We start from the raw sequence: 72,089 nt of genomic DNA, 5'->3' as shown, positions 1-72,089 counted from the left end.
ACCCTTTGCTTCCTGTTATTCAGAAAGCTAATAAGCCAATTAATGATATATGGATTAATATCAACTTGAACTAATTTCGTGCAAAGGATACTATGCGAAACAGAGTCGAAAGCTTTGCGAAAGTCAAAAGAAAAAACTCTTATGAAATCTACATCACCATCCAGCCACTTCAGCCAGAAGTGTTGACACTTAATTAAAGCCATGCTGGAATTATGGCCCTGGCGATAAGCAAATTGATCGATGTCAATATAATTATTACATAGACTAGCTAATTGCAGTAATAGAAATAGGCCTAAGCTGGCTACAAGTAGTCAGTGGGGACTCTTTTGGTAAGGGCTTAATATCAGCATGCTTCCACAAGGAAGGCACCTTGTGTTGCCTCAGTGATCAATTAAACACATCAATGATGACAGGAGCAAGCTCATAAGCATAGTCCTGAAAAAGCCAATAAGGTAGTTCGTCCAGTCCACAAGCAGTCCTCTTTATCTTGGTAAGAAATTTCATGACAGCATAAACAGATAGTTCAGGAATTCTAGTATCAGGTGGAATGTTGACAGTGACTGGAGGAACGTAGTCAGGATCAGTATTGATGTCACAAAAGAACTCATTAATGACATCAGGGTCAATAATGGTACTGATCAGTTGTGAATGAGAGTTTCTTCGAGTGATAGAATTTACAGTGGCCCACCACACCTGTGAACCCCTGTCATAGTTCGCAGATTCCAGTTGAACAGCTTCATCGGCCACGGGGCTCGAACCCAGACATTCTTGCTGTGAGGTGACAGCACTAACCACTACACCACCATGCCGCCCCCTTATTAAACATCTCATCTCATTATCTCTAGCCGCTTTATCCTGTTCTACAGGGTCGCAGGCAAGCGGGAGCCTATCCCAGCTGACTACGGGCGAAAGGTAGGGTACACCCTGGACAAGTCGCCAGGTCATCACAGGGCTGACACATAGACACAGACAACCATTCACACTCACATTCACACCTATGGTCAATTTAGAGTCACCAGTTAACCTAACCTGCATGTCTTTGGACTGTGGGGGAAACCGGAGCACCCGGAGGAAACCCACGCGGACACGGGGAGAACATGCAAACTCCACACAGAAAGGCCCTCGCTGGCCACAGGGCTCGAGCCCGGACCTTCTTGCTGTGAGGTGACAGCGCTAACCACTACACCACCGTGCCGCCCCTTATTAAACATCTCATCTCATCTCATTATCTCTAGCCGCTTTATCCTTCTACAGGGTCGCAGGCAAGCTGGAGCCTATCCCAGCTGACTACGGGCGAAAGGCAGGGTACACCCTGGACAAGTCGCCAGGTCATCACAGGGCTGACACATAGACACAGACAACCATTCACACTCACATTCACACCTATGGTCAATTTAGAGTCACCAGTTAACCTAACCTGCATGTCTTTGGACTGTGGGGGAAACCGGAGCACCCGGAGGAAACCCACGCGGACACGGGGAGAACATGCAAACTCCACACAGAAAGGCCCTCGCCGGCCACAGGGCTCGAGCCCAGACCTTCTTGCTGTGAGGTGACAGTGCTAACCACTACACCACCGTGCCGCCCCTTATTAAACATATTTAAGAAATTGTTTGAGAAGATGTTACACTTCAGATCACAATCCTCCAGGGAAATTACCTCCTGCCAATTGTAATCTTGGAGGAGAATACTCATATGAATCTTGTGTTCTCTAACATATCTAAACTGCGTAGTCCTGCACCTGGCCTTAGCCAAAGACCTTGGAATAATGATTACCATCAGTTCTAATTAAACTCTTGATAACCTTGAACTTGTCCCACAAATAGGGGGTGTTGGTAATAAACACATCAAGAATATTGTCACCCCAGTAGGCTTCTTAACTAGTTGAGACAAAGTCGCATGAACAAGCAGATCTTGATACTTTAACTGATTCACATCTCCACCAATAGTAATCTTAGAATTGGGGTCAGTTATAGAGATATGCTCACAAATAGAGGTGAGAAAATCCAGAAGTTCCTCTTGAATATGCGCAGACTCATCAGGGGGGTAGTAGAGGGTGCATGCATAGTAAGCAGAATTAGGTATTGTTACCTTAGAGCATAAACATTCAAAATTGTTGGTGTAAATACCTTCTAGACGCTCCATCTTCCAGTCCCCTCTACATAAAATAGCACCACCACCACCAATTTGGTCAAGCTTGTCCTTCCTCAGCATGCAATAATCCATTGGGCACACTAAGTCTGTTGGAATATCCTTATGAAGCCAAATTTAAAAGTTCAATAGATTTAATTTGGTGTAGTGGTTAGCACTGTCACCTCACAGCAAGAAGGCCTGGGTTCGAGCCCTGTGGCTGGCGAGGGCCTTTCTGTGCGGAGTTTGCATGTTCTCCCTGTGTCTGCATGGGTTTCCTCCGGGTGCTCCGGTTTCCCCCACAGTCCAAAGACGTACAGGTTAGGTTAACTGGTGACTCTAAATTGACCATAGGTGTGAATGTGAGTGTGAATGGTTGTCTATGTGTCAGCCCTGTGATGACCTGGCGACTTGTCCAGGGTGTACCCTGCCTGTCACCCATAGTCAGCTGGGATAGGCTCCAGCTTTCCCGTGACCCTGTAGAACAGGATAAAGCGGCTAGAGATAATGAGATGAGATTAAATGTATCTCTAATGAGCAAGCCTGTTGTGACAGTGGTGAGGAAAAATCCCTTGGATGATATGAGGAAAAAACTTTGAGAGGAACCGGACTCATAAGGGAACCTATCCTCATCTGTGCGATAACATGATTATAAATAACTTGCTTTTATAACTTTGTTCTATATGGTCAAAAAGTGCAATTGTGTTACTCGGAAATTCATTATAGTTTAACATGAAGTCTGTTTTGTTGAACTTATCAACTGTAAAGTGTATTCCATTCTTTTGTTGATCTCACTTTCCATGTTTTTGCATTTGCATCAAATATGTCTGCAACGCTGAAGAAATACACTATTCTGTTTATGGATTCACCCAGAAGGTCAAGCCAAAGAACCCTTAAGAGTGTAGAACCACTATAGACCTGAAGTTATTTGGGTGGTGGATTATTTTCAGTACAGCACTTAGTAGAATAAATGGAGCTGGTATGAAAGTATCACGTGCGGTAATGTGGTCTAGTTCAATTCTATTCCTTTTTATTACTTATTGTGATCATACAGTGTTGCTGGGGCAGCACCAGTGTCAGAGCGAACAGTCAGCTTAGCTTTATGATAGAATATAGGGGTATAACACACTGATGTTATCTGTAGTATCTGTATATGTGTCCCAGTCCAGTCCATCCATGCCTTAGATTGTGGGACTTCCATGCTGGCTCCAGGACAGGAATTCAGTCCTGCCTTGCTGAAGGCCATTTCCTGAAGCGGCACTCCCACACCTGCTACCACTCCTCTCCCATCAGCCAGGACTTTTTAAGAACTGTTTGGAGCTACTGTACTCCATTTGCCAGACTGTCTCTTGTAGATTTTCTTTGCCTTACTACAGCTTATTGGTATTGTGTCTTCTTGATTCCCCCTGCCTGAATTTCTGTTTTTCTGTCCAGTTTTTGTCCCTGTTTTTGCCTGCCTGTTCTTTTGAATTGTGTCTTTTGCTACCTCTGCCTGGATTTCCCTTGTCCCTGTGTTCATCAGTTTTTGTGAAGGTTTTTCTGTCCTGTTTTTTGTCCCTGATTGTGTCTACCTGCTCCTCTGTGTTTTTGACCTCCTGGCCTGTTTTTTTGACTACCGAGTTTTGCCTGAGCCCTACTGTACCTTTGCCTTTCTGCCATCTACCGTACTTCATTAAAGGAGTTTTCTCTTTACACTGCCTGTTTTCTGAGTCTGCTCTTGGGTCCTCACTTCACCTCTGCTCACCACTCCTGACAATATGTATTTGTTTAGTGCTCCAAACATCTGTATGCATACACAGATTTAAACCAGAAGCTATCATGGGCATATTACTGGAGCCAACCACTGATTTTTTAAAAAAAAGTAAATGAACATGGTCTTTGTCCCCCCATGAGCAGGTTTGCTATGGTCATTGTTTAGGGGTTTAAAAAGGGGAATTATATAGATACAGAAAGTGTCTCTACTGGGGACAGAAGAGGTTCTGTTTTAAGATACACTGCAAAGATTGGTAGAGGGAAATGGAGTTTATCCAGTGGATAATGTCCACATATTGCAGAATAGAATAAGACAGGAAATTAAAACATCCCTCTCTCCTTTTAAATTGCCCAAGCTGTAACCTTGATACAACCATCAAATTCACCATATGTATATTTAGCTTTTATTTAGTTTCAGTTCAAATACTTGCCAAGGATAGATATTGGGTGGGGATGGTATCACTGAAGGGTGGTTCGATGTTATTCAACACCTGGTCCCAGGAGGAGTTCTTTTATATACACTTACTGGCCACTTGATTAGGTACACCCATCCACCTGCTGTTTTATGCCGTTATCTAATCAGCCAATCCTTTGACAGCAGCACAATGCATAAACTCACGCAGATACAAATCAAAAGCTTCAGTTAATGTTCACTTCAAACATCAGAATGGGAAAAATTGTGATCTCAAAGTGTGACTTTCACTGTGGCATGGGTGTTGGTGCCAGATGCACTGGTTTGAGTATTTCAGAAACTGCTGATCTCCTGGGGTTTTCAGACACAATAGTCTCTAGAGTTTACACAGAATGGTGCCAAAAACAGAAAACACTGAGTGAGCAACAGTTCTGTGGTTAGAAATGCCTTGTCGATAAGAGAGGTCAGAAGAAAATTGCCAGATCAGTTCGAGCTGCCAGGAAGGATATATTAACTCATCTCATCTCATTACCTCAAGCCGCTTTATCCTGTTCTGCAGGGTCACAGGGAAGCTGGAGCCTATCCCAGCTGACTACGGGCGAAAGGCGGGGTACACCCTGAACAAGTCTCCAGGTCATCACACAGCTGACACATAGACACAGACAACCATTCACACTCACATTCACACCTATGGTCAATTTAGAGTCACCAGTTAACCTAACCTGCATGTCTTTGGACTGTGGGGGAAACTGGAGCACCCGGAGGAAACCCACGCGAACACAGGGAGAATATGCAAACTCCGCACAGAAAGGCCCTCACCAGCCACGGGGCTCGAACCCAGATCTTCTTGCTGTGAGGTGACAGCGCTAACCACTATGCCACCATGCTGCCCATATTAACTCATATAATCATTCTTTTCAACCATGGTGAGCAGAAAAATATCTAACCATGCAACAGCAGAAGACAACTTTGGGTTCCACTCCTGCAGCCAAGAACAGGAATCTTAGAATCAAGAACAAGTCCCTATTAAAGTGGCCAATGAGTGTACAATGTGCCATGCATTTCTCTTGAAGGAAACACTAAACTATCATATTCTAATTTCTTGGACTGCATACTGTCTTGAAAATAGCTTTCACACGCACCATATATGCTGAACTCCTCTGAAAAAGAAATAAAATTAGTGGGAGACATTTTTGATGTCCTGCCCACTTTGAGTGAAGCATCACTGCAAACCCAATCAAAGTTATTCTCTCCTTTATCCCATGATGAAACATTTCAATACTGATTGGAGTGGTTTCATCCAAAATGGCAAAACCCCTATCCACAGGGTATGAGGGCATACTGAATTATTTGATGAGTAGAAAAATGATGTAAATTTTATGCTGTGGCTTTCACATGCACCAGAACTCAACACCACTGGACACTAATGAGAGATTTTTGAAAGATGTGTTAGACAGCACCACCATAATCAAAACATCAACTGAGGGAATGATAATTTGGAAAGAATATTGTTCATCCATCCAGGAGAGTTCCAGACACTTGTATAATGTCTACAAAGGTGCATTGAAGCTTTTATAGTGATCCAACATCAGCTAAACACTTTCTGTTCGTCTTTCCCTTTGTCATTTGTCATTCCCTTGTCATTATTTTTGTAATGTAATATGGGCAGTGGTGATTCAGTGGCTCATTGAAAAGATTATGACCTTTCAATTTTTCGGGCCTTAAACCCTCAGCTGTACTATTCTGTGCTTGTGCTGGATCTTGGTTAAATCACTCTGGAATAATGAATCCTTGCAATTTATTTTAATGATTCTGTAAATCAACTTGTATTACAAATAAGTAAGTAAATAAATAAAAGGCAGATGGTGAATGTGATTTAAAAAAAAAGCAGTATAATCACACCAAAGTAGAATGCATATCAGAAGTTTAACTGTAAGTGATGCTGCTAATGTCACTGACAGAACTCTTGTTGTTGTCATTTGTTGGTGGAGTCGTCAAATTGAAAGCTTGTATATTATGCCAGTGACAGAATGCTGATAAGAAACATACTTTGTGACAGAGCAATGTTGCTTTTAGTTCACTTTCCATTTGTGTAGTTTTGCTTGTTATAGATAAGATAGATAAGGAACACAAAAGCGTGATTGGGAGGTGAAGGAGCATGATCGATATTTAATCTTTGGTACACTGGTCCACGCCTGCAGAGGCATGGGTGTGTGGCATATGAGTCAAGGTATATTAGTCAAATACAGTAAAATTGTCATGGAAACCAATGAATATGTGAATGTGAATATTTAAATATTCATAGTATTCAGTAGAAGAATATAAGAAATGCAAAATGATGTTGGGTGGCATGGTGGTGTAGTGGTTAGCGCTGTTGACTCACAGCAAGAAGGTCCGGGTTCGAGCCCCGTGGCCGACGAGGGCCTTTCTGTGCGGAGTTTGCATGTTCTCCCCATGTCTGCGTGGGTTTCCTCCGGGTGCTCCGGTTTCCCCCACAGTCCAAAGACATGCAGGTTAGGTTAACTGGTGACTATAAATTGACAATAGGTGTGAGTGGTTGTCTGTGTCTATGTGTCAGCCCTGCGATGACCTGGCGACTTGTCCAGGGTGTACCTCGCCTTTCGCCCGTAGTCAGCTGGGATAGGCTCCAGCTTGCCTGCGACCCCGTAGAACAGGATAAAGCGGCTAGAGCTAATGAGATGAGATGAAAATGATGATGATGATGTCAGAGACACAATCAAATCAAAAACATGTTGAAGGATTGACTTTTATGCATGCATGAATGCTTTAGAAAGGTGTTATATTAATTAAAGCATTGCTTCTTTTTTTATAAGTAAATGAATATATGCATACTTGGGTAAAAAGCAACCATAAATCATAAGCCTGAATGCCACTGAAATTATTATTAAATAAAAGCCTGGCTAAACAGAATAATGTTGATAAAGGACCAGGCCTTGGCCCCTCCTTGGCTGACATACAGTAACAGGTAGTATAAAAGCTAATGGTAAGGTAAAAACTTCTCTCACAAACATCTGTGGGCCATCACGGTTTCCACAGTACAGCCATGGGGAAGTACAAAGACAATCCAAAATACTGGACTCTCAGCTGGATCATCCTCGTAATTGGAATAAGCTCCACTCAATCAGGTACAACACACACACACACACACACACACACACACACACACACACACACACACAGGAATCCTTAAGCATCGGAATGAGGTTTGAGCATTGGAAACTTTTCATTGACGTGACATCATAAAGGTTTTCTGTGATTGTATTTAAAGTTAATAAATTGTGCATAACGACATCTATATTTAATTGTGCAACAAATATATTTAGGTTGTCAGACTCATATACTGTATTTCAATGCAAATTCAGGGGCACTATGAATATATGGCATATACACACACACACCAGACAATTTAATAGGAACTTGTACTTGATTCTAAGATTCCTGTTCTTGGCTGCAGGAGTGGAACCCAATATGGTCTTCTGATGTTACAGGCTGAGATGCTTTTCTGCTCACCACGGTTGTAAAGAGTTGCTATAACTTGCTATATCCTTCCTGCAGCTTATCTGTGATGAATCTCAGTCATCCAGGTACATAGTAATCTGTGGTTGGTTGAAGAGAGCAACTGGACTTGCTTGAAGTTTCTTGAAAATGTTTCGCCTCTCATCCTAAAGGCATCCTCAGTTCTGTCATCCTCAGTTTTAGTCAGACAGAACTGAGGATGCCTTTAGGATGAGAGGCGAAACGTTTTCAAGAATCTTCAAGCAAGTCCAGTAGCTCTCTTCACCCAACCACAGATTTCCTGCAGCTTGAACCAGTGGCGGCTGGTAGTCTTTCAAACAGGGGAGGCTGGTCGGTTATGATATTTCCAGATTTTAAAAGAAAAAAGAAAAAACACATCAATTTTGCCCATACTCTTGCCTCTGATCTGGCTGATTGTTGGCAGGGTCACAAACTGTGAAATAACAGGTTATTTTGGCCCATTAGCCTACTGTCCAATATACATGATGGTGGTGTTGGGGGGGGGGGGGTATATTTTAACATTTTATATTTTAAAATTGTGGCATGTTGTTTAAAAATTGATCATTATTGAAAGCAGCTCTTTGTCAGGAACCTCAGCAGTAACAGCAGTGTGTTCTGGAATAGGCACAAGCACTGACCTTGGGGAGCCAAACATTTCATTCAATGACACTTTCCCTATATTTTACTTATTTTGACTGAGAAATGTTTTATTGACAATTTTGATAACCCTTCACTTTTAATCCAGGTCTGTAGTGTGAAATGTTCTTGGCTGTGTTTTTGTTTAAAAATGTTTTCCAAATTGTAGCTGTGTTTAATTCATATCCAGAAAAATATATATTCCAATATAATATACTCAGCATAAACATTTTAAATAGATTCTATATTTTTGGTCCATCCATGACATATTACTAAAGTAGCCTATTTACTGTTGTTGATGTGGGTCACTTGCTGTTAGCCAATTCACTTTCTCGTACCAGGAGAGCTGAAAGGAACGAGTATTATTCCCTACCTTTTTCACCAAGTCAATTTGAGGCGTTGGTCTACCCTGCTCTTTAATTTTAATTTTTTCCTCGAAAGGAAGACTGGCAAATGGCTTCGCCAAAATTAAATCAGCAATGCTTGGCATCCGTGCGCAGCTTTCTTGCTAGCTGACTAGCCCCCTCAAGTTCAAGTTCAGTCACTCAAATAAACTAAATTTCTGGAACTAAGATAGCAAACTTGACAACACTATATTTACACTTTATTTACAATGAAAATATATACAAACTAAAAAAGCTGGTAGAAACCGTATGTAATGAATGAAATCGAAATGTAAGCTGATCTCTTACAATACACCACAGCACTTGGGAATCCGCATGGGACTGAACTGAGATTCACCGCTGCCTGTCTATAGTTGAAACAAGCTGTCAATCAAAGAAAATATCTGGCTGCTTTCACCAATCACCAGTCTCCTCGCGGAAACTGCCATGTCCCTCCCACTGTGAGGCTCGGAGTCCGTGGGCGGGCATTTTCACAATATTTGTCCAATAACCGTCTTGCATTTTGAGATTGACAAGCGCATAGCTCCCAAATGCCATTGAAGTGCACTGAGGCTGGGCTGCATCGCGCTGTCACGAGGGGGAAAAACTCACGCACACATTAGGCGAACTGGGGAAAGTTATAACAGAATGATTTCGCACTGTAGTTGGGTTGAGCACATATATTTCTATGATTCTGGATCTGAAATAGCAATGTTATATGGTCGGCTATAACATAAGCCTAGCGCAATTCATCCTATACGATGTTCGTCATTTTTAGAGGAGGCTGAGCCTCCCTCGTTGTCTTAGAGCAATCGCCCGTGGCTTGAACCAATCTGGCCATTTTCCTCTGACTTCTCTTATCAACAAGGCATTTGTTTCCAACCACAGAACTGTCGCTCACTCAATGTTTTTTGTTTTTCACACCATTCTGAGTAAATTCTAGAGACTGTCATGTGTGAAAACCCCAGGAGATCAGCAGTTTCTGAAATACTCGAACCAGTCCATCTAGCACCAACACCCATGCCACAGTGAAAGTCACACTTTGAGATCACAGTTTTTCTCATTTTGATGCTTGAAGTGAACATTAACTGAAGCTCTTGATTTGTATCTCCATGATTTTATGCATTGTGCTGCTGTCAAATGATTGGCTGATTGGACAACTGCATAAAACAGCAGGTGTATGGGTGTACCCAATAAAGTGGCCAAATGTAGTTTTAAATATTTTGATTTATTTGTCACTCGTGTTGTTTCAAATGTATGAATAAAAATTACAATTAGTGCAGAATTGTGCTTTTTTGGCTGGGGGAATTGGAGTGGATAGACACAATGTTTGTTTGTTTGTTGTGTGTGTGTGTGTGTGTGTGTGAAGAGGGTGCTGGGGCAGCACTGAAGGGAGGGGTTCACCCAGAATGCCTTACAAGCTAGAATGAACACTGTTTCCATCAACATTAATTATCATTCATGATTTTCATCAGATGAAGATATTTTACTTTATTTGGGATTTTTAAAAATAAAAGTTCATTAATGTTGTTCTAAAACCTGAAGCGGCATCCCCCACTGTGACACAATGTGGCTATGGAAAGCCATTTCTGCTGCTTTTATAGCAAACATCTGAAGCAGAATATAATTAAAACATATTTAGGGCCTGAGACCCCGTAAAGAATCCATAAGGTTTTGTTTTTTTTTTAATTCAAGGCTTGATAATTTTTAAGGTGGTTCCCATGGGCAAAAACTCATAAAATTTGTCACACATATCATTGCTTGTTGCAGTTACCGGTACTAAGGGACAAATCTTTGGCCCTGAGAGTGGCCCAGTAACTCTATCGTGTTACCATTTGTAATTGAGTCTTGTGTCTGGCATATAGTTTCACATACAGTACACACACCAAATTTGGTACATATGCGAGTCTCCCTAAGACAAACACATTTGTAATATACATTGCTTTAGCCACGCCCAACAGGAAGTTAGTTGGATTTTGTGCATTTTGACACTTGTTACATTTTGAAAGAGTCCTCCTGGGTAGTTCACTGGATTCATGTCAGATTTGCTATACATGATGTCAAGAGCTTGCTGATGTTAAATTCTGAAGAGATTTCTGATATCTTGCAAGGTGTTGAAATGTCAACACAATGAATTTATATGTTTTACCAGGCAAACAGGAAGTGCCTTATAAATTTTCCATGATTCTCCATTTGAGCTTGATATGACTCAGACTTCACAGGTTATTGATTCTGATGGTTATGATGATATCCACACCCCAGAGTGACACCCTGGTATAGCGCCATCATTGTGACAACAGAAAGAGTGGCTTTTTCACCCAACTCTATAAGTGTACACCCTTAGACGGGTCTCCTGATTTTATGTTGTGAAGGGACCTTTGATATGTTGAACAGCGTCGTGCATCTGTAACAGTTTATATATGAAATCAGCAATATTCTTAACAAGTAGGATAGTCGTGCATCATAAGTCAGCTCATGAAGTTTAAGCTGCCCAAAATATTTAGACAGTGAGCATTATGGCTTACATACCAAAACTGAGTTCTGCCAATATAACACTGTCCTCTAGACACAAAAACTGATAATTTTAATGTTTAAAAACTCATTACTTTTACCACACTCATCTAAAGTAACCATACATGCAAAACTAAATAATTTATCACATGCATACAGAATTTAATCTGCATGATGGGAGTATGGTTGAGAATCTAAGTCTTTGTTAGGCAAAATAATGTAATTAATGTAATATTATGTTTCAGAAAGAGGGGTGTAAGTTCATTACACATTCATGAATGTTAAATTGCACAAAATGTTTAGAATTTGAACAACATGATTGACATTACTTTAATGACATTTAGCAGATGCTCTTATCCAGAGCGATGGGGAGCATACCCAACATACCCAGTGTGGGGAGCAGTTGGGGGTTAGTTGCCTTGCTCAAGGGCACTTCAGCCATTCTTGCTGGCCCAGGGAATTGAACCGGCAACCTTCAGGCCATGGCTTCCCACCTAACTTTCCACCTATTTACACCTAAACTGTGTCCTTTTAGTTGATAAAAGATGATACTTCCACTGTTTTAAACTCTTGACTTTTTTGCGCACACACACATAAAGGTCGCCATGTTGGGTTATGTGGGTAGAACACGTTAGCGGTGTTGTTAATTCACTGATGTCAGGAGGCAACATCAGAACTCTTTTATTTAATCTGGTGAGAGCACTGGAGGTGAGAGGACCCTTAATTGTCACTTGTGGTTATATTTTAAATGAAGGTTAATTAAAAGTGTGTACCTGAGACCAACACACTGACTCTCCCTTCTCATCAACAGCAGATGGACCAGTCAACATCCCACCACTGACCAAGACCGTCTCTGGTGAGTTGCACGTCTACATCCAGTGGTAAATTATGGGATTTAAGCAGATGTGTAACTAACAAATGCATGTTCAGAGAAATAAAAATAAGTGTTAGCTGTAGATATTGTTTAAAAAAGTATGTATTGTTGAAACATACCCTTAAGGATATGTGCTCAGCGCCTTTAGCATAGATCTTTTACTTGAGAAAATTAAGTAGTTTTCCTTTTAAAATGATCTGAAAATAAAGGTTCTGATCCAACTCAGGAAGAGAGAAAATGTGAAAAGTCTTCTAGCCAGTGCTTTCCCCAAATTCGAGCCAGGAAACCCATAATTTCAAGTAAAATAGGTTTCTAATCTGTAATTATGCACTTCTAATAGGTTTTATGGATACACTACATTTCCTTTCCTTGGGTAAAGGTGCATACACAGGATGAAAAATACAGGCCTCTTTACACATACAACCCCGATTCCAGAAAAGTTGGGACAAAGTACAAATTGTAAATAAAAACGGAATGCAATGATGTGGAAGTTTCAAAATTCCATATTTTATTCAGAATAGAACATAGATGACATATCAAATGTTTAAACTGAGAAAATGTATCATTTAAAGAGAAAAATTAGGTGATTTTAAATTTCATGACAACAACACATCTCAAAAAAGTTGGGACAAGGCCATGTTTCCCACTGTGAGACATCCCCTTTTCTCTTTACAACAGTCTGTAAACGTCTGGGGACTGAGGAGACAAGTTGCTCAAGTTTAGGGATAGGAATGTTAACCCATTCTTGTCTAATGTAGGATTCTAGTTGCTCAACTGTCTTAGGTCTTTTTTGTCGTATCTTCCGTTTTATGATGCGCCAAATGTTTTCTATGGGTGAAAGATCTGGACTGCAAGCTGGCCAGTTCAGTACCCAGACCCTTCTTCTACGCAGCCATGATGCTGTAATTGATGCAGTATGTGGTTTGGCATTGTCATGTTGGAAAATGCGAGGTCTTCCCTGAAAGAGACGTCGTCTGGATGGGAGCATATGTTGCTCTAGAACCTCGATATACATTTCAGCATTGATGGTGTCTTTCCAGATGTGTAAGCTGCCCATGCCACACGCACTAATGCAACCCCATACCATCAGAGATGCAGGCTTCTGAACTGAGCACTGATAACAACTTGGGTCGTCCTTCTCCTCTTTAGTCCGAATGACACAGCGTCCCTGATTTCCATAAAGAACTTCAAATTTTGATTCGTCTGACCACAGAACAGTTTTCCACTTTGCCACCGTCCATTTTAAATGAGCCTTGGCCCAGAGAAGACGTCTGCGCTTCTGGATCATGTTTAGATACGGCTTCTTCTTTGAACCATAGAGTTTTAGCTGGTAACGGCGGATGGCACAGTGAATTGTGTTCACAGATAATGTTCTCTGGAAATATTCCTGAGCCCATTTTGTGGTTTCCAATACAGAAGCATGCCTGTATGTGATGCAGTGCCGTCTAAGGGCCCGAAGATCACGGGCACCCAGTATGGTTTTCCGGTCTTGACCCTTATGCACAGAGATTCTTCCAGATTCTCTGAATCTTTTGATGATATTATGCACTGTAGATGATGATATGTTCAAACTCTTTGCAATTTTACACTGTCGAACTCCTTTCTGATATTGCTCCACTATTTGTCGGTGCAGAATTAGGGGGATTGGTGATCCTCTTCCCATCTTTACTTCTGAGAGCCGCTGCCACTCCAAGATGCTCTTTTTATACCCAGTCATGTTAATGACCTATTGCCAATTGACCTAATGAGTTGCAATTTGGTCCTCCAGCTGTTCCTTTTTTGTACCTTTAACTTTTCCAGCCTCTTATTGCCCCTGTCCCAACTTTTTTGAGATGTGTTGCTGTCCTGAAATTTCAAATGAGCCAATATTTGGCATGCAATTTCAAAATGTCTCACTTTCGACATTTGATATGTTGTCTATGTTCTATTGTGAATACAATAACAGTTTTTGAGATTTGTAAATTATTGCATTCTGTTTTTATTTACAATTTGTACTTTGTCCCAACTTTTTTGGAATTGGGGTTGTACAATTCAAACACATATGGGGCATGGCACTACAAAATTAGTCCAGTGTCGCAAAAGATCATTTTGAAAATGTAGTGATGTAAAACAAGAGTTCGTTTGGCATCCTTTCATCTCGAGAGACAATGGTGTAGCACTAGCGGGATGATGTGCATTTCCTAGCGTGGCTATAGAGTCCCACTCAAAATAGGTTGGCACAGTGTTTTCCTTTCTCCAAACATAACATTTAAACCAAAAAGTTCTATTTTGGTCTCATCCGTCCACAAAACATTTTTCCAATAGCTTTCTGGTTTGTCCATGCAATGTTTAGCAAACTTCAGACGAGCAGCAGTGTTCTTTTTGGAGAGCAGTGGCTTTCTCCATGCAACCCTGCCATGCGCACCATTGTTGTTCAGTGTTCTCCTGATGGTGGACTCATGAACATTAACATTAGCCAATGTGAGAGAAGCCTTCAGTTGCATTGAAGTAGGTCCTTTGTGACCTCGCCGACTATTACATGCCTTGCTCTTGGAGTGATCTTTGTTGGTCGACCACTCCTGGGGAGGGTAACAATGGTCTTGAATTTCCTCCATTTGTACACAGTCTGTCTGACTGTGGATTGGTGGAGTCCACACTCTTTTGAGATGGTTTTGTAACCTTTTCCAGCCTGATGAGCATCAACAATGCTTTTTCTGAAGTTCCCAGAAATCTCCATTGTTCGTGCCATTATACACTTCCACAAACATGTGTTGTGAAGGTCAGACTTTGATAGATCCCTGTTCTTTAAATACAACCCCGATTCCAAAAAAGTTGGGACAAAGTACACATTGTAAATAAAAATGCAATGCAATGATGTGGAAGTTTCAAAATTCCATATTTTATTCAGAACAGAACATAGATGACATATCACATGTTTAAACTGAGAAAATGTATCATTTAAAGAGAAAAATTAGGTGATTTTATATTTCATGACAACAACACATCTCAAAAAAGTTGGGACAAGGCCATGTTTACCACTGTGAGACATCCCCTTTTCTCTTTACAACAGTCTGTAAACATCTGGGGACTGAGGAGACAAGTTGCTCAAGCTTAGGGATAGGAATGTTAACCCATTCTTGTCTAATGTAGGATTCTAGTTGCTCAACTGTCTTAGGTCTTTTTTGTCGTATCTTCTGTTTTATGATGCGCCAAATGTTTTCTATGGGTGAAAGATCTGGACTGCAGGCTGGCCAGTTCAGTACCCAGACCCTTCTTCTACGCAGCCATGATGCTGTAATTGATGCAGTATGTGGTTTGGCATTGTCATGTTGGAAAATGCAAGGACTTCCCTGAAAGAGACGTCGTCTGGATGGGAGCATATGTTGCTCTTGAACCTGGATATAGACCCTTTTCAGTCACGTGACCTTCGTAAACACGACCGCCATTTTGGACATGTAGTGGACTTCGGCTCGAATCAGTTTGAATGCGAGGAAGGCGACAAACGAAAAACATAAAAGAAAAAGGAGCGAGATGCAGAAAACACCTTCACTGTCCAGCGACGTAGGGCATTTACAGGGCGAGCAGAGGGAGAGATATTTGCAAAAATTGAGGTTAGCAGGCTTAGAGAACGACGTTTACCTGCTTCCACCAGGATTGTTCACTGACGTACGGAAGTACACGAAGCCCTCGTCTTTACCTGACTTCGGCCCACATGATCTGTATACCCTATGTTGTTAAAAACCCATCGCCATACACATACACGCCAACGTCCGAGGTTCCGGAGCGCGCTCCGGCTTGCTCCAGGAGTGCTCCGTCCGAGGTTCCGGAGCGCGCTCCGGCTTGCTCCAGGAGTGCTACGGCCGAGGTTCCGGAGCACGCTCCGGCTTGCTCCAGGAGTGCTACGGCCGAGGTTATGGAGCGTGCTGCTTAATTTGAGGGCAACCTCGGCCGGAGCACTCCGGGAGCAAGCCGGCACGCGCTGCTTAATTTGAGGGAGAGCAAGCCGGAGCGCGCTCCGGAACCTCGGACGTTGGCTCCGGCAGCTATTTATACTGGATCCGGTGTAAATAGCTGCCGGATCATAATTACAGTAAACTAGTAAATACAGTAAAGGAAAAACTTGAGACTGAAAGGTTTTAACAGTCATCCAAATGACTGAACGTAAACATTGCTACAGTAACATACCAGCTACTTGTTGAAATTAGCTAGTCAACAATAGCTACTACAGAAGAACAAAGAGGTTACAATGGGTAATTTTAGCCTATTTGGTTACACACTCGCTGCCACAGAATGTTAACAGCAATGTAATGCCTTTTCTGGCTAATTTTATTCGTCTTACCTCCAACAAAGTGGTCACTACACAAGCGTTGGTATGCCGAGGGCTGCCAATCTGTTAATGGCCGCTATCCATCTTCTCCGTTAGGATCCGATAAAATGATAAACCTTGCCTTGTTTGTTGATGGTTACTACATCCAGGTGCACAACAATATAGTGGCATGATGGAAGTCTTGCTGAAAGTAAAAACTTTCTTTGCTGCCGTTCCTCAATGTTGGCTGTGGTAAACTACTGGTAGTACATGTCCAAAATGGCGGCCGCGTTTGTCGTGACGTCACGTGAAAAGGGTCCATACCTTTCAGCATTGATCGTGTCTTTCCAGATGTGTAAGCTGCCCATGCCACACGCACTAATGCAACCCCATACCTGAATTGTGTTCACAAATAATGTTCTCTGGAAATATTCCGGAGCCCATTTTGTGATTTCCAATACAGAAGCATGCCTGTATGTGATGCAGTGCCGTCTAAGGGCCCGAAGATCACGGGCACCCAGTATGGTTTTCCGGCCTTGACCCTTACGCACAGAGATTCTTCCAGATTCTCTGAATCTTTTGATGATATTATGCACTGTAGATGATGATATGTTCAAACTCTTTGCAATTTTACACTGTCGAACTCCTTTCTGATATTGCTCCACTATTTGTCAGTGCAGAATTAGGGGGATTGGTGATCCTCTTCCCATCTTTACTTCTGAGAGCCGCTGCCACTCCAAGATGCTCTTTTTATACCCAGTCATGTTAATGACCTATTGCCAATTGACCTAATGAGTTGCAACTTGGTCCTCCAGCTGTTCCTTTTTTTGTACTTTTAACTTTTCCAGCCTCTTATTGCCCCTGTCCCAACTTTTTTGAGATGTGTTGCTGTCATGAAATTTCAAATGAGCCAATATTTGGCATGAAATTTAAAAGTGTCTCACTTTCGACATTTGATATGTTGTCTATGTTCTATTGTGAATACAATATCAGTTTTTGAGATTTGTAAATTATTGCATTCAATTATTATTTACAATTTGTACTTTGTCCCAACTTTTTGGGAATTGGGGTTGTAAAACAGGGTGCCCACTCACACCTGATTGTCATCCCATTGATTGAAAACACCTGACTCTAATTTCACCTTCAAATTAACTGCTAATCCTCGAGGGTCACATACTTTTGACACTCACAGATATATAATATTGGATCATTTTCCTCAATAAATAAATGACCAAGTATAATATTTTTGTCTCATTTGTTTAACTGTGCTCTCTTTATGTACTTTTAGGACTTGTGTGAAAATCTGATGATGTTTTAGGTCATATTTATGCAGAAATATAGAAAATTCTAAAGGGTTCACAAACTTTTAAGCACCACTGTAGCGTCAATGTCACTATCACTGGTGATAGAGGCCTCTATTTTTTCTCTGAAGGACTCTGCAAACACCTGAGATCTAACAGGGTCATTTGCACAGTAGGTGCTGATGCTTGGGAGGCCTTTGGTTTTGGCGTGATGGATCTTCTTTGGCATCAGCCTCACTTTGTTGCCAACAAGGGAGTGGTCTGTGTTGTTGTCGGCACTGTGGTAACTTTGAGTGTGGAGGACACTACTCAGGTCTGCAAGCCTGGTGATGACTAGGTCTAGTTGGTTCCCATGGTGAGACCAGGGGTTTCTCCAGGAGACTTTGTGGAGTTCCTTGCACTTGAAGTATGTGTTGGTGACATACAGACCATGATGGCGACACAGTTCTAGCAGCCTCTGTCCATTTTCATTCAACCTCTGATGCCATGGTTTCCTAGGCAGGAGGGCCAGGCTTTGAAATCAGCTCCAACTCTAGCATTGAAGTCTCCCAAAAGGTACAGACCTTCATTGCTGGGAACCTGTATATTACCTCATCCAGTGCCTCATAGAACTGATCTTTCACTTCTGGAGTGGAGCAAAGGGTTGGCACATAGACACTAAGAATGTTGATGATGCTAAATGATGTTGACATTCAGAGGGTGAGGATTCTCTCTGTCCCACCTCTTAGTGTTTTAATCGCTCCAATGACTGAGTTCTTCACAGCAAAGCCGACACCATACTACCTTAGATCGTCCTGTGACAGACCCTGCCAAAAGAAGGTGTAGTCGGACTCTCTGATGGAGCTGCTATCAGCCAGGCAGGTCTTCTGTAGACAAGTGATGGCAATATTCAGTCTAGCCAGCTCCTTGTTGATAACTGCTGTCTTGGGTGCATCGTTGATATGGTGAAGATCGTCATTGAGTCCAGGGCACATGGTCCGGATGTTCCAGCTTGCTAACCGAAGAGCTGGAGTCTTCATATTCTTTTTGTTACTTCTGCCAGGTGCAGGATGTGCAGCTTCTTGTCAAGACTGGGATGACTTTTTAAGTCCCACACACCCAGTGGGGCAGGCAAGCCATGGCAGGACAGCACCTAACTGGCTGGGGGCTGCCCAGCTTGAGGCGGATGGTAGCTGTCCAGTGAGATGCAATGATCTCTCCTACCATCAGAAGTGACCCCAGGTGCTCCTTCCTATGCCAGCTGGATGGAGCTTTTCACTAGTAACCGCCACTTCCCGTGTTGTGTTGATGTCTTACGACAACGCTGGAGTGACCTCTCCAGGGCACTATGAGCCTGGGCTGGGTATCTGGAGACCTTGAGCAGCCCAAACATCAGGATCCCCCTCTCAGCATAGCTGGTAGAATCCAGAGGAATGGTTAGACCAATACGGTTTGGTGCCAGCGCAGCTGCAGGAGTTGCCAGAAGGTGATGCTGTGCATCATCCTACCACCTATGGGGCTCCACTCCATATTTGTCCTCAGGTTTTACTCCTGAAGCCTTTCCCGTGACCAGGTATGCCGCAAGACAGCAGAGGTTTGAAATCGGAGTTTACCTTCTCCTAGGTGAACTGCCTTCCTGGGCTGATGAGTTCTACCTACCCAAAAAAACGAGACTACATCCAAAAAAATAGACCTATATATATCGTTTTTCTAATTTTGCTGTAAATACTTTCCTTAATCTAGGTGTCTGTCACCAAGATATTATATTGTAAAACAACTTATATGACTTTGTAGGCCAAAGAAATATGTGCTATGTCTTCATTTCAATTTACACATTGCAAAGTTTACAGCTGATTTTCTCCAAACTTGATTTTCTATTAAGATGATGAGACTGTCAACATTTTCACTAATTACTCTGGATTGACTGCACCAAATTTAACAAATGACCAACAACCTATAAAAGAACTATAACCCTTATTTTAATGATAATTAACTGTAGCTTTAGAATATCCAATCAAACAACTTTTAGTCTTTGACCACCTGGACTCATTTTGTGGTGACACACCCCACATGGAAAAAACAGTAGTAATGAAAAATTGCTGAGACTAATTAAGTACCATAGCAACAGGTTAATGAGAACAGGAAATATTGACCATATAAGGAAAGGGGTAGGGGCCAAGCAAATGGAGCACAGAGTATAAAGGATCAAGGGGCTTACAATTTGGCCATATATGACAGAATATATAGAAGGGAATTGGTACAATGTAGGCTTTGATAAGAGCAGAATGCATGCAGTAATAACAGAAACACCATGGCACTGGCAAAGAACACTGCAAAAAAAATTACATCTTAGCAAGTGAAAATATATTGAACTGACTCTAATTTATCTAGCATTTCCTATTATATGATTACAATATACCAAATATAAGATTATTAGACCTATTTCGAGATTTTTTTTTTGCTAATTTCAGCTTCAAATTTCAATTATTCTATCAGCAGATAATTTTGCTTCTTTACAGAAATAAATACTTAAAATTAGCAAAATTATCTGCCAGCAGAAGACTATTACGTGTGCAGTTAGTAAACATGTTTAGATATATTATAGGTTTAATAATATGTGGTTATCTTTGATTTATTGTAATCTTATAATAAGAAATATTAAATAAATGGAACTATATTCAAGATATTTTCACTTGATAAGATGTTATTTTTTCACAGTGAATGAACAGAAGTCACTATAACCCATCAGAGCAAGCCTGTCTGTGTACGTTACTAAAGCTGAATTAGATTTTAACTACACTTTATTATAATTATATATACTATATATTTTCATTGTGTACATTTTAAATAAAATTTGATGTTATTTCATTATGTTTATGTGAGATGAACGAACTTGATCATTCAAGACCAAACATTCAGTTAATTATCAAAGTGCTGAACTTAAACCTAACAAAGCTGAATGAATGTAATATATTTTCTCTCTGTCATGCCTTGTTTGTTTATTATTAATCAGATTTAGGTTGTCCTTATGTAATTTGGTTAAGTAAAACATTCATTTCTTTGGTAACTTCCACCTAACCAATAATAACTTAGTATTATGTATACCGTACATTAATAGAGTGTCTGATTGGATCAGTATTAAATACTTAAGTACATCAAGATCAGAATTCCTTTATTTGTCAAATGTAAAATACACAAGAATTTAACTAGACAAAGGAGATGGTTATATTTTATATAGGTCAGGTCATACAATGGTCATTTTGTATTATGTTTCTTTTGCCTCTAATCAACAGAACTGAGTCCGGCTCATAACGAACGAGTCTGCAGCACATGGGGCAATTTCAACTTCAAAACCTATGATGGAGACTTTTTCCAGCTCCTGTCTACATGTAACTACATCCTGACGTCACAGTGTTCAAACAGCTATGAGGACTTCAATATTCAGCTGAGGCGGCAGGTCGTCAGTGGCGAGCCCCTGATCAGCAAAATCACCATGAAGCTGGAAGGCACAGTGGTGGAACTTTCCAAAAGCTCCATCAGTGTGGACGGACACAAGTAAGTGACCTTTAACCCTGAAAGAAATAGACTGGGTGCTTTAAAAGGAATTTGACGATTGTATTGTTATGAAATCCAAGCAGATGGGATAAAATCCTGGGATAAAACATTGCTAAATAGTGAATTTTTGTTTCCCATAGCGTCACTCTGCCTTTCAGCCATTCTGGTGTCCTCATTGAGAAAAAACCCACTTACATCAAAGTCATCGCTAAGCTGGGACTCGTGGCCATGTGGAATGGAAAGGATGCTTTCATGGTGAATCCATATTAAATATACAGTTCCTCAAAATTTAAAAGGGCTTATTAAGTTTGTTTCCCTTTTAATTTAGGTGAATGTACAGGTAACAGGTAAGACAAGCCTGATAACTTGTATGCCTATATTAATACATAATACCTCATATAGTACAGTATAGTATAGTACAGTATAGTATAGTAGTGCAAGCAGTAACAATTAAAAAAGCAAATGATGTTAATAGCTCACACACAGGAACCTCATATTAGATGATCAAATAGGTAATGATCTTTAGTGTCAATTGTGAATCAGACGTGGATCTTTATCAAGTCTTAATTCTTTTAACTGAGTAATAGCTGTATTTGCTGACAAGAGGCAGCACAAAGCACTGACCCATTCAAGGATGCCTTCAAATATTAACACATCCACCACAGTTTTATTCATTTTGCCTTAATTTCTGTTAGCATTTGATAAAAACAGGATCTGATTATTTGTTTGGGATTAAATATTGCCTCACCTCTATTTATAAATTAATGCTTAATTAAATCTGATTTCAATTAATGAAATTAATATTATAACAATTTGAGACCTATTTGGGGGGGAAGCCTGGCCATAAAAAGAGTTTGTGTAACTACATGCAGGAGACCGGAAAATGGTTTTCTCCCTGATTTTGACCTTAAACCGGAAAAGAAAAGCACACTTTCATAATAGTCTACATCAGCCTATATAACAATATTACCTTCAGTAAAAACAAACAATTGCAAAAGACAAACCATTCTTCTTCTCATTGTAATTGTATTAACAGTTGATGTTCATTTTATTTCAAGTTTTATTTGAGTTCCAAAAATATATATATATATATATTTTTTTATTTGCAAGCCTTGGACACAAGCATTGCTATCTCATCACCATTGAAATAATTTTTCCTCCAAATTACCCCTTTCCTCAGATCTTGGATAACCATAGTCCACTGAATTATTTTGTTTTATTGGCTCACTACCAAAGCACCTTCATAATTTAGGGCATGTTTCATGTTAGTTAGAAGCATATGTATATATCTAGAAGTTCTCTACCAACCTGTTCCTCATGTTAAAACTAACAATATTGCACCAATCCTGGGGGACAATCAGGAGTTGGTCCATTGCACGTAATTTACTTATCTGGGTAGCATAATTAGCAGCAATGGGAGATTGGATGAGGAGCTCAGTCGAAGAGTGTTGAAAGCAAGTTCGGCATTCAGAAGACTTCGAGACAGGCTATAGAATAATTACCATGTATCAATATATGTCAAGTGTCAAGTCTATCGGGCTGTTGTGCTCAGCACATTGCTGTATGGCTCAGAATACTGGACACTATATCGTAACCAAGTCAAGAAATGATCTGCCTTCATGATGCAACACCTCCGAATGATTATGAAGCTCTCTTGGAGGGACAAAATTACAAATGAGGAGGTCCTAGACAGAGCCGGCCTTCCCACTATGGAAAAAAAAAAACCCTCATTCACAGAATCCTCCAATGGCTTGGTCATGTCCACCGCATGGACCAAGAGCGTCTGCCCAGACAACTCCTCTACTCCCAGCTCTTACTGGGAAGCCAAGGCAAGGGTAGACCAATACTATGGTATAAAGATGCTGTAAAACAGAACCTCAAGCATCTACAAATAAATCTTGACTCCTGGTCCTACTAAGCGGCTGACCGTTCATCATGGAGACATTGTACTTCAGACTTCTTCCACACAGATTAGGCAGTCTTCATTGGTCACCAATGGACAGCATTATTTAGATGTATAGGAGGGTAAATTAGGGTGTGTTGTATACATATGACATGTCAATAAGAGATGAGTGAGCAGAGGCTTGCATCCAAGCAGCTGAAGCTGCTTCATCATTGCATGTTTAGTTGTCATTCCAATGTTTCATGAATCAGATTAATATTTATTTATACAATATTTCAGGTGACCAAATCTGTCCATATTTCTATGTAATTTCCATGAAGGAGGTTCATTTTATGCTGCATTTTATATATGCAGGACATTTCATTCATGATCTTTTTTTCCAAAAATCATAACTCTTTTTTTCTGCTTGGTTCAATTTGGTCTACAGGTGGAATTGGACAACAAGTATAAAAATCAGACTTGTGGACTGTGTGGTGACTTTAATGGAGTCCAGCTTTACAATGAGTTCATCAAAAATGGTTTGTTTTTATGGCTTTATAATGGATCACTATGTTTTTACGTCTTTGGATAATAAGAAGCATCTATTTGTTTGTTTCTTTGTTTATTACAGAATGTGCATACATTATTTGACATTTAGCACACAAACCTATATTCCCCTATGCAACACTATGGGCACTTATCTCATCTCATCTCATTATCTCTAGCCGCTTTATCCTGTTCTACAGGGTCGCAGGCAAGCTGGAGCCTATCCCAGCTGACTACGGGCGAAAGGCGGGGTACACCCTGGACAAGTCACCAGGTCATCACAGGGCTGACACATAGACACAGACAACCATTCACACTCATATTCACACCTACGCTCAATTTAGAGTCACCAGTTAACCTAACCTGCATGTCTTTGGACTGTGGGGGAAACCGGAGCACCCGGAGGAAACCCACGCGGACACGGGGAGAACATGCAAACTCCGCACAGAAAGGCCCTCGTCGGCCACGGGGCTCGAACCCGGACCTTCTTGCTGTGAGACAACAGCGCTAACCACTACACCACCGTGCCGCCATGGGCACTTATATAACATCTAAAACATTATGAATACTTTCTGTAGGAACTTCAGTGCTAATAATCATCAATGATCAAATATTACAATGTACAAATACTGCCTGGACTATAACCATGAGCAGAATCAGGTTTACTGCCAAAAACGTATATGAAATTTGTCTTGGCATTTACTCACAACAGCACAAGCAAAAATGAAGAGGAGTATGATGTTAAATTATGCATGTATAACATATTAGGCAAGGAAAGAAACATGATGGAGCATGAAACATAATTACTAGTTGATTAATGATAAATTTTGGATGGAAGATTTCAAAGTTTTGCAGTCATTGATTTACAGTCAAATAACTGTGTTGTGTTTTTCCTCCATAAATAAAAGGGGCTGAGATTTCTCCATCAGACTACAGCCAGTTTGCAAAGATGGACGATCCAACTGAGAGCTGCAGTGAATCACCTCCTCCAACAGATGACACCTGCATGAAACTGGTTAGACCTGTAATAATAATAATAATAATAATAATAATATTATTATTATTATTATTATTATTATTATTATTGCCTGTAGCCCTGTGATGACCTGACGGCTTATCCAGGGTGTACCCCGCCTTTCGCCCGTAGTCAGCTGGGATAGGCTCCAGCTTGCCTGCGACCCTGTAGAAGGATAAAGCGGCTAGAGATAATGAGATGAGATGAGATAATAATAATAGTATTATTATTATTATTATTGCCTGTAGCCCTGTAATGACCTGACGGCTTATCCAGGGTGTACCCTGCCTTTCGCCCGTAGTCATCTGGGATAGGCTCCAGCTTGCCTGCGACCCTGTAGAACAGGATAAAGCGGCTAGAGATAATGAGATGAGATTATTGCCTGTCTAATTATGAGCACATATTTTGTTTCCTCCACAGACGTCAGTGTGTGAGCAATTGCTCTCAGGTCCAGCTTTCAGTGACTGTAAAAACCTCGTCTCTCTCAACTACTTTGTCAAAGCCTGTGAGTTGGACATGTGCCAGTGCAACAGCAACTCCACCAACCTCTGCCTGTGTAGCACCATCTCTGAGTATTCCCGCCAGTGCGTGCACGCTGGAGGAAAGCCGAGCCAGTGGAGGACAGAGCAGTTTTGCCGTACGTCAAAACAATTAAATTAAACAATTGTGCTACATGCAGAATACCCCCAAATAATATATTTCTCGAGAATTTAAAGTGGAACCGAGGGGACACAATTTTAAAGTTAATGATAATGATTTATCATGTCATTTTTATGCTTTTGTTTTACAGCCAAAACATGCCCTTATCCAAACATGGTGTATCAGGAGTGTGGGAACCCGTGCATTAATACCTGCTCGAATCCTGACCGAGAACAAGTGTGTGAGCAACACTGCATCGATGGCTGTTTCTGCCCTCCAGGTCTCAAATTATGTCAGCTTCTCAATTTCAACTAGAATGAAAATTTTCCACATAAACTAACAAACAAACGTGCTGCAGGTTTGGTCCTGGATGATTTGACAGACCGAGGATGCATTGCTCAGGATCAGTGCTCCTGCGTTTACAACGGCAAAATCTATCACGCTGGTCAGAATTTGACCAGCAACTGTAAACAATGGTGAGGAAAACTCAGAGTCTTTGACTGTGGAATCTTATGAAATCGTATGTTTTTTCATGAAACATGAATCCTATTTCTTTTCTCGAGTGGTGCAAGTGTTTGCACGATTATCAGGATATCATGAGTTAACATCTCGATGATTCCAAGGAAGCAAACTTGGTCATGTTGTCTGGGTTGAAAGAGTGGCATAGTGTTAGGAAGCTAGATACCCACCTAAGCCCCCTAACCTAAATGTGTGCGATAACGTGATAGTCAGCGTGTACGATACTAAGTGGATTGTCCAAAAGGGGCACAGACTTACCGGTACCTGCGCCAGGCCGCCAGCCCAAACATTGCCTCACGTGGACGGAGAGTTCGCGCTTGGAGTCACTCCTCTCCAACTCCCCTCCACGTTCATTTGGGGAAAAACCCTGAAAAATAAAATAAACAAAAGAAAACGTGCAGTCCAAAAATAATACGAAATTCCAGAGGCAGGGCGTTAATCCACAATTCATGCAAAAATGACAGGTAGCTGCTTCAGTAGCCTCTCACCGAGAGGCCTACCCAGTCCAAACAAAATCCTTCTCTCTTAACACCTGTTCACAGGCTTATCTAGGCCTAGCCAGCCGAAACCCGCAGTCACGACAAGCCAGTGCCCCCTAGTGGATAGGATGTATTCATGAAAGTGTAGTGTCTAAAGTGCAACTACTACTAACATCCTAACACATAGTCTCTATCGATGAGTGACAATTATGCCAATTATGAGGCTCTGTATGTGAAAGAGGGCAGATAGAACTTTGATCCAAGTGTGTTACACTGCCCTAGGGCAAAGCATGAACAGCAGTTCAAAAAGATGTGTTTGGCTGGCTTCACGTGTCTTGGAGGAAGCAAAACATGTGTTAGCCTTCATCCTTCCTATTTCTAAAAAAAATCCTAATTCTACTATGAGTTCAAAATAATAAATAACAGTGGAATAAGACCCCCAGTTATACTGATAAAATTGAGGATTTGAGAGGATTTGAAAATCACTGTTACTATTGCATATCTAGAAAATCTACATATGACCTTGAGTAATGGAACAGCATAAGTGTTTCCACATTTTGCTTGTTTCACACATTTTGATCATTTTACCTCATATTTTCTCTGTGTTTAGCACATGTACCGCTAACCAATGGAGCTGCATAGAGAAAGATTGCCCTGGTACATGCTCTGTAGAGGGTGGATCTCACATCACCACATTTGATGGAACAACTTACAACTTCCATGGTGACTGTACATACATTCTGGCTGAGGTCAGTATGACAGCAAGATATTTATTATTTTAGATTATTTATTCCTTCCTAACTCTCAGGAAAGACTTTTGCTTTAAAGGGCTGATGACACGTTTTTGACATCTTTGGCGATGTTTTATAACATAAAAAGTAATTCCCGATGATCCATATATTAATTCACGAAGGCGCCTATTTTACAAGTTATGATAAAAACGCGGCTATTTGGGCAAATTTGACGGGGCTGCAGCACCCAGGAGACGAATGAGGAGGAGGGGCTATATGACGTCAGCGAAAGAATCCTCCTCCTAACTTACCAGTTTGTTGTTGATGCGGCAGGTGTTCAGTTTATCATTATTAGTATTATTATTATACATTATATATATATATATATATATATATATATATATATATATATATATATATATATATATATATTAGTTATTATCCCTTCGCGTTGTGTTGCCGGCTTTTGCTCCAAAACCCACAAGGATTGGGGCAAGTTTATTCAAGTTTCCCAGAGATCCCGAGCTGCATGCGAAGTGGGTGAAGCAAGTCAGGCGCACTCGTGACAAGTGGGAGCCCTCACCAACATCCGTCCTGTGCTCTGAACACTTCGATTTGGATTGTTTTGACACCCTTCCCAGCTTAAAAGAATCTTTTCGGTGTTCAGCACAAACGTGTGTTGCTACCATCAGCAGTGCCTACAGTATTCCGGAGGGGGTCTACTAGTAGCTATGCCGGATCCAGCAGTCACCTGGGACAAGGCGACTCCTCCAAAGACAGTCCTCCTGTCAGAACATGTGTTGAGAAACGACATAAGATAGAGGTATGTAGAGCTATAGAGTGCTCCGACATGATGCTAAAAATAGTAACCATGTGGTCTGCGCGGCCATCTTGGAAGCCACTCGCTCCAGAGTGCTCATAGAGTACACATCATAGAGTACACATCATAGAGTACACATTCATGATAATCATAAATGTAATCATAAAGTCGGCGTGATATCAGTCATGTATTTGCTTGTGAAAGCTTGCGGCTTTCATGTAACTGCCGCCTAGCAACGCGAGGCAAAGGGTAAAGAGGGTAGGCTATCATAGATTCTATTCAGAAGAGATCAACACATGATTGCTTAAAAAATTAGGTATTTTAACAATTTGCATCCGTTTTGTGATTATCGTGACACTTGTGTGTTATATAGAACTGTATGTCTTATTATGTTAGCCGTTTGCATACTCCATTAGGAACTATGTATTCAGTGTAGCATACGGCTTACATGATATAAGCAGTGTTTACACATGCAAGACAACAATACACAATATTAAAATATTGATTCCGTAACATTTTGAACAAATATGGGTTGACCTACCAATCCTTGTTATCCAACCTTGTGGTGTTCGTCAATGCTGGGCTGTCTGCCTGTCCGCTGTCCATCTCGGGGTTGGAGTCGCTCTCAGATTGGTGCACAGTAACAGGTTCAAACCTGTACAGTTGGATGCACCTGTGTTCGTCATCACTTGATTCTTCCAATCTATCCCACTCACAACACAATTCTAGACTCCCAGAAGAGGAAGAGCTAGCACTAGAGAGTTCACCGGCATTTTCATGCTCCATTTCCATTGAGTAGAACCAGAGTAGAACAGCCAGTGAACCGCAGCGTGTTCTTCCGCTGACGTCACAGCATGGCCGCGAGCCACGGACCCAGTTTTCTTGCGCTGTGCAATTAAAAGTTGGATATTCGCGTAACAACAGCTTCTTTTCACGTAATTATAACAGAAATCTAACATGTTTGCCATGTTGTATAGTTTATTTAAGAAATTGCATAGAGTCATGTTCGTGTCATCAGCCCTACCTTCCTGGTTGAAAATTTTCAAAATAATTTACACTGCTCTTTCTTTGATCCTAGAAACAGGACTGTTTCAAGATGATCAAAAATTAAGTTCATGTCAAAACCATGAAATTTTGACATGTAACACTGAATGTAATGTCACAGTGGTCGGCTGCATGAGTGGGCAAGTAATTGCCAACGCCTTCTGTCTCATGTAGTATGTAGTAGACTAGTTCCTGGCAATCCAGTCCATGCTGCAATGTTTTCAAACCAGCATATTGTTGGTCTACCACACCTTGTGTCTCCTTCCACAAGACCTGTCATCAAACTGCATTCAGTGGTGTTTTGTGGTTGTCTTACTACTTGACCAAAGTATCATAACTTGCAGGATTGGATATGACTGAGCAGTTTGTCATCCAGCTTGTAGACTCACTCATTGGTCATAAGCTTTGTCCACGGTATTCTCATCAACTTTCCGAAGGACTTGCTTTCAAAAGTCTGGATGTGCTTACCTTCGTCTTTTTTCAATGTCCAGGCAATGTCTCCGTATTGCGCTATGGATTTTCGTCAGCCACAGTTTGGTGATGGTGGTAATTGACTTGTTTTTTTCCACATATTGTTTAGCTTAATCCTTGACACCATGCTCATGGCCAGTCTCTATCCCATGCTTCTTTCTTCATTACACAAAAGTACTGTACATTCATATTTTCTTTCTCATAAAGCAACGACTAAATACTTTCTCCTGTTTTTTTCTTTAACTCAATTTTATCCTAATTGAGTCATTGCATCCAGGTCTTCTCCTTTGCACATCAGCTACCAATTTGGAATGGTAATAAATTCAGAGCCAATTATTCTCCTTGGACTTTCCACAATCTCACAATCACAATCAATCTTCTCACAATCTTTTACGACATGACAGGGCAAAACCTTAAATAACTACACCACCTCTTTTCTTTTCCGAAATGGTCCTTCTTTTTCTCATCCATAATGTCTTTTATATCAAAGATTTTTTTCAGTTTCTTTGACCTCTTGCAAATTCATTCTCACCTTCTTTTAACTGTTATGACTGTTTGCAAATTCTCCCAGATCATATCTAAAATGCTTTTAGCTCAGCAATACATAAATTGTTGTTCTTAATGAGCTTTGCCAGCATTGAAGACCCTTTTTGTGTTTTTTGGTGTTGGACCTATAAAAGAATTTCATCATCTTTTACTATTTCATGTACCATTTCCTGTTTCCTTAATTGCCTTTATTAAGTCTTTATTTAAACCATTTGTAGTAAGTTGATTGGACGCTTACCTTCCTCTCTGTTTTGGATTCAGTTCGACACCATCCTTGTCATCCAGATTTTTTTTCTCGTCATTGACTTTTTGTTGTTCTTGGAAATTTGCATTAATGTCATTCACTTCCGTTTTCTTTGCATATTTTACAATATCCTAAAAAGACCATTTACACCACAAACTCTTTCTTTAAGCTCTTGCTGTGAACTCATCCTCAGTTCTACCATCCTTATAAAAGTCGATATTGTGTACAATTTTCACATTTTTTTAAACATAGAACAAGACCTTTTGCTTTTTTTTAATAGATATGTTCAGTGTCATATCTTGTGTTTTAAAAGTATCATATCTACATACACTCACTGGACACTTTAATAGGAACTGATTCTTCATTCTAAGATTCCTGTTCTTGGCTGCAGGAGTGGAACCCAATGTGTTCTTCTGCTGTTGCAGGCTGAGATGCTTTTCTGCTCACCACAGTTGTAAAGAGTTGCTATGAGGTGTTATATCCTTCCTGGCAGCTTGAACCACTCTGGCCATTTTCCTCTGACCTTCTCTTATCAACAAGGCATTTGTTTCCACCCACAGAACTGTCGCTAACTCAGTGGGTTTTTTTTTTCTTTCGCACCATTCTGTGTAAACTCTAGAGACTGTTGTGTGTGAAAACCCCAGGAGATCAGCGGTTTCTGAAATACTCAAACCAGTCCATTTGTCTCAAACCAACACCCATACCACAGTGAAAGTCACACTTTGAGATCATAATTTCTCCCATTCTGATGTTTGAAGTGAACATGAATCAACTGAAGTTCTTGATTTGTATCTGCATGATTTTATGCATTGTGCTGCTGTCAAGGGATTGGCTGATTAGATAACTGCATAAAACAGCAGGTGGTTGGGTGTTCCTAATAAAGTGGCTGGTGAGTGTAGACGCGTTCATATCTCTGTTCCATCTTTTCTTTTCTTTGACAATCCTGATGGTGTCTAGTGCTGTTGATGTACCAAACACCAGTATGCAGAATCCCACATCTCTCATAACATCCTCTAATTTGTGTTGACTTGGACTTCCACTAATCCATAACAACAATTTGTCTGAATTTGTGTAATGCTTGAGCTTTATACTGTCTGACATTCTTCATGCTAAAGGCTAAGAAATTGTGAGTATAATTTTAAGGAATGTCACTACTGGGCCCTTCAGACATTATTATTGTTGTTACTGACGATGTTAAGGCCTTATTTAATTAAAAATTAACCAAAATTAAGCTTAATTACAATTTGCAATTAAAATAAGGAAATCAGTTACATCATCATTATGATTGTTTTTTTGTTTGTTTGTTTTTTCCTCAGCAAACCAACGGTGCTGAGTTTGTGGTTGTAGGCGATCTGGTGCTTTGTGGTTTGACGACCACTGAAACATGTCTGAAGGCCGTGACCCTGGCTCTGTTTGGTGGAAGCACCGTGAGCAACATTTACACATTTTAATTATTTACTTTTTAATTATCTTTGGTCCACTTCTACTGTGAGTAGCATGTTCACATTGGACAAAGTTGTGACTAGTGGTCTGCTATTAGTTCCTGAGTACTACCAAAATCCAAAGTGTATAATGTAAGAGTGTGGTGCATTTTGACACTTAGATTTAGCCACCAATGTACTTGTAATCCAGTTGCTTTGATTACTCACGAGCATACAAAAGATGCACAAACATATGCTAATGCATATTGTGTATATTTCCCTTCAGGTGTTTAACATCCAGCCTGACGGAAAGGTCTTCCTCAACCGAATCTATTCTCAGCTTCCTCTTTCTACAGGTGAGTAAATATGCATGAACTGTATAATTATTTGAGAAAAAGATGGATGCCTCCCATTTACAGTTAATACATGTCATGTCATGTTAATACTATGTTCAATCGCTTTACTCAATTGCAGCTGGTGTGAATATTTTTCGTCCCACCACATTTTACATCATTGTCCAGACATCTTTTGGGCTTCAGATGGAGATCCAGCTTGTACCCATCATGCAGGTTTATATCACCGTGGATGTGACTCACAAGCAAAATTTACTTGGTGTGTTAAACCCTTACTGTGCACACAACTGTTTATTAAACTGTTCTATGAACGTTTTATGAAAGTAGTATTGTATGATGGTATACCATACATTATAAAAGTATTAGGCAGATGGTGAATACTTTAAACTGATTCATATTATTTTTTATATATAATTAAATACATTGATGTTAATCTACTAGTACATGTGGAATGGAAAGTGGATAAAACCTGATTTTTTTTTGGTCTCTCATGGTTAGGTCTGTGTGGAAACTTTAATGACATACAAAAAGATGATTTCATGACCATGAGTGGAGCTTGCGAAGGAACTGGTGTTGGTTTTGCAAACAGCTGGAAGACAAGAGCTAACTGTCCTGAAGTAAAGAACACTTTTGAGAATCCCTGCAGTCTCAGTGTGGAAAATGGTACTTCTTCATTTTAAACACAATCTGATTTAAAACTAAATTTAAAAAAGGAAAGGTGGGACTCTAAACTTAATTATTCAGAAGTTCATGCACCAACTTGAGAATGAGCTTTTCTACAATCATATACAATCAGAAGAGGGGTTAGTGCTGGTTTTATATTAGAGGTGTGGGTTTATTTTTCTGCACACTTCAGTATTGTGTAATCAAACACACCTCGGAAAAAACACTTCCTTCATGAGATTAAACTGGATTTGTTAAAGTGTGTTCAACCCAATAGTATGCAAATACATTACTAGGGAAAAGTAATACTTTTCCTCAGTGTTATAAATGTACTCAATTACATTGCCATGAACAAACTCTTTTTTTTACTGCCACCATTTTCATTCCCACTTTCCAAGTACTCCTCACAAATCTGCATTTAATATCCAAAAAAATCCATACTAACTCAACTCAGGACAAAAAGAATTTATTTATCACACGTACACTTAAGCACGGTGAAATTCCTCCTCTGCATTTAACCAATCTGAAGCAGTGAACACACACACACGAGCAATGAGCACACACATATTCAGATCAGCGGGCAGCTATACTACAACATCCAGGGAGCAGTTGGGGGGCTGCCCCATGTTAACTTAACCTGCATGTCTTTGGACTGTGGGGGAAACCAGAGCACCTAGAGGAAACCCACACAGACAAGGGGAAAACATTCAAACTCCACACAGAAAGGCCCCTATCGGCCACTGGGCTCGAACCCACAACCTTCCTGCTGTGTGGAGACAGTGCTAACCACTATACCACCGTGCCACCTATTAAGCACTGCCTATTAGTACTCTTTATAACTACAGTTACTTTATTGAAACAGAACCTGAAATGGACACAATCATTAATATTCAGTATACAGCATTGTGAACGGTTTTGCAGTTACAAATCTTTGACTGCTTTTTGTGACTGCTAACTAAGAGCCAGATTAAATGCATTTACCTTCCATAATTAACTGACAAAAGAAGGATCCTTTGTCTGAGCTTTTGATGCATAATCCATATTTGTTCTCACTTTGCTTTTTCTTGTTATTCCAGAAAAATATGCTCAGAAATGGTGCTCCCTGCTGTCAGACCCTAATGGCGTCTTTGCTCCATGTCACTCTGAGATCAACCCAGATATCTACCAAAAGGTACCAGTGGTTCATTGGTTAATTAACCACAACATTTTAATATTTAAACATTTAACTGTGTTGCTTTTCCCCCCTTAAAGAACTGCATGTATGACACCTGCAACTGTGAGAACAGTGAGAACTGCATGTGTGCGGCTCTGTCATCGTACGTACACATGTGTGCTGCAAAAGGAATCCTTCTCACTGGCTGGAGGAGCGAAGTGTGCAGTGAGTAGGAATGACCAATGTTTCAATATTTTCCCACTTAATATAATAATGTGTTATAATGTCCCATAAATATGCTGTTGTGACCTGTTCACAGTGAAATACGCCACCAGCTGCCCCAGAACCATGGTTTATACCTATGGCATCCGCACAAGCATGCAGTCATGCCGCTGTCACAGTGACCCAGATTTCACCTGTGCTGTGACCTTTGACCCAGTGGATGGGTGCGTTTGTGCTGAAGGAACGTATCTCAATGATAACGGCGAATGTGTTCTGCTGGATAAATGTTCCTGCTACTACAAAGGGTCTGTGATTCCTCCTGCAGAAGTCATCAGCAAGGATGGTGCCATGTGGTACGCCTTATTCACAGAGACTCAAAACAACATGCTTTTATGTTCATCGTGTCTGAATGTCAATAGAAAGTAGATTTTAAATAATAAACATCTGTTTCAGCACCTGTAAGAACGGCAAACTCAGCTGCATTGGCTCTATCACCAGTAAGCCATGTAAGTGCTGTTCATATTATCATTTAGTTATAGACACATCTTAATTTCTTACTCATTCTAAATATAAATAAACATTTCAGCTAGATTATCCAAACTTGGTTTGGAACAAATACTGATATATATCACGCAAATGAGGATGGGTTCCCTTTTGAGTCTGGTTCCTCTCGAGGTTTCTTCCTCATGTCGTATGAGGGAGTTTTTCCTTGCCACTGTCACCACAGGCTTGTTCATTGGGGATAGATTAGGGATAAAATTAGCTCATGTTTCAAGTCATTAAAATTCTGTAAAGCTGCTTTGTGAAATGTCTATTGTTAAAAGTGCTATACAAATAAACTTGACTTGAGATATATGCATCATATATACACACAGTATAAACGTCTGTGAGAGATTCATTAACGCTTACAAACCGGTATGTGAAATTCCTCTACGATGTTCATCTGAAAAAAACAAAACAACAAAAATAGTGTATGAAGGATTCTCTTTCAAATGAGCAAAATGGTACATTTTTGCACATTTGCCCCAAAGAATATGGAGTTTGGGACACATCTGTTTAAAAGTGAAGCCTCAAATGAATATAATGTGTTCACAATCAAAAGGCACATATTACATTTGCAGAAGGCAGTGTTTAGTTTTTTCATATTAGATATTCACCACACATTTGCACAACATTTAAAATAGAGACATAAAAATGTTTTCATTCACTCATACACTGCCAGTCAAATTCTGAACACAGTTTTGTTTTTTTTTTTTTTACAGTTTATTGCAATTTTCCTGGAATTAAATAAAGAAAATAGCCAATTAAATAAATGTTCTGTCAAATACACTACACTAGTGTTAGGTTTATATAAGTATTATTCTTGACCAAGAAGGCAGTAATATATTTGTGACAAAATTAAGGATTAATTTCTGTCAGTTAAAATGACCTTATGTCTCGGCTGGACATTGTTTGGGAACATTTTGTTTATTTTGATATGAAATGTGTATTTTTTATATGAGATGTGTCTGAATGGCGACAGGGTCTGCGATGATATCACACACACTCACAATGGCCTTTGATATCACACACAACCATAGCCAACGTGTATTGGGAATTAAAAGTTAGATCTAAGATGCATTCAATGATTTAAGTTAGTTTTATAGTTTTAAGTTAGTTTTATAATTACAGAATATAATTTAGGGTTGTTAAGACCTTATGATTCTAATGTTAAGACTTCATGAGTTTAATCCTGAATCCTGTTTGACCTTTCTCTGGTGAAGTAGCATTTCTTTGTTTTGCCAGACATATTCTTTGTTTATGTTTCATATGACTGTCTTTGTTTAGGTTTGTTCTTATTTACTTATAACATATCTTTGTTGAAAAATTCCATATGTACGTAAGCAATGACCTTTAAAATCTATTTGATCTGCCCCAAGATCAAGCTGCTCACTTGCTCGCAAGTCAACCACACACACATACATCTGAACATTCCATCAGAACAGTGATGTAATTAAAATGTGACCTGCTCACACACACATAGACACAGATATCAAAATGATGTCACTTACTCACACCCTCCCATAGAGACACACACACACACACACACCCCTCTCTGAGGTCACATACAAACACACACACACACACACACACACACACACACACACACACACACACATATTCGACAGACACAATAGCCGTTTAGAGAGATTATAATTTGTTATAAAAGGTGTTTGTAATCTTTCATCTTTGGTGAGAATACTGCGATTAAACAGCAGTGAAACCGATCTCTGGTTCTCTGTTTTTTTGCGGTGTTCCGTCCCAGACGTCTGGGTGGTACGAGGGCGGGGGTCCCGAGAAGTAAGTTGACCGATTGACCGTTTCCGACTGGGTGAACCCTAACAACTAGATACTAGACAGTGTGATGTATTCTTTTTCACCACTGCAGGCACCAGTTAGTACTCATTACTTGGGATCTTAGTAAATTAAAAAAAAAAGTGTTTCAGCTAATGAACAGTGAGGCAGTATCGTTACTAGCGATGTTACTGGCTAATTACTTTAACTTAATTTACAAGTATTGTGGTAATAGTTTTTTCTTCTTTCTCATGTCCTTTCAGCTTGTTCCTCACCGATGGTGTTCTTCAATTGCTCTGATAATGCTGCAGGATCTACAGGCTCAGAGTGTCAAAAAAGCTGTAGCACACTAGACTTGGCCTGTGTGAGTTTATGAAGATATTATAAGTATTACATATTGGCAAAGTATTAAATCTCACCACGTATACACATAAGCACTTGTTTACATAAAGGCATATCCTTATTTCTCATGAAATCACATCAAGCTACATATTATAGAAATTTCCACAGGTCACAATTATTGAATAGTTAATATTTGTATTCAATATTTGATCTAACAGATCAGCACAGAGTGTGTGTCAGGCTGTGTGTGTCCTGCGGGACTTGTGTCTGATGGGAAAGGAGGCTGCACTGAAGAGGCTTTTTGTCCTTGCGTTCATAACAGTAAAACTTACCAACCTGGAGAATCCATCAAAGTTGATTGCAATACCTGGTAAGTAAACAAACAAACTTAGTTGTCACTGTAGGTTTTTTTTTTTTAACATGAAATGATGTGGAGAATATTGATTTTTTTTCTCTTTTGCCTGCAGTGTTATAGCCATGTACTTGGTAGTAGTCTGTAGTACTGTTTAAGGTTTTTAATGACTTCACATGAATGTAAAAATGGACCAGCTACTGTGGGAAAGTGGATAAAATTCTGTACTTCTTATCTTCTTTGAACACAGCACATGCAAGGACAGTAAATGGCAGTGCAGCACAGATTTATGCCACGGGACCTGTACAGTGTATGGCGATGGACATTATATCACATTTGATGGAAAAAGATACACTTTTGATGGAGACTGTGAATACACTCTTGTCAGAGTAAGTACATCTCCCTGATATGATCATAAGAATTCATGTATGATAAGTAAGGAATAACAGAACAACAGACCCTGCTGTTAAACAAAAATATTACATGATATATGGCCTGACACCTAGCAGAGTCTCATCATCACACAAAATGGATAATTTCTGTATGATTCCATGGTCCAAAGTGTCTTATTATTCCACAGCTGTTCTTTGGAAACTCTAAGTTAATGAGACCTAAAAATAAAAATGCACCTTGAAGTCCTCTCACCTCTGTTACAAGGTGCTGACACTGAAGACTCCATCCATAAATGTTATATAAACATCTCAAACAGAAGATGTGTTTCATCACATAAAAGATAGAGTACATTTTTCTTTGTTAAACAGCAATAGTTTTGAACATGATTATAATTAGCCATAGGTAATGTAGCGCATCATCTATACACATCACTGTATATGGGCTGTGCACAAAAAGAATGATAAAGTAGTATTAGTGTATTTATTGATTTATTTATTTTAGTCAGAATTGTTGTCAGAGTCATGCTGTAAGAATATTTATGCACAGCATCTGTTTCAGTCTTATAGTATGAGGTAAGCTTAACTGACTCACACTGTTAATGAAAATGTGCAATTTTTACAACAGAGGTTGAATTTCAGCTCGTGAGATTTTCTTAATATTTTGTCCTCATATTTCAGTGTAATATACAGTTATCTGTTCTCTATGTCTATATCGAGTTATTCTGAGTGAGCTTTGTCTTCCACCATCTTCTTTTGAATTAATACATTGTAAAAAGCTTACTGTAAATAATTTTGGATTGTAAATAAAAAGACAACCTAATATTATATTAGCTAATAATACACAATGTGACTGAATAAGTTAACTTAAATAATTGCAAAGAATAACAACTGAAAGCTTTAAAATGTCTAATTGGCTTATTTAAGCCTATCAATTCATGTACTAAAATCCCACAGTTAACTTGTGTATATTATCACAGGTCAACACAATGACTTCTTCGAGGCCATGCTCATTGTTAGAACAAGATTTCAAAGTCTGACTACATTTCCCTGCTGATATATTAAAGGCCATGTTAATGCCTGGTAAAATATATTATACTTTTGTTTATAGTGTCTTCTACTTTCACCAAGCAACACAAAAGAGAATATTTAAGACAAATGGAAAACCAAAAGCTGAAGTGGAAATGTAAATGTGTTTGGACCCAAATTGATTGAAGGCAGAAAGTGTGCCAGAGAAATTCATGAACAAACACTGACATTTAGATATTTTTGTGATTGCTTTAGGATCACTGTGGCCACAGTAATACCAGTGGCACTTTCAGAGTCATCACGGAAAACATTCCCTGTGGAACAACTGGCACCACCTGCTCCAAAGCCATTAAACTCTTTCTGGGGGTGAGGGTTTCTCTTATCTCTTTTTGATGTTGTATTTTTTGTCCTTTTTAAATGGCTGATAATAGTGTCTCAGGAGAATTGTTGTAATCTTACAACACAATCAACAATTCTCCAGCTTCACCAATAACTTAAGGTTTTTTTTTAATTAACCACCACACCTTGCATTACTTCTATAAAACTCTAGTTCTACCCCATATAGAGCTATAGAATCAACAGCTATCCATAATGCAAACTCATTTTCTTTTTCAGAGTAATGAGCTCTTACTAACAGATGGAAGATATGAAGTTATTCAACGAGGTACAGGAGATGAAATTCCCTACCAGTTCAGTATTATGGGCATTTACATGGTCATTGAAGCTAATAATGGGCTAATTCTGATGTGGGACCAGAAGACAAGTATATTCATTAAGCTTAGTCCTAATTTCAAGGTAAGTATAAATGCATATAAATTAGTGAATAATTCAATCATGAATAATTAAACAGAATGAAGTTACAGAATGAACACAACTATGTTGCACTCTCATGACAGGGTGAGGTCTGTGGTCTGTGCGGAAATTATGACGGCAACACAAACAATGACTTTACCTTGAGAAATCAAGGTGTTGTAAACAATGCACTGGATTTTGGAAACAGTTGGAAAGAGTCTTCCAGCTGCCCTGATGCTAGTCAGATCAAAAATCCATGTACCCTTAATCCCTATCGGCAAGCCTGGGCTCAGAAACAGTGCAGCATCATCATGAATGAAGTCTTTGCGGCCTGTCACACTCATGTATGTTTTCTTGCCAATGAGTCCAATAACATTGGTACTTCTTAATTTTGAGAGAGCACTGCTATTGTTAACTGGATGTATTTTTCCTGTGAAGGTTGACCCTACACCATACTATTCTGCATGCGTGAGTGATGCATGTGCTTGTGATACTGGAGGAGATTGTGAGTGTTTCTGTACAGCTGTAGCTGCTTACGCTGAGGCCTGTAACGAGGATGGAGTGTGTGTTGCTTGGAGGACACCAAAAATCTGCCGTGAGTTGCTCTAAATTTCACCATCTAAAAGCTTTCCAAACTTTAATCAAGAAATTGATTATTACAGAACTGAATTGCTGAACCCTTGGGTTTAAATTTATGCTCATGCAGCACTGTTCTGTGATTACTACAACCCTCCTGATGAGTGTGAGTGGCACTACAAACCTTGTGGAGCGCCGTGTATGAAGACTTGCAGGAATCCTGATGGAGAGTGTTCCAGTCAGATCCCACCACTGGAAGGTATACAAAAAAGTTTTAGATGAAATGTCCCTTCGAGTTTGAACTGTTCTTTTTCTGGAGAAGAATGATTGTGCAACATACATTTTTAATAGAAAAAATGCAAGAATCATATGCACAAGTTTTAATTGAATATGGGTAATTTTGGGAAGCTACGTATCAGCTGTACCACGAGTTGGCCTAGTGGTTAGTATGTCCATCAGGAGATCGTGAGTTCTACTCACGGTCGGGTCATACCAAAGACCATCATAAAAATGATACCTACTGCTGTCTGGCAAGACACACTGCAATGTAGATGTGAGTGGGGAGTCAAACTCTCATGGTTACCAGAGGACTAGCTCCCCACTGTAACCCTAGCTATGTAATAGGCGAGACGCTGAGGGCTACAGAAACGGAGATTGGCGCTGCCCTATGCACCACATGGCATGGGAAGGACTTTGATTTGATTTGACGTATTAGCTGTAGTCAATCATGATCACTAACAGGAAGTTAGGAGGCCTTGGGGTTGGCAGGTTAAAAGACCTTTTTAAACTTTCAGGACCACTAAATTAATCATCCAATTGGGCTGTACATAATATATATTTTTTTACTCTATATGTATAATTTTGACCCTGCGCCAATTTCAGAAAACCCAAATTAATAAAAAAAATAATTGTCAAAAAGAACAGTTAAAAGAAATCTTTTCCAATATTTCTCTGAAATTCTGTGTGCAATGGCCATTGGCAGTTTAATATTTCAGGAATACAACCATATACCTACAGGTCTATAAAGTTAACTTTGTTGACTTGAGTCTAACACATGCTTCTTCAGGTTGTTACCCAGAATGTCCTGATGATCAGCCATATTTTGATGAGGACACAATGAAATGCGTGGAGAAGGAAAGTTGTGGCTGCTATTACAAAGCAAAACATTACAGCAATGGAGATGAGGTCCCAAGCACAGAAAACTGTCAGAAATGGTAAATTTAACTTTATAAATGCAAATTTTTTCACCAATTCACTTTAATTAAAAATAATATGCCTTTTTTTAAAGCTATTGCAGTTCATCAGAAATCAACTGTGAAACAGATGATGATGGTAAGAGTTAATGCTTACAATTTAGCATACTCCAAATATCTATTACCGCGACCCTGCACAGGATAAGCGGTTATGGATAATGGATGGATGGAAATATCTATTATCAAATGAAACTAAAGGTTGAGTGAAATGAATAACTTTACAAATTCGAACTCTGCAGCTTGTACCTGCCTATATGATGGAAAAATATATCATTATGGTGACACAATCTATAATACTACTGATGGATATGGCTACTGCATCACAGCTAAGTGTGGAAAGGATGGAAAAATAGAAAGGACATCATATGGTTGCTCTACAACCCTACCACCAACAATAAGTGTCTTTGACTTCAGCTCAACAACAGGTTAGTATTGGTTCAACCTGTGAAATACCTAATTCTGTAGTCAGTATACAGAAATTTGTCTTGTAGTTCAGAGCTACTTACATTCTAACTAAATACTGTACAAATTACAGTTAATCACCATATTTAATTCCCAAGACATTTTCAGCCTGGTCAGAGATGAGATTCTGAAACAGAGTATTCAGTGACTCATCTGAAAGACAGTAATTAAATACTGGTAAAAGTGATTGGAAAGGGATTTACTTTTAATTCACAGAAAGTGGATAATTTTCACTTTTCACTTAAATGGTATTTGATCGGTATGTATGTTACAGAAAAACACATTTAAAACAAATCAAGCCAAAACAAAGAAGGAAAGAATTCAAAATAAATGTGCGAAACAGTACAGAGCAAAATTAAAATATAAAACGGCTATGTTTATGGCTAAATCATGAAACATAAACAAGAAATTGGGATGAAATCAGGAACCGAAAACAAAATTTCTTGTTGATGTGTGAAACAATATCCTTAATATACATTTTGAAGTCATGAAAATTGTTCTTTGAATTTATGAACTTTATTTGTATTTCATTGTCAACTATGCAATCCATTACTCCAGTGTCATCACAACCAACAACTACAAACGGACCAACATCAACTACATGCCAGCAATCATGTGAATGGTCAGAATGGTTTGACACAACATTCCCAACCCCTGGTCCCAGCGGAGGTGACTCTGAAACATACAAAAATATTAGAGCTGCTGGTTACAGGATCTGTGAGCATCCATCCCAAATTCAGTGCCGTGCAGAAAAGTATCCAAATAAAAGCATAAGTGAACTTGGACAGAATGTGGAATGTAACATTAACATAGGTTTGCTATGCAAAAATGAAGAACAATCGGGTGCATTTCGATTATGTTTGAACTACCAAATCCGGGTTTATTGTTGTGAATTACCAAAAGGGTGTACAACAGCCAGCATACCAGTGACTAAAACAACAATTACAACAAAATCAACAACTAGAACAACAAATACAACACCACCAACAACTACCAAACCAAATACAACACCACCAACAACTATCACACCAACTACAACACCAACAACAACTACCACACCAACAACAACAACAACAACACAACCAAAAACAACAACGCCAACTACAACACCAACCATACCTTGCACGTTTGAGTGCTCTTGGTCTGACTGGATGGACTTTGGCCCTCCTACAACTGGTCCTAATGGTGGTGAAATTGTACCAATGAAGAGGATAAGTGAAAATTATCCTAATGTCTGTTCCACCCCAACAAAAGCTGAATGCAGAGCAAAGCTCTACCCTGGTCTTTTGCTTTCACAGTTGGGTCAGGTAGTGACATGTAATGCCCATGATGGACTAATTTGTCTCAACCAAAATCAGGGTCTTCAACAGCAGTGCTTTGACTATGAAATTAGAATGTATTGTTGTGGAGTTCCAAAAGGGTGCCCAACATCACCACCAACAACAACCACACCAACTACAACACCAACTACACCAACAACAACGCTGACGACAACATCAACAACAATAATGACTAAAACTACAATACCAACTACAACACCACCAATGACAACTACTACAACAACTACAACACCAACAACACCAACACCAACTACAATATCACCAGCAACACCAACAACAATCAAACATTGCACGTTTGAGTGCTCTTGGTCTGACTGGATGGACTTTGGCCCTCCTACAACTGGTCCTAATGGTGGTGAAATTGTTCCAGTGAAGAGGATAAGTGAAAATTATCCTAATGTCTGTTCCACCCCAACAAAAGCTGAATGCAGAGCAAAGCTCTACCCTGGTCTTTTGCTTTCACAGTTGGGTCAGGTAGTGACATGTAATGCCCATGATGGACTAATTTGCCTCAACCAAAATCAGGGTCTTCAACAGCAGTGCTTTGACTATGAAATTAGAGTGTATTGTTGTGGATTTCCAAAAGGGTGTCCAACATCACCACCACCAACAACCACACCAACTACAACACCAACTACACCAACAACAACGCTGACGACAACATCAACAACAATAATGACTAAAACTACAATACCAACTACAACACCACCAATGACAACTACTACAACAACTACAACACCAACAACACCAACACCAACTACAATATCACCAGCAACACCAACAACAATCAAACATTGCACGTTTGAGTGCTCTTGGTCTGACTGGATGGACTTTGGCCCTCCTACAACTGGTCCTAATGGTGGTGAAATTGTTCCAGTGAAGAGAATAAGTGAAAATTATCCTAATGTCTGTTCCACCCCAACAAAAGCTGAATGCAGAGCAAAGCTCTACCCTGGTCTTTTGCTTTCACAGTTGGGTCAGGTAGTGACATGTAATGCCCATGATGGACTAATTTGCCTCAACCAAAATCAGGGTCTTCAACAGCAGTGCTTTGACTATGAAATTAGAGTGTATTGTTGTGGAGTTCCAAAAGGGTGTCCAACATCACCACCACCAACAACCACACCAACTACAACACCAACTACACCAACAACAACGCTGACGACAACATCAACAACAATAATGACTAAAACTACAATACCAACTACAACACCACCAATGACAACTACTACAACAACTACAACACCACCAACAACAACACCAACTACAATATCACCAGCAACACCAACAACAATCAAACATTGCACGTTTGAGTGCTCTTGGTCTGACTGGATGGACTTTGGCCCTCCTACAACTGGTCCTAATGGTGGTGAAATTGTTCCAGTGAAGAGAATAAGTGAAAATTATCCTAATGTCTGTTCCACCCCAACAAAAGCTGAATGCAGAGCAAAGCTCTACCCTGGTCTTTTGCTTTCACAGTTGGGTCAGGTAGTGACATGTAATGCCCATGATGGACTAATTTGCCTCAACCAAAATCAGGGTCCTCAACAGCAGTGCTTTGACTATGAAATTAGAGTGTATTGTTGTGGATTTCCAAAAGGGTGTCCAACATCACCACCACCAACATCCACACCAACTACAACACCAACTACACCAACAACAACGCTGACGACAACATCAACAACAATGACTAAAACTACAATACCAACTACAACACCACCAATGACAACTACTACAACAACTACAACACCACCAACAACAACAACAACTACAATATCACCAGCAACACCAACAACAATCAAGCATTGCACGTTTGAGTGCTCTTGGTCTGACTGGATGGACTTTGGCCCTCCTACAACTGGTCCTAATGGTGGTGAAATTGTTCCAGTGAAGAGGATAAGTGAAAATTATCCTAATGTCTGTTCCACCCCAACAAAAGCTGAATGCAGAGCAAAGCTCTACCCTGGTCTTTTGCTTTCACAGTTGGGTCAGGTAGTGACATGTAATGCCCATGATGGACTAATTTGTCTCAACCAAAATCAGGGTCTTCAACAGCAGTGCTTTGACTATGAAATTAGAGTGTATTGTTGTGGAGTTCCAAAAGGGTGTCCAACATCACCACCACCAACAACCACACCAACTACAACACCAACTAAACCAACAACAACGCTGACGACAACATCAACAACAATAATGACTAAAACTACAATACCAACTACAACACCACCAATGACAACTACTACAACAACTACAACACCAACAACAACAACAACAACAACAACTACAATATCACCAACAACACCAACAACAATCAAACATTGCACGTTTGAGTGCTCTTGGTCTGACTGGATGGACTTTGGCCCTCCTACAACTGGTCCTAATGGTGGTGAAATTGTTCCAGTGAAGAGAATAAGTGAAAATTATCCTAATGTCTGTTCCACCCCAACAAAAGCTGAATGCAGAGCAAAGCTCTACCCTGGTCTTTTGCTTTCACAGTTGGGTCAGCTAGTGACATGTAATGCCCATGATGGACTAATTTGCCTCAACCAAAATCAGGGTCCTCAACAGCAGTGCTTTGACTATGAAATTAGAGTGTATTGTTGTGGATTTCCAAAAGGGTGTCCAACATCACCACCACCAACATCCACACCAACTACAACACCAACTACATCAACAACAACGCTGACGACAACATCAACAACAATAATAACTAAAACTACAATACCAACTACAACACCACCAATGACAACTACTACAACAACTACAACACCACCAACAACAACAACAACTACAATATCACCAGCAACACCAACAACAATCAAGCATTGCATGTTTGAGTGCTCTTGGTCTGACTGGATGGACTTTGGCCCTCCTACAACTGGTCCTAATGGTGGTGAAATTGTTCCAGTGAAGAGGATAAGTGAAAATTATCCTAATGTCTGTTCCACCCCAACAAAAGTTGAATGCAGATCAAAACTCTATCCTGATCTTTCCCTTTCACAGTTGGGTCAGGTAGTGACATGTAATCGCCAAGATGGACTAATTTGTCTCAACCAAAATCAGGGTCTTCAACAGCAGTGCTTTGACTATGAAATTAGAGTGTATTGTTGTGGATTTCCAAAAGGGTGTCCAACATCACCACCACCAACAACCACACCAACTACAACACTACCTACACCAACAACAACGCTGACGACAACATCAACAACAATAATGACTAAAACTACAATACCAACTACAACACCACCAATGACAACTACTACAACAACTACAACACCAACAACAACAACTACAATATCACCAGCAACACCAACAACAATCAAGCATTGCACGTTTGAGTGCTCTTGGTCTGACTGGATGGACTTTGGCCCTCCTACAACTGGTCCTAATGGTGGTGAAATTGTTCCAGTGAAGAGGATAAGTGAAAATTATCCTAATGTCTGTTCCACCCCAACAAAAGCTGAATGCAGAGCAAAGCTCTACCCTGGTCTTTTGCTTTCACAGTTGGGTCAGGTAGTGACATGTAATGCCCATGATGGACTAATTTGCCTCAACCAAAATCAGGGTCCTCAACAGCAGTGCTTTGACTATGAAATTAGAGTGTATTGCTGTGGATTTCCAAAAGGGTGTCCAACATCACCACCACCAACAACCACACCAACTACAACACCAACTACACCAACAACAACGCTGACGACAACATCAACAACAATAATGACTAAAACTACAATACCAACTACAACACCACCAATGACAACTACTACAACAACTACAACACCACCACCAACAACAACAACTACAATATCACCAGCAACACCAACAACAATCAAACATTGCACGTTTGAGTGCTCTTGGTCTGACTGGATGGACTTTGGCCCTCCTACAACTGGTCCTAATGGTGGTGAAATTGTTCCAGTGAAGAGGATAAGTGAAAATTATCCTAATGTCTGTTCCACCCCAACAAAAGCTGAATGCAGAGCAAAGCTCTACCCTGGTCTTTTGCTTTCACAGTTGGGTCAGGAAGTGACATGTAATGCCCATGATGGACTAATTTGCCTCAACCAAAATCAGGGTCTTCAACAGCAGTGCTTTGACTATGAAATTAGAGTGTATTGTTGTGGAGTTCCAAAAGGGTGTCCAACATCACCACCACCAACAACCACACCAACTACAACACCAACTACCCCAACAACAACGCTGACGACAACATCAACAACAATAATAACTAAAACTACAATACCAACTACAACACCACCAGTGACAACTACTGCAACAACTACAACACCACCAACAACAACATCAACTACAATATCACCAGCAACGCCAACAACAATCAAACATTGCACGTTTGAGTGCTCTTGGTCTGACTGGATGGACTTTGGCCCTCCTACAACTGGTCCTAATGGTGGTGAAATTGTTCCAGTGAAGAGGATAAGTGAAAATTATCCTAATGTCTGTTCCACCCCAACAAAAGCTGAATGCAGAGCAAAGCTCTACCCTGGTCTTTTGCTTTCACAGTTGGGTCAGGTAGTGACATGTAATGCCCATGATGGACTAATTTGCCTCAACCAAAATCAGGGTCCTCAACATCAGTGCTTTGACTATGAAATTAGAGTGTATTGTTGTGGATTTCCAAAAGGGTGTCCAACATCACCACCACCAACAACCACACCAACTACAACACCAACTACACCAACAACAACGCTGACGACAACATCAACAACAATAATGACTAAAACTACAATACCAACTACAACACCACCAATGACAACTACTACAACAACTACAACACCACCAACAACAACAACAACTACAATATCACCAGCAACACCAACAACAATCAAACATTGCACGTTTGAGTGCTCTTGGTCTGACTGGATGGACTTTGGCCCTCCTACAACTGGTCCTAATGGTGGTGAAATTGTTCCAGTGAAGAGGATAAGTGAAAATTATCCTAATGTCTGTTCCACCCCAACAAAAGCTGAATGCAGAGCAAAGCTCTACCCTGGTCTTTTGCTTTCACAGTTGGGTCAGGTAGTGACATGTAATCACCAAGATGGACTAATTTGTCTCAACCAAAATCAGGGTCTTCAACAGCAGTGCTTTGACTATGAAATTAGGCTGTATTGTTGTGGATTTCCAAAAGGGTGTCCAACACCTACAACACCACCTGCAACATCACCAACAACGACTCCAAGATCAACTACACCACTAACTACAGCAACAACGCCTAAAACTGCAACAACAGCATCTCCAACATTTCCTGTCATAACTGCCTCCACATCAAAACCTGTTACAGCCCATCAGTGTCATTGCATTCTTAATGGAACTCCAATCCCACCAGGTATCTCATTAAACCTTTAATTTTATTTTTCACCTACATTATAAAAAAAAGTCTGTTTCAATTTCCTCATTTGTATTTTGCCATAAACCTTTTTCATATACCTGCTACATCCAGGTGTGCAGATTTACAATGTCAGTGACCTTGATGGATGGTGCTATGTTGCAACTTGCAATCAGACAGAGAACAATAAATGTGAAGTTCATAAACATAATTATTCCTGTCATTCAACTACACAAGCACCAACCACAAACCACATACGACCCTGTGACAAGCCACCTCTCAAGGTAATTCAGAGAAATTATCCTCCTTCCCTCCCTTTCCATTTTTATTTCAACAAATCATTTAATTACTTTTTACAATGTTCTAATAGAGCTTTAACTTTGCTTCTAATGCCTTATTTCTCCAATATTTATTTTTAGATTATATTAAACATTAAATCATTATTATATTAAATATTTGACTCACAATTTTCACCATGTAAAACATATGTTTCATATTGTTAATGGTTCAAGTCATATTAACACTATGTAATCCACAAAAGCGTTTAAGACTAACTTGTAATAATCTACTCTCATGATGCACTTTAAACACATTTTATAATGAAACATTCTCATTTACTGCTCTTAATTTTCCTTATAAATTATCCAAATAGGTTTTGTATTATTATTATTGGTGCAAATTTAGTATTTAAAATGTGAAATTGGTCAAGCATCACCTGCTATTTCTGCTCAAATTTATTTCTTCTCTTTGGATAGACAATGAATTCAGAACATTATGATTTATGTCTTCTTATTGTCTCCAAGCTTTAACATATTTGCAAGTCTAATCATCATTTATTTTCAGCATGGAGAGACCATACCAGATGGAAAATGCTCCAATATTACATGCAACAATGGAATAATCATACATGAGCATATGAAATGTGAGGATACACCTGTGCCTGTTTGTGTAAACAAACTCCCACCACAGAAAGTCACTGATGAGTCTGGGTGTTGTTCCAAATATGAATGCCAGTGTGAGTAAACTGTGCTGTTTACCTTTTTCATTTACTGCACGTCATTTTATATCATAACTCTTCTCAACAGCATTAATAATATATTAGTTATGTTGTACCTTCTTCAGGTATATGCAGTGGCTTTGGAGACCCACATTACATCACTTTTGATGGAACATACTACCCATTTCAAGGAAATTGCTCCTATGTCCTTGTCAAAGAGATAAATCCAAAATACAACTTCAGTGTCATTATTGACAATGTCTACTGTGACTCTGAAGATGGTCTCTCCTGTCCTAAATCACTAACAGTGTACTACAAATCCTTTGAAATTTTCATGACACAGAAGATTGCTAATGGAACTGTCATAAATCTGGTAACTAATATAATAATTTCTATAGTTCTATAGCATTGATTTACTAAATAAATCAACTCTAAACATGCATCTAAATAAAACATACAGTGGGGCAATAAAGTATTTAGTCAGTCACCAATTGTGCAAGTTCTCCCACTTAAAAAGATGAGAGAGGCCTGTAATTTTCATCATAGGTATACCTCAACTATGAGAGACAGAATGAGAAAAAAAATCCAGAAAATCACATTGTCTGATTTTTAAAGAATTTATTTGCAAATTATGGTGGAAAATAAGTATTTGGTCAATAACAAAAGTTCATCTCAGTACTTTGTTATATACCCTTTGTTGGCAATGACAGAGGTCAAACGTTTTCTGTAAGTCTTCACAAGGTTTTCACACACTGTTGCTAGTATTTTGGCCCATTCCTCCATGCAGATCTCCTCTAGAGCAGTGATGTTTTGGGGCTGTCGCTGGGCAACACGGACTTTCAACTCCCTCCAAAGATTTTCTATGGGGTTGAGATCTGGAGACTGGCTAGGCCACTCCAGGACCTTGAAATGCTTCTTACGAAGCCACTCCTTCGTTACCTGGGCAGTGTGTTTGGTAGTCTGGCTAACGCGACTGCAAAGCTCTACGAGCTATTGGTCTGGCCAAGATATTAAGCCCAACCGTTTCCTAAAGTGCGTGGTTGACCCACCTCCCTGAAATGCCTCAGTTTGCTACTGGTCGAAGCCAGAAAAGGCTGTGACGAAGCTTAAACCAATCACATCACTCTTTCCTCTGATGTATGCGACGCGACGGGGCTAACTGGTAGATTAAACCATAGACATCCTATTATTAAACTCTTACTGAAGCCGGTCGGGAGCAAGGCGAAAATGTCCTTCCTCTCAATAAATACCTCCAGGGCTGCTCTTTGCTCCGTTTTCAATGAGAACTTCCCATTGAATGCTTTCAATACAGCATTCGTGAATGAAGCGCTTCCGGCATAGATTCTGTAAACAATCTATGGCTTCCGGTTGCAGTTCTACTATGTCAGTGCCTTGAACACGCCTCTACCCAGGGCCGTTGGAGATGCTCAAAGTTGATTGGTTCCTGATTTTTCGGGAGCTTGGAAGAGCTGTAGATAGCTTGCCTGGCCAGACTAAGCTCGCAATAGGCCCTCGTGTTGCGTCACGCTTAGGATGGGTGGGCCCAGGCTATGTGTTTGGGATCATTGTCATGCTGAAAGACCCAGCCACGTTTTATCTTCAATGCCCTTGCTAATGGAAGGAGGTTTTCACTCAAAATCTCATGATACATGGCCCCGTTCATTCTTTCCTTTACACAGATCAGTCGTCCTGGTCCCTTTGCAGAAAAGCAGCCCCAAAGCATGATGTTTCCACCCCCATGCTTCACAGTAGGTATGGTGTTCTTTGGATGCAACTCAGCATTCTTTCTCCTCCAAACACGACAAGTTGAGTTTTTACCAAAAAGTTCTATTTTGGTTTCATCTGACCATATGACATTCTCCCAATCCTCTTCTGGATCATCCAAATGCTCTCTAGCAAACTTCAGACGGGCCTGGACATGTACTGGCTTAAGCAGGGGGACACGTCTGGCACTGCAGGATTTGAGTCCCTGGCAGCGTAGTGTGTTACTGATGGTAGCCTTTGTTACTTTGGTCCCAGTTCTCTGCAGGTCATTCACTAGGTCCCCCCATGTGGTTCTGGGATTTTTGCTCACCGTTCTTGTTATCATTTTGACCCCACGGGGTGAGCTCTTGCATGGAGCCCCAGATCGAGGGAGATTATCAGTGGTCTTGTATGTCTTCCATTTTCTAATAATTGCTCCCACAGTTGATTTCTTCACACCAAGCTGCTTACCTATTGCAGATTCAGTCGTCCCAGCCTGGTGCAGGTCTACAATTTTGTTTCTGGTGTCCTCTGACAGCTCTTTGGTCTTGGCCATAGTGGAGTTTGGAGTGTGACTGTTTGAGGTTGTGGACAGGTGTTTTTTATACTGATAATGAGTTCAAACAGGTGCCATTAATACAGGTAACAAGTGGAGGACAGAGGAGCCTCTTAAAGAAGGTGTTACAGGTCTGTGAGAGCCAGAAATCTTGCTTGTTTGTAGGTGACCAAATACTTAATTTACAGAGGAATTTATCAATTACTTCATTAAAAATCCTACAATGTGATTTCCTGGATTCTTCCCCCCATTCTGTCTCTCATAGTTGAAGTGTACCTATGATGAAAATTACAGGCCTCTCTCATCTTTTTAAGTAGGAGAACTTGCACAATTGGTGGCTGACTAAATATTTTTTTTGCCCCACTGTAGATTTAGGATTAAAAGCATATTCAGAAATTGCACAATGAAACAACCAATATGACCATTTTGGAGAGACTGTCTTAATGCTGTGTAATCAAACACTAGGCAAAGCTCAGTTCAGACAGTATTTTCCTAACTTTAGTTCCATCAGTACCTGTGTTTGTCAAATATGTCACGCTTTGCACCTCAACAGTACTGGGGGGTGGCGTGGGGGACCAGCATGCCAAACTAATGATTATAGCTATGCTTAGAGGTCTTTAGTAATGGAAATGTGCTATGGCTAAACCTGGGAAAAACAGATCTTATTTTTGAACAGATTGACATCAACCACAAACGAGTCTCTCTACCATATGAGAACGAGTACTTCCGAGTTACAGACAATGGTATTGAATCACTTGTGGTTATACCAGCAATTGATGCACAGGTCACCTTCACTGGCATGATGTTTTTCATCAACCTCCCATGGCAAAAGTTCCATGGAAACACTGAAGGACAGTGTGGTAAGTTCATATTCTAATTGCTAAATATAATGCTTAAAGGTGAAATATGCAGATTAATTGTGCCTGATCTTTTGTTTCCATACAGTCCGACATGGAAACTTTTCTGAGCAAACATTCTGCACACATTCTGTGACCATTCATAAATGACAATAATGATTTTATTTGAGAATAAACCATTTTAAAGTCTTTAACTACAGTATATTCTATATTTTAAAATTCATTTAAGTAATGGAAAACCTCTAGTACTAGTAGACAAGTCAAACTAATGTATTAGTGAACGTAATGATAGATAGATACAGTGGTGCTTGAAAGTTTGTGAACCCTTTAGAATTTTCTATATTTCTGCATAAATATGACCTAAAACATCATCAGATTTTCACACAAGTCCTAAAAGTACATAAAGAGAACCCAGTTAAACAAATGAGACAAAAATATTATACTTGCTCATTTATTTATTGAGGAAAATGATCCAATATTACATTTCTGTGAGTGGCAAAAGTATGTGAGCTTCTAGGATTAGCAGTTAATTTGAAGGTGAAATTAGAGTCAGGTATTTTCAATCAATGGGATGACAATCAGGTGTGAGTGGGCACCCTGTTTTATTTAATGAACAGGGATCTATCAAAGTCTGGTCTTCACAGCACATGTTTGTGGAAGTGTATCATGGCACGAACAAAGGAGATTTCTGAGGACCTCAGAAAAAGCATTGTTGATGCTCCTCAGGCTGGAAAAGGTTACAAAACCATCTCTAAAGAGTTTGGATTCCACCAATCCACAGTCAGACAGATTGTGTACAAATGGAGGAAATTCAAGACCATTGTTACCCTCCCCAGGAGTGGTTGACCAACAAAGATCATTCCAAAAGTAAGGCGTGTAATAGTCAGCGAGGTCACAAAGGACCCCAGGGTAACTTCTAAGCAACTGAAGGCCTCTCTCACATTGGCTAATGTTAATGTTCATGAGTCCACCATCAGGAGAACACTGAACAACAATGGTGTGCATGGCAGGGTTGCAAGGAGAAAGCCTCTGCTCTCCAAAAAGAACACTGCTGCTCATCTGCAGTTTGCTAAAGATCTCGTGGACAAGCCAGAAGGCTATTGGAAAAATGTTTTGTGGACGGATGAGACCAAAATAGAATTTTTTGGTTTAAATGAGAAGCATTATGTTTGGAGAAAGGAAAACACTGCATTCCAGCATAAGAACCTTATTTCATCTGTGAAACATGGTGGTGGTAGTTTCATGGTTTGGGCCTGTTTTGCTGCATCTGGGCCAGGATGGCTTGCCATCATTGATTCTGAATTATACCAGCGAATTCTAAAGGAAAATGTCAGGACATCTGTCCATGAACTGCATCTCAAGAGAAGGTGGGCCATGCAGCAAGACAATGACCCTAAGCACACAAGTCATTCTACCAAAGAATGGTTAAAGAAGAATAAAGTTAATGTTTTGGAATGGCCAAGTCAAAGTCCTGACCTTAATCCAATGGAAATGTTGTGGAAGGACCTGAAGCGAGCAGTTCATGTGAGGAAACCCACCAACATCCCAGAGTTGAAGCTGTTCTGTAAGGAGGAATGGGCTAAAATTCCTCCAAGCCGGTGTGCAGGACTGATCAACAGTTTTCGGTCATATTTATGCAGAAAAATAGAAAATTCTAAAGGGTTCACAAACTTTCAAGCACCACTGTAGATGACTATTATTCCACAAAATTGAGTCATACATGAGCTGATATGCGACGAGGCGCATAGCACTGAGTTGTCTCTAAGCCATGTACGACAAGATTGAGTGGAATAACTGTTTTATTCTATCCACATTCACTGGATTTTGAGAAGCAGAGCATTTTTAATTTTTGCAAATTCAATAAATAAAATCTTTATACAAAATGTCTGACAAAATCATTTCCACTTAGAATGTAAACAAACCGGTGAAACAACAATAGTAATTTGTGAAAAAATGTTATCATAATAATTCTTGAAAAATAAAAAAAAGATAGTATTCGATGGTAAGAACATTTAATTCCATATTTTGTTGCTTTTTTTGTATTTTTTGGGGTTTTCTTCTTCTTTAGGGTTTTTTTGGTGGTTGGCAAACCAACTTAAAGGTGTATTACCGCCACCGACTGGGCTGGAGTGTGGAACAGGAGATATTGGGGGGGACAGGACTATATTCTTTTAGCTATTTCTGTTTCTTTAAAATACTTGACAACAATTTTTGCAGTTTTGTTTTCATGTAGAGTTTTTATTTCATCCTCAGTTGGTTCAGCAACATGCTCCACCATTTTGTTTTTCTCTACTCATGGTGAGCTGATTGGCTACTCTACTACTAGCCTATCAGAGTGCACAATTGCTCATATCCAGTGAATGTGGATAGACTAAATTGATATATATGTTGGTATATACAGTAGATGTACTGTATAATCATATATATAAAATGCAACAAGCAAATATGTAGGGATAAATAGGTGTTTAAAAATAAAATCCCCACAAAGGGCATTCAAATTAAGAATTAAGAATTCAAGCTGCAGAGGAATACTACTGAGATCAAGAGAAGAACAGGTTAAAATAGTAAGTCAGTAAGTAACAACTAAAACTAATGATAACTTTGTTATGAAATTGATATCAAATAAAGTGAGAGTGTTAAGCGCTGTTGTGAATTATTCATGTAATTTTTTCTAATAAAGCTGCTTTTTATCCATCTTTAGGAACATGCAGTAATAACCAGACAGAGGATTGTCGCCTACCAAATGGCACCATTATTTCCTCCTGTGCAGCAATGGCTCCATATTGGAATGTCAGTAGTAATGACAGTGTCTGTCCACACACTGTACCACCACCAGTTCCATGCACCCATGCTCCAATCTGTCAAAATATTAGCAAGTAAGTACATTTTGCCTCTTTTCAACATTATCTAACTACCCTAAGTGTTTAATAACAAAAAGACATGATTGCCTGAATTTACATGCTTTATTCTAACCTGGATCTTTTTAAAAGGCTCTTTAAGGAATGCCATGAGCTTGTCCCATACAAGTATTATGAGGAAGCCTGCAACTATGATGTGTGCCACATGAACAACCAGACCATCGGTTGTTCCAGTTTGCAGGCGTATGCTGAACAGTGTGCTCTGGCAGGAAGCTGCATCGACTGGAGGCCAGCCACGAATGGCGTGTGTGGTAAGTGGAATTAAAGTGACATAACAATTAATGACATACGGTATCTGCTAATAGCAGTTACAAATATTTGTATCCCCTGTGTGTAGATTTCAAGTGTAATAAGCCCAAAGTGTACAAAGCTTGTGGACCTCAGATTCCACCAACTTGTGATTTAAGGTAAAGTGCCATCTAACACACAGGAACAAAACAATGCTTTATTATTGTTTTTTTTTAATTATTACAAAAATTATATGACAGTGATATTTTATTGTTTGCCTTTACAGATTTAATACCAAATTTATCAGTACACCCAGTGCATTTAGTGCTTTGGAAAGTATGCTGTGGGAAGGCTGCTACTGTCCAGAAGGCATGATAGAGTTGAGTCCAGATTCAAATGTGTGTGTTAACAAATGTCATATCGGTAAGTCTTCAATTTTATGACTAAAGTTGAAGCTCCAGACAGGTGATACATTAAAGTTAAAATTGGTTCTATTGTATTGTTTTCTCTGTTATATGACTGTAATTTCTATCCTGATGGGAGTGGTCTCTACTGGGATAACCCCGCCCCATCCACATAAAATAAAGGCTCACTGAATAATTTGATGAATATGAAAATAACACAATTCAGATACTGTGGCCATCACGGTCACCAGATCTGAATGTTAGACAGCACTCTTCACTAGCATCAACAAAACACCAATAGAGGGAAACATTTTTGAAAGCGTGGGGTTCATCCACTCAGCACAGTTCCTGAATTGTACAATCTATGCCAAGGTGCATTGAAGCTGTTCTGGTGGTTCATGGCATAGGGGCTCAACAATTTATGAAGATACATTATGTTGGCTTTTCCTTTAATTTGTCATCTGTCTGTAGATCTACTGTGTATCTAGTTAAATAGAGAGTATTGGCTTAGATAGTAATTGTATTTATTTTATCTTCAAATAAGGATGCAAGTACCATGGACAAGTGAAAAAGGTAAAAGACAACAAATTCAAATGTTATATTTTAGCCAATTGACAAATAATTGAATTTGTTCCTTGAAAGTCTTACCATAATTACGTGCAACACCTAATTCCCTTAAGGTCAAAGAGTGATTAAAAAAAAAATAACAAGCACTTTACTAATTCCTTTAAGGTCAATGAGACTTGGGTCTCAGGTTGTTTGAGCTGCACGTGTGAAGAGAGTCTGACAGTGAGCTGTATGCGTTTGCCATGTCCTACACATGAGCCTGTTAACTGTGATGCAAATTTAGGACAGATGAAGGTCCAAAAGACTGTGGATTGCTGCCAGTATGACATCTGTGGTGAGTTTGAATATTTTAATCACTTATATTTTAACGTATTTCATACCAAAACTCACCTGAAAGAAACACATGCAAAATCTAAAATACAGACTAAAAGACAGTGTGACATTTACATTACAAAGACTGTGTAATGCAGAAATATGCAACATCTTGTATCACACAAGTGCTTTTCTAGTTGCAGCTCATCAATGATATTATAATCTTCAAAGGCTGTTATTATACACATCATTTACATGCTTGAATTATATTATATTTTTCCATAGTGTGTAATGTCAGTCTTTGTCCTGAGAAGATAACTTGCCCTCTTGGATTCAGTCTAAATTATGAACCAAAAGGCTGCTGTTTAAATTACACCTGTGGTGAGTGCAAATTTAAAAAAAAAAAAGTATTTTCCCCCATAGAAATGTTTCATACAGTTAGAAATAATGCAATAAAAATCTGTTCTTTCTCTTTTCACAGTGCCTGAACATGTCTGTGTATTTAATGGCACAGTATATAAGGTAAGAAAACTGAGAACATGATCAATGTATGAAATAAATTATGTAAAATTTAGAAGAACATGACATGTACAGATTCATTATACACAAAATTGTACAAAAGGAACAGATTCCCAGTGAAGGTAAATACATATTGAGACGCCAATGTATTTGTTATTTAATATAAGTCCAACACATGTATCCACTTCAAATTTATAGACGTTATGTGTTTTGATTTTGTACATAGAAATATGAACAAAGTGCTGCAAAAAAAGTTCTCTTGCTAACTGCATCTGGTGCAATAATAAAAGATGCGGCCACTGGATGGGATGATTTCACACAAGTAGCAATCATGGTGAATGTGAAGGGGCTTCTGAAAGTTCTTAGAACAACATTGTAAATAACACTCGAATGTAAATGTTAGAGTCATACTGATGATCTTAAACATCCCTGTCAGAACAACAGGTTCAATAATAAGTTGAAAGTTCATGGAACCATAAATAAATGTTCCCTAGGTCAGGTGAACCACACAGATTTCACACCGCACTCTCAGACTAATGATAAGAAAGGGAACAGAGAAACCAACAATCACTTGAAAAAAGTTGCAGGATGACCTGAAAACAGCAAGATCAACATTTACACAGAGAACAATATAAAATCTACTGCACCACAATCATCTCCATTCCTACACCACATGCAAAACTCCTCTGCTAAAGAAAAAAAAGCATGGAGATCTGTATCTAAAAGCATTTGGACAAACCACAACTCCTTTAGAGCAATATATCCTGGTCAGACGAAACAAACATAGAGCCCTTTGTTGATGATTCAGCTTGTCATTTTTGAAGAAAGAAGGGCTGTGGGTATGATCCCAAAAACACTATATCCACAGTGAAACACAGAGGGGAGAGCGTCATGATATGGTGGGATTACATATCATTGAAGGAAATATGAATGGAGTGATGTACCAGGACAGTTTAGAGAAGAATTTAATCTCATTGGTCAAGAAACTGAATCTGTATGGAAGATGAACATTTCAACAAGACATTATCCCCAATAATACAGCCACGATAACTCAAGAAGGCCTTGCATGGTCCGGCCAATCTCCTGACTTAAACCCTGTGTCAGATATGCAACAGTAGATGGATGTAAATGCAGGAAGAGTTTTATTTTACAGGTGTGCAATACTGATTACAAAAAACAAAACAAAACATGAAAACAGCTCAGCGTAACAAAAACAAACTAAACCAAAAGCAAACAGAAAACAGTGATTTAACCAGAGACTTAAACATGGCTAGAAACAAATGTGACAATTGTGATAAGGATAATACTTCACAAAGTCACTGCATAAACAGTGTCCTTATATCAGTGTGCTGATTGTGCTCCAAATCAGAAACAGGTGTGTCCACTGATCAAACATCCCAAAGCATGCACAATGCACTTCATCTACGTGGACATGCATGACTGCTTGAGCTGCGCCAGGCTCGAGTGTGTGAAGGCATGACAGAACCCCTCCCCAAAGAGCTCCCTCTGGGAGCTGAAATCCTATGAGAGCATGAGTAGGAGGATGGTTGGGGGTTCAGGCATAGACATGGGTTTGGGTGTGGACTCAGACACGGATTCAGTCCTAGATGTGAGATCAGACATAGGCCTGGATATGGGCTCAGGCATGGACGTGAGTGCCAGACTAGACATGGACATGTGCTCAGAAATAGACATGGAGCTGGACTCTGACTCTGGACTAGACATGGACTTGTGTTCCAGAGTAGACATGGGTTTGGGATTGGACCCTGCACTGTATATGGATTCAGGCATAGATATGGTTTCAGGCATGACTCTACACTTGAGCATGGGCATGGATCCTGGCCTCAGCATGGGCATGAATTTGAACATGGGCATTGAAACAGGTATGGGCATGGACTCAGGCATGACGCTGGGCTTGAGCATGGGCATGGACCCTGGTGTCAGCATGGGCATGAAGTCGAACATGGGCATGGATTCAGGCATGGACAAGGACTCAGGCATGACGCTGGGCTTGAGCATGGGCATGGACCCTGGCGTGGGCATGGACTCGGGCATGGACTCATGTCTTAGACTCTGACCTTGGCATGGGTACCAGCATTAACATGGGCATGGACTTGGACATGGGCTTGGATCTTGGCATGGTCCCCGGAGTTATGATGACCTCCCTTAAGCTCGGTGGACAGAGCGAAGCGCTTGTCCTCCCTGAAGCCCTGCAGTGGAGCTAAGCGCTCATCCTCTCTGAAGCCTTGTGGCAGAGCAAAGAGCTCATCCTCCCTGAAGTACAAATTACGAAAACAAAACATGAGGCAAGGTCAGAGTAAGAAAAACATAAAAATGTTTGTCTATAAACAAATGTGACAATCGTGATAGGGATAATACTTTGCAAAGTCACTGAGTCAGTGTCCTTATATGAGCATGCATTGATTGCATTCCAAATCAGCAACAGGTGTATCAAAAGATCAAATGTCCCAGGGTGCACACAACGTGCTTCGTGGGTGTGGACATACGTGGCCGCTCTAGCTGTGCCAGGCTTGAGCACACAAAGCCATGACACCCTATTGAAACTTCATGGAGGATTTTAAAATTGTGAGTTCATCAGAGAAACCTTCATAACCTTGAGGAACTGAAGATGATTTGGCAAAAGAAACGGGGCAAAACTGAACCATAAGGCTGCAAAAACCTAATTACTTCTTACTGTCGATATCCCAAAGCTATAAATGCAACAGTTTGCAGAAAAGTATTGTGTTATTAATATGTGGTGGCTGAATATTTTTCCATATCAATTTTGCTTTTTTCAACATATCTTTGTTTATGCTAAGGAATATATAAGGAATACAAGTCAAAAGGCAAAAGATTGTGTACAAATTCATAGTGGTTATATGAACTGGAATTATATCAAATAAATCGAGCATAGGGTAGTTCTGGCAGGCCATGAAGTCAAGCTCAGCCCTCAATCCCAGTGACATCAACTGACTGCAGCTGATTGCATGCCAGCCCACATCAGCTGTCAGCTGAGCTGATTCCCTTCTACACATTCTCTCATAGAGCACCTTATTTGAGCTGCTTTAACCTGCCTACCTTTGCTGCTTCCTCTGCAAGCCATTTTACAAGAGAGCACCATTTCTATTTGTCAGAGCTCTCGTTTGGCAAGTAGATGTCTTCTGCTCCCAGGATTAATGAATGGCCTGCACTAGGCTTCTAGAAATCTTGTTAATAAATAGCATTGTGGCTCCACTTGGAGCTTCCCTCAAGGAACTCTTTACATTGTCACGGGGGGCATCTGCATCAAGCCCCAGCTGCAGATCTTTTCAGCTCCTCTGCTCCCAGGGAAGCCGCTGAAAATGAAAACACTGCCATACCTCTTCAAAGTCCCAGCTCCTGCTGCTCCACGGCCCAAGAGAGCGCAAGTCTAAGCCCAGCAGCTGCATTTTCAGACCCGACTAACTCCTTGTCAGCTTTGTCCAACATCCAGCATCACTTGCCACCATGAACTCCAGAATCCAAGCTCTGGAGTCTGGTCAACTCCCTCTACAAGTTCATGTTTCTCAGCAACAGTGGGTTTGTTTACATCCTCCATGATCCAAAATTAGCCGTGGGGCCAGAACGATGACATCACCAACCAATTATTTAATCTGACAACTCACATTAACCCTATAGGTATAGCTCCCTGTAAACATTTTGTGGAGAGAGAGAGAGAGAGAGAGACCCTAATTATAGCTTTATCTGTTCTTTGTAATGATGAAGCTCAAAGCATCAGTAGTCTCATTCATGTCATGCCTTCACACCCTTTGCATTGGTATTTATTTGTCTGAATGGAGAGATAGGATATATTTCTCAGTCAGCCTCACCTTCATTCATAGCAGCAGCCCAAAATATTTGACACCTCATCAGAGGCTCTTTGCTTGTCCCTGCTTAACAACTGTGAACTGCTTTCATGCTTCACGTCATAGATGACTTTTGCTAGAGGACAACTCAGTTCAAACCCAGACTGATGTATCTTAGAGCTTAACATATATTTACAAATTGTGTGGGTATTCCTCTATCTGAAGAGGAAACATCAGGCCCTTTCCAGATTATAGTATTTCTAGGCATCACTTTAGACAGCTGCCTCTCAGAAAAATCAAATCAGTTCAGAGAGGTCATGAGAAGTACAGGAGGCAATAGCCCTTTCAGAAAGGGATTATTTCTATGTTTGGGCATCTTAATTATGCAATGTGCGTTATTCCCTTTTATTTGTATCCAGGCTTCTTGACCTCTCTACTTCTGTAGAGAACTCCATGATAGGATGAGTTTGGATACAGGCTGCAGATCTGAATGCCAGTTCTAGTCTCTTTTTGTTGGGTAAAATGGAATGGTATCTTATTCTTCTATAACAAAAACCTGGAATCTCCATTCACAGTTAAGTTGTTCACAGATGCAGCCCCTTCCATTGGTGGTGGTGGTGGGGGTGTTCAATAATCAGTGGTTTGCTGATACATGGCCAAAAGAATTGTCATCCTTGTCAGCTAACACTTCTTCCACTGCTCTAATGGAATCTACCCAATCATGTAGCTCTTCTTCTGTGGGTAAACACTGGTCAAGAAAGCAAATCCTGTTTTTGTGGCAGTGAGGCAGCAGCTGTAAACATCATTAGCAAAAGGCACTCCTCAGTTCTGTTATTAATAGATTCGTGATGCACCTCATATGGTTCTCTGCATTGGATAATTTCATCATTTTGAATAGCCCATATTCTAGACTTGGACAGCAAAAGGCCAATTCTTGTCCCGCTTTGAATTTCAGCATTTCGTCAACTGTGCCCAGAGGCAGTGCCATCCAGCCTGACCTGCCCCGTTCATTCAAACTGCACTAGATTAAGCAATAAATGTTATTGCATAGCTGTTCAGGCTCGCTGTATAAACTTACTAGCTATGTTACCCCAACTATCAATCTGTGAAGCTTCAACTCACCTCACCATATTTCATCTTTGTTTTACTTGCTTCCTACTTAATAGTTCAGCGAGCTCCTCCTGCTGGCTCTTCAATGAAAGCATGGAAGGCCAGGGAGGTCTGCTTGGTGTGGTAGTTTGGATGGGGGTGGGGGGTTTGCCGTGGCTCTCCCTGCTTTAGCCTTTCCATCTAGGCACATGGTAGGGCAGGGAGGTGTGCTCTCTCTACCCCAAGGCTTTCCACATATGCATGTGGAAGGGCAGGGAGGTCCCAAAACAGAGCCACCCACCAAATACAACTTCTCATCTCATTATCTCTAGCCGCTTTATCCTTCTACAGGGTCGCAGGCAAGCTGGAGCCTATCCCAGCTGACTATGGGCGAAAGGCGGGGTACACCCTGGACAAGTCGCCAGGTCATCACAGGGCTGACACATAGACACAGACAACCATTCACACTCACATTCACACCTACGGTCAATTTAGAGTCACCAGTTAACCTAACCTGCATGTCTTTGGACTGTGGGGGAAACCGGAGCACCCGGAGGAAACCCACGCGGACACGGGGAGAACATGCAAACTCCGCACAGAAAGGCCCTCGCCGGCCCTGGGGCTCGAACCCAGGACCTTCTTGCTGTGAGGCGACAGCGCTAACCACTACACCACCGTGCCGCCCCAAATACAACTTGTTGCAAATATTGCAATGTCAATAAAGTTCCTTGACAAAAGTGGTCCTGAACAGAAATTGAGCTTAGTGTGGTTCTGTCAGGCCATGAAGTCAAGCTCAGCCCTCAATCCCAGCTATATCAGCTGACTGTAGCTGATCTCAAGCCAGCCCACATCAAGCTTTCAGCTCAGCTGATCCCCGTCTACACATTCTATTGGCATATCTCTCATAGAGTGCCTTATTTAAGCTGCTTTAACCTGCCTACCTTTGCTGCTTCCTCTGCAAGCCATTTTGCACCCCAGCTCCACCCCTTTTATGCCGTCTGACGTTAATCAGTGTCATTTCAGTGAGATGCATTGACATATATGTTTTTTTTTTCGTTTCTGGTTTCCAGTTGAGAGTACGTCGTGTGCATTCTGGCTGCCGCTTTTCACCGGAGCTTTTTTTATTTTATTTTCTCTCCTTTTTTATTTTAAATTTTTTCCTTTTTTCTGTGTTTTGATGTTTGTTTGAGTGTTTTTGTCCGCCAGTTGTGGTGTAGGTCTGGACCCAGTTTTGGGCATCGGTTCCCTCCAGGCCTTGGTTCGCTGTGGGTGATGGCCGTGCTCCCAGCTATGGACTGCAGTGAGCTCGTTCCTCATTTTAACATCGTGGTTGTCCAGCACTCTGTGCTTTAATGCTTGGCGTGATGTTCCGAGCGATGTTGCTCGGGGGCGTCGCAGCAGCTGTGCCGGCGGTTTGGGACACACCACCGCTCTGCATGGCGGTGCTTCTGTGCTTGCTTTGTGGATCCATGGCGTGGTGTTCGAGCGATGCTGCTGGCGGCATCACGGCGGCTGTGCTAGAGATGTGGGACTTGTTTTTGTGCGCCTTTTGGTGGGACTGTGGCTGCTACACCACTGGAATGATATCCTGACCTCTATTTGGTGGACGTTTCTTTTTTCTGCCTATTATTGTAAAGCAACCTTGGGTTTTGAGAAAGGCGCTATATAAATTGAACTTTATTATTATTATTATTATTATTATTATTATTATTATTATTTCTGTATCATTGATGCCTGCTCACAACCCAGTCCAGGCCACCTTCTTCCATTGCTCCATGGTCCAGTTCTGATGCTCACATGCCTATTGTAGGCATTTTCCTTGGCAGACAGGTGTCAGCATGAGCTTACTGACCAGTCTGCAGCTACTCAGTCCATACAAAGCAAGCTGGGATATGCTGTATGTTCTAACCCCTTTCTAGCATACCCAGCATGAACTTTTTCAGCAAGTTGTGCTACAGGTGCTCTTCTGTGGTTTGCTGATTGCCCTTTCTTGGACCACTTCCTGAGAGATAATAATCACTGCATACCAGAAACACCCCCATGACTGACAATATTGGAGAAGTGTTGACCCAGTCATCTAACCATTGCATTTGGCCCTTGTCAAAGAAGCTAAGATATTTATGCTCGCCAATTTTTCTGCTTCCAACACATCAACTTTGAGAACTGACTATTCACTTACTGCGTAACATATCCAACCCCTTGATAGGTATCACCATAACAATATGATCAATGTTGTTCACTTCACATCTCAGCGCCTTTATAGTTTGCTGTTTTGAGTCCCACAAAGGCAGCCATCCTCCATTAAAGACTTGTCGCAGGAATTCAATTTGATCTGTGCTTTTGGATCCATCCACTTTCAGCTGACTTGAAAACCCATCTATTCATCTCCTGGTAAATGGCCTTAAGTGAGAGAAACCACAGGCAATGATGTAGGCCACCCTTTCAATTTCCCAGTTCTTCCTAAATTAATCATATAATTAAGGGGTGGGTGCTTCAGTCTTATACAGATCTTCTAATAAACAGTCTTTGCTGCTGATATCCCTGCTTCAGCCTTTCCATACAGGCACATGGAAGGGAGGTGTGCTCTCCACGTAGGTATGTGGAAGGGCAGGGAGGTCCCATATTCTGACCTGAATCATGTCATTTCTGTTGTCATTGATGTACCCTCTGTTCTGTACCCTATGTTTTTTTTTCTTTCCTGCGGCTCTTCCTGCTTTAGCCTTTCCATGTAGGCACATGGTTGGGCAGGGAGGTGTGCGCTCCCTGTCCCAAGGCTTCCATGTATGCACATGGAAGGGCAGGGAGGTCCCAGAACAGAGCCACCCACCAAATCCAACTGGTTGTGAATATTGCAATGTAAATAAAGTTCCTTGACAAAAGTGGTCCTGACAGAACAAAAACAAAGGTGTCCAATTACTTATTTGCCTTCACTGTACATTATTCTTTTTCCTGAGACTGTTTTAGTCCCTGATAAACAATTGTTTCTTTATGAGGAGTTACAGATTTCCTGTGTTATCTGCAGCATAGGGATGTAATGCTCAGTTTATCCATTCAGTTTTCAGTCAGATTTCTCTTTGTCTTGTTGCAGCCTGGTGCGTCTGTCCCGAAGGAGAGATGTAATGAGTGTATATGTTCTGATGAAGTGGATTCTGAAACTAAACTGCACAACATCATGTGCAGTCCTCTTTCATGTCCCACACAGTGCCCACTGGTGAGTAGGAAGCAATTCACACTGTGACAATGTTTTGTTGTGTGCAATGGTAGCAATCCCATTGTGTAAGGTAAATATCAGTGTATATTGTATGAGATTGTACAATCTTTCTGAAATGCTCTCAAATGATTAAATAAAGTACATTTGCTAATTCAAATATTATTTTAATATTGAGAACTCAAGTATGCAAATACAATTTTCATAGGTAAGCACTTTCATAATTATGTTACTTCCCTGTTATTTTATTTAGGGATATGAGTACCAGCCTGTTCAAGGAAAGTGCTGTGGGAAATGTGTGCAGATTGCCTGTGTGGTAACATCTGGAAATATAACTGAAGTTATCAAGGTGAGATTTTAATGTATGCAAAAGTATAAAATATGACATATACTGATCTCTGTAGCACCAGTGGTGAGGGTGACCCCATGGAAATCCTCAGGATTCAGTAGCATGGACATAGAACATCATTACAGTCAGAATGTAAACAAATCCTAAAAACTAAAGATTAATCCATCTCATATAAGCAGACACTCATGACAAAGGGTAGGGGGACGTTGATAAAATAAACACTGTGTACATAATTTCAGTTAGCCTCTATCCCACATTATTATTATTAGTAGTAGTAGTCATAGTATTACCAGGAACAATGGGGCAAGGCAGAAACATCAACACAGTTAATACTGCTTGAGTGTGTAATGTACAAGAGAAATGGCTTCTAATCACATTATGCGGTCTCATTATTAAATACTATATTGCCATTCAGTGTATGTATGACTATGAACAAACTAATTCAAGAGCCCAGAAACATGCCTCCAGTAAAGTACAGACAGAGCTTGTGTTTAGAACAGGATCAGGATGGCCAAGTATGAGAGAAATCTACTTCACAAGCCTGTTAGTGAATGTGTTAATACTGTACATAATTGTGAAATCTGTAACCTGTAAACCTGTTATTTCAGTTACCAAAATATTTTTTTCACTTCTAGTTGTAGTATTAGATTTCGTTAATTATAATAAAGGTAGACTTTTCCCCGTCACCCAATTATTTTTGTTTAGTGAACCAAAAGCTACTGAATTTGAATCACAGACTTTGAAATTTATTTGGATTTTTAAATAGAGCAATTAATGACTTTATTTACACATGGCCCTAAATTATCTGCTATTTTTTCCTGCTTCACCATGACCCAGTTCAAGAGACTACATCATGCATCACGTGGTGGGCTTTCCCCATTCACCAAAGGCATTGTGGGATACAAATTTGAAACAGGACAGAAAAATGGAGGATGTGAGTGTGTGAATGAAACATGAAAGACAGAATACAGTAACTTTAAAGCAAGAAGAAAAGATGTTACGTTATATATGACGAAAGGAAACACAGGGCCAAACTAATAAATATTGGTGGTCAGCGAGCACCTCAGTGTGATCAGCTGTTCGTTTAGCGACAGAATGATGGAACTGTCAGTGCATGCTCAAAGGTAAACCTGTAGATGGCAGTAATGCAACACTGTGGATGCCAGCTGCCATAAAACCTAAAAAGGAGGGTAAACCTGCGTACCGTATGAGCACACGGACGTCCTCTGTCTGCTTGACTGCGCGAAGCGAGCGATTTCATGCACATTATTTGCACAGAATGGCCTGACATTTTGTGAGATATTACAGAAATAAACATATATCACAATGACCACATTTCAGAAGGAACTAAATTTCACCGATTTTATGAAATCGAAAGGCCGTCTAGCTTTAACCCTGGTGCACACCAGATTCTTTTTTTTTTTTTTACTACCTCAAAACAAATACATAATGTCTTTTAAGTAGCTCTGTACCATAGTGACACACAAAACAGATAGCTGTAGTTAAATTATTTAATCTCAAATGCACATTTCGTCTTAATACAGCACGTTTCAAATCCAAGTCAGGTCAAAAGTCCCTAAACTGCTCCTCGGGTATCAGAGGTTGGGGGTCATTTTCAAGTTAGAGTGTCCCAGTCAAGTTATGACTTGAACCAGAAGTCAAATAATTTTTTTAATTCATTGAACTTGAGTTCAGTCATAGCCTGGTGCGAACATACAGCAAATTGCCACAATGCTCAGAATTACAACCCACTAAAATGAACATGGTTTTAACAAGTAACATGATTTAGAAATAAATTAGGTACTACTTCATTAAGGGTAATGATATGCAATGATAAACTAGGAGAAGAGAAGAAGTAAACAGGACCTGGGCTGCTTGGGTAGAAGGTGGTATGGTGTCTTTTCCAGTTATAATTTTTTTTTCAGTAATGCCACTTCTGTGTTTCTTTAGCCTGGTGAATCCTGGACTCCACCTAATGACAAGTGTGTGACTTACGACTGTGTGAAAAATGGGATACAGTACAATTCTGTAATGATCCATCATGTTTGTCCACCGTTCTTTGAAGCTGACTGTGTTTCTGTGAGTTCCCACAACCATAAAAAGCACAAGTCACACTGGTATCATCATAAGTAGGGATATAATTAAATATAAATAAACCTAAGAACATTTACCCCTTAATATAATCCTTTTCTTTTTCCTGAAACAGGGAACAATTGTCACTGTTAATTGCTGCCGTACCTGTAAGTGTTCAGTTACATTTATTCAGTTGAAATTGTTTAACATACAAACTGACATACAACTGAGCAAATCCAATCCATGCAATGAATTTGGACTAAAGAAATTGAGTGTGTATTTTTTTTTTAATTTTATTTTAAGGCGAACTGAAGAATAGGACGTGTAGCCTCACCAGGAGTTCCACTTACTTAGAGAGCAACGGCTGCAAGACTGCAAAACTAGTGGAGCTGACGGCTTGTGAAGGCTCTTGTGTTACATCTTCCCTGTAAGCTTCAGTTTTTTACTTCTATCACATGAAAAGGCAGTGTCCAAGGTACACAAAGTACCTTGGACAATTACTGAGAGATTCAAAATGATTCAAGCAATATTTTTTATTCATAGACTTTTATTATAATCTTCTGTAACATGTCTGTCAGCTTTTAATATTAGGACTTTTACATGGATGATGATTTTGCAAGAACCTCCCATCAGCTTATGACAGCATGAACCGTTTTCATTTCACCAGTACATGGAGACATTTAGCACTGAGATGTGTTTCCTAGTACCTCAAAATAAAATAATCCACTTTCCCTCTCCACTCCTCAGCTACTCGATGGCAGCCAACACGTTTGAGCACTCGTGCTCCTGTTGTCAGGAAGTGAACACTACCAAAAAAGAAGCAGAATTCCTCTGTCCAGATGGATCAACATTCACCAGCACGTACATCTATGTTGAGAAGTGCAGCTGCTATGAGAGAGTTTGCACATTGAAAGAAATACCTTCCATCCAGCAGCAGCAGCGTAGACGTCAGCAATCAAATGGAGAATAGTCTTAATTTTCGCTCATTCATGTTAATCTATTTATGACTCTATTTACACGAATCACCTAAGGAATCAACTAAAGAACTGTGGTGACTGAATAAATTCAGTCTTCAGCCTTTTGTTTCTGTAATTCTTTTCTGATGCTTAAAACCTAATAAACATCAGCAAGCAATGTGCTATATCTCATTTTTGTGAAAATGCACACATATATAAAACGCACACAGAGGTCACTTCAATAAGAACTTGTTCTTGATTCTAAGATCCCTGTTCTTGGCTGTAGGAGGGGAACCCAATGTGTTCTTCTGCTGTTGCATGCTGAGATGCTTTTCTGCTCACCACGGTTGTAAAGAGTGATTATATGAGTTGCTATATCCTTCCTGGCCAAAAAGCTCAAACTAATCTGGCCATTTTCCTCTGACCCTCTCTTATCAACAAGGTGTTTGTTTCCACCTACAGAACCGTCACTCACTCAGTGTTTTTTTTTTTTTTTTTTACCATTCTGTGTAAACTCTAGAGACTGTTGTGTGAAAAACCCAGGTTTCAGGAAATCAGCAGTTTCTGAAATACTCAAACCAGTCCATCTGCTACCAGCACCCATGCCACAGTAAAAGTCACAGAGATCACCATTTTTCCCATTCTGATGTTTGAAGTGAACATTAACTGAAGCTCTTGATTTATATCTGCATGATTTTATGCATTGTGCTGCTGTCAAGGGATTGGCTGATTAGAGGACTGCAGAAAACAGCAAGTGTGTGTGTGTGTGTGTGTGTGTGTGTAAAAGAGATTATTTGACCTGATGTGCTAAGTAAGCTGCAATACAGTTCATGCAAGTTGAATGATTGTTCTTATGCAGCTGATAAAATCTGCATTAGTGCCACCTTTCATTCAGCAAAATGAGGGTTTTTCTTTATATTCAGAGAAAATCTATTTTTCAGATCAAAAACAATATATTTATTGGGAAAGGAAAAAAAGTAGCATTGTTTTTTTCCCCAGTACAGAGCTCAGGATCAAACCCTGAACCCTGAAGTTGAATTGCACAATCACTGCTCCAAATACTTATTATATTATTATGAGCAAATTACATGCAAAAAACTGTCATCCTGCCTTTATTCACACATCAACTCATACACTCAACACACAGCAAGAAGCATAAAGGAAAGGCACATCATGCAATTTATAGCATCAGAAAGTAGAAAAACACGCCACAAATTATCAAATCAGTGATTTCTTCTAATTTTAGCACAGTAAAGTCATCTTCATACTGCTGTTCTATTTAAAGAGTGAAACTGAAATGCAGAGTTGCATTATCTTTTCTAAATGAAATAACTTAAAATATATGAGACGTATTTAGAGTTACACATGTATAAGAGTGCGTTCTTACTAAAATGAATTAACAGACGGATTACATAAGCGGGGGGGTCGCAGGCAAGCTGGAACCTATCCCAGCTGACTACGGGCGAAAGGCGGGGTACACCCTGGACATGTCGCCAGATTATCGCAGGGCTGACATATAGAGACAAACAACCATTCACACTCACACCTACAGTCAATTTAGAGCCACCAATTAGCCTAACCTGCATGCCTTTGGACTGTGGGGTAAACCGGAGCACCTGGAGGAAACCCACGTGGACATGGGGAGAGCATGCAAACTCCACACAGAAAGGCCCTCGTCGGCCACTGGGCTCGAACCCAGGACCTTCTTGCTGTGAGGTGACAGTGCTAACCACTACACCGCCATGCTGCCCCCAACCGTACACATATAGACATAATACTCAGCTATGGATATAAAGTTGACTGGTATAACACTTGTACCATTTATAATTTCGATAGACTTTTTTGTGGTAAATTTGGACAAAGTGACATTTGTTTGCAGCAAATATCAACAAATATAAACAGATTTAAAATAAATATGCTACTTTTATGACCACCTTTATTATGTTGACTGAAAAAGCACTGAAAAAAGGGGAAAATGGGGGTTGTGGAATTTACAAAAATGAAATTAATATACATGACATGGGCGGCACGGTGGTGTAGTGGTTAGCGCTGTCGCCTCACAGCAAGAAGGTCCTGGGTTCGAGCCCCGGGGCCGGCGAGGGCCTTTCTGTGTGGAGTTTGCATGTTCTCCCCGTGTCCGCGTGGGTTTCCTCCGGGTGCTCCGGTTTCCCCCACAGTCCAAAGACATGCAGGTTAGGTTAACTGGTGACTCTAAATTGACCGTAGGTGTGAGTGTGAATGGTTGTCTGTGTCTATGTGTCAGCCCTGTGATGACCTGGCGACTTGTCCAGGGTGTACCCCGCCTTTCGCCCGTAGTCAGCTGGGATAGGCTCCAGCTTGCCTGCGACCCTGTAGAACAGGATAAAGCGGCTAGAGATAATGAGATGAGATGAGATACATGACATGATTTCTTTATGCTACCTCTCTGAACATATATAAATCATGTAGAACTGATTGATTTTTGAGGAATGTCAAATCTATGAATTTCAGTCATGTTGGGAGAAAAAAAAAAGTTATGTTTTGCTCAGTAACTCCACCCATTTTGAAGACGTCAGCAGCGGGTGCAGGTGCACGAGCTAGGCAGGGCCAGACATTTTCAAGTTCAGTCCACCATAGAGTATTAACTTTAATCCAGCAGGGAAGATATACAAAACCAAGGAAAAAAACATTTGGCTTCAACAAGTTAGTTATAAATGCTGAGTATGCAAATCAGTCACGTTAATTAAACATGGGATAATTAAATACAGCTAACATAAAAAAATCCTCCATCTTAGCAAATAAAACATGTTTGATTGATAAAACAATATCCTTGTGTTAACATGAATAAATCATGTTTGTTAAACGACAAAACTTGGTACATTGAACATGACTAAATTTGGTCAAGTGAACATGATTTTAATGTGTGCAACCGATGTACATGATTTTTTCATTTTAAATCTACAGCCTATTTTTTTTCAGTGTAATTAAAAGGAGCTACAGAAAAGCTCAAGAACCTAAAGTAGAATCTGCTACACCATTGGCCTAGAAGTGTTGTCACTAAGAATGCCATGAGATACTGCTTTGAATTACGTTATCTCATCTCATCTCATTATCTCTAGCCGCTTTATCCTTCTACAGGGTCGCAGGCAAGCTGGAGCCTATCCCAGCTGACTACGGGCGAAAGGCGGGGTTCA

The 72,089-nt window shown here is 40.1% G+C and overlaps 1 protein-coding gene across 1 annotated transcript; it reads left to right on the top strand.

Annotated features, from left to right (window-relative positions):
* The first annotated feature begins 19,148 nt into the window (after window positions 1–19,148).
* Window positions 19,149–58,897, top strand: LOC132899076 (mucin-5AC-like). Its single transcript, XM_060940713.1, has 33 exons — window positions 19,149–19,236; window positions 21,094–21,355; window positions 21,496–21,610; window positions 23,686–23,776; window positions 24,692–24,798; window positions 25,219–25,435; window positions 25,589–25,717; window positions 25,796–25,913; window positions 27,046–27,184; window positions 31,608–31,718; window positions 31,999–32,068; window positions 32,187–32,324; window positions 32,564–32,728; window positions 33,805–33,899; window positions 33,980–34,106; window positions 34,201–34,456; window positions 34,557–34,609; window positions 36,701–36,801; window positions 36,998–37,149; window positions 37,382–37,520; window positions 38,805–38,915; window positions 39,165–39,344; window positions 39,446–39,685; window positions 39,780–39,936; window positions 40,048–40,176; window positions 40,984–41,131; window positions 41,206–41,249; window positions 41,410–41,595; window positions 55,171–55,259; window positions 55,497–55,638; window positions 55,725–55,794; window positions 55,902–56,013; window positions 58,787–58,897. Exons 1-33 carry the CDS (start codon window positions 19,149–19,151, stop codon window positions 58,895–58,897), a joined length of 4,392 nt encoding a protein of 1,463 aa, XP_060796696.1.
* Window positions 58,898–72,089: the final 13,192 nt, after the last annotated feature.

The sequence above is a fragment of the Neoarius graeffei genome, chromosome 15 (genome assembly GCF_027579695.1).
Source record: "Neoarius graeffei isolate fNeoGra1 chromosome 15, fNeoGra1.pri, whole genome shotgun sequence".
Classification (NCBI taxonomy): domain Eukaryota; kingdom Metazoa; phylum Chordata; class Actinopteri; order Siluriformes; family Ariidae; genus Neoarius; species Neoarius graeffei.
The sequence above is the reverse complement of the archived record's forward strand: the minus strand, read 5'-3'. Positions and strand labels throughout refer to the sequence as shown.

What these genes read in the sequence shown, in the direction of transcription:
- LOC132899076 (XM_060940713.1), top strand. Translation starts at nt 19,149, where the DNA reads ATGAGCCTGGGCTGGGTATCTGGAGACCTTGAGCAGCCCAAACATCAG. An exon ending in CAGTCTCAGTGTGGAAAATG is followed by an intron (nt 32,729 to 33,804) that starts GTACTTCTTCAT and finishes TTGTTATTCCAG; the next exon opens with AAAAATATGCTCAGAAATGG. An exon ending in TCAGATCCCACCACTGGAAG is followed by an intron (nt 40,177 to 40,983) that starts GTATACAAAAAA and finishes ATGCTTCTTCAG; the next exon opens with GTTGTTACCCAGAATGTCCT.